This window comes from Neophocaena asiaeorientalis, unplaced genomic scaffold, assembly GCF_003031525.2.
Source record: "Neophocaena asiaeorientalis asiaeorientalis breed wild unplaced genomic scaffold, Neophocaena_asiaeorientalis_V1.1 scaffold182, whole genome shotgun sequence".
Classification (NCBI taxonomy): Eukaryota; Metazoa; Chordata; class Mammalia; order Artiodactyla; family Phocoenidae; genus Neophocaena; species Neophocaena asiaeorientalis.
The window spans coordinates 1,638,104-1,710,192 of NW_020174648.1; the positions used below are offsets into that span (position 1 = coordinate 1,638,104).

Sequence of the window (72,089 nt, forward strand, 5' to 3'; positions counted from 1 at the left end):
AAGCAACAAATAATGACCACAGAAAGAAAGGAGGCTCAAGAACCAGGGTCACTGCTTTTCTTGATGCAAATACAAAATCACAACTGGGCCCCATTATTTCTTTGTAATCTGTAACGTGGCTCCCTCCATTATCCTGAAAAAGAAAATTCTAACAACATTGTAAATCAACTATACTCCAATAAAAATTATTGGCTATATTCAGCATATAAAGCTGTGTGCTATTAAGGTGAAAACCATTTATGAACATGAAATACATAGTTAACATAGGGTTAATATCAAACTTGAGTTACTTTTAAAATGAGACATGGTGTTTTTCCAAATTTATTTACCACATTCTTCACATATGCAATTATTTTGCCCTTTTGTATGTATTCTTTTTAAAGTTTAAAAAATGTTAATGCTAATACAATGTGTGCTAAACAAAGTGATGATACCAGTGATTAGACAAAGATATAGGGGGTGGGGGGAGGAGGAATTGTAATTCAGGAAAAGAGCAAACAAGAACGAATTAGAAAAAACATCGTTAATTGTAGGATAACCCTTATAACAACTTCAGATTCCCGGGACTTTTCTGCAGCTCTTAAAACACTATGGGTTGCACATGCTGGAAAGGTACTAACACAGGAAGGAAGCTGCCTTACTGGCCCCAATGGCAGAGCCTTGGCTAGGGCTTCAGCTCTCTTCCCACCCAAGTGGCATGTTTGTACATGGGAATTCAAACTGTATCCCTAAGAGAAGAGAAATACACCTACCATCTCATCAAGACAAACTAAAAGAACACCACAAAGCATGGTGAAGTATCTGCTAGCATAAAGGCTAGAAGAAAGCATTTAGAAAAAGAGTACGGAGACAGTTTTAGATTTTTTTAAAAACTGCATAACTTCTGAAATTAAGCCTTTATTTTTCTAAAATCCAAATTAGCTATTTGAAAGTCTTTATACTTCACAAGAAAAGAAGGAAACTTTATTAAGGATTTTACAGATTGTACAGCTTTCCTACTAACCTAAAGCTTATGAATTTTATCAGTATCTACCGATTTTCACACTGGACATTAAATTCAGGGTGGGGAAAAGCACAGGTGTACCAAGTAAGGACTCCTCTCCACTGCAACCAGAGTAGCTGTATTCTACCTCCTTTATAAACTGGCTTCCAACACTCTGTGACCTGATAGAGACTTTAGTGATGTTAGAAACTAATCAAATACTTACATAAGCTTCACTAACAATATTCATTCTATTCCTCAAAACATTTACGTCCCAGTTCCCTCCACTTCTGAACCATAATCATAAAGCCTAGAGATAAGATATGTGAAAGAATGTCCAAGGCAGGTCTTTCTTTGATAGTAAATATATACACACACACATATATAACTATCATATAAACTACATAAGTTACATGAAATTTTGCATCAGCAAGCAAGTCACTGAACTATCTTCCATTAAGAAATTCATTCTGCCTTCCAAGACTAGAAGCATCCTTACACTGGCAGAAGTAAGGCCTCATTAGCTTCCGTCCTCTCCATAATTTCTAAAACTTAAGTATAAAGTATACACACTAGTTCTAAACATGATTTAATACTTAGGTAAAAGCATTTCTTTTCAGAAGCTTGCCACTCTACCCTAATGCTAAACAGATAAATCTGAAAGTATCAATAATTTTGGAGAGCTGGAAACAAGAATGCTTTTAGCAATCCTGTTGAATTCTTACCAATTCTATTATGTGAGAGCCTGTATCTATCAAGGTGCAAAGCCAATTCACCATCAGCCTGAGAGTCTATTTAAAAGTATATATTCTTGGGAGTGTGCAGCATTTGAAACACCCCCCCGCCATCCCAGGTCTTTTTTTAAGGATTCCAATGAAATAATAGTAAGGATTTAGGTTTGGAATTTATGGAGAGTAAGAAAATAACGAGGCCCTATTTCTGCCTGGGCTAGTGGTTTGCAGCAAGCGAATGAGGTAGTTATTAATCCCCATTTTACAGATGAGGAAAACTGTGGCTCTGATAAATTAAGCAACTTTGGGTGCCACTGCTAGTAAGTATGGGGCTATCTTAATCACAAGGCTGTGCATGGACTTTTTTCACCACACCAGTGGTTTTCAAACTGGGTATTTGGGGGTAAGAGGAAATGGATATAACCAAACAAGGGCTCCAGCCCTGCATCCCTATCTCAACCAGAAGCAGCATGATTTACATGCTGGGCTTAAGCCTAACAATTCTTTTTTAAAGGTTTCAAAAGTAACATGTATAAATTACTATACTACACCAGGCCACCTGCTTACTACAGCTATGTTAGTTCATCTCCGTTATTTTCCTCCAAAGAAAACAATGAACTTTACTCAAAATTACTTATGACTGCACAAAACAAAAATATTTTTGCATAAAAGACTTCAATAATTCATGCTATGTAGCCCACATGACCAACTTCTAAAACATAAATGTTGTTAGGTTTCCTATAAAGACTTCAGGATTCAATTTTTCAGGTAAGTATAATTTTTAAACTATGATAAAAATTGCCTATACTAAATGAATTACTTCTACAACATAATCTGTGTATGCAAAAATAGAATACTTACTTTACACACTGTACTTTCTTAACCTGCAAATATCATCCACTTTCACCCTGTAACTATTGAAAACGGAAAAAACATTTCCACTACTCCTTTTGCTTCCAAATGTTGTGGTTACCGAGAGGGGTAAAAGCAGCCTCAATTTTCTAATTAAGCTCTAACATGAGGAAGCAACTTTACCTAGGCAATTGCAGTAATTAATCCACCAAAAACAAACAAAAAACCCCTCCATTTTTCCTCACTACCCAGAATTGAGAATAAGAACGTCTAACAAATTTATGACAAAGTTAGAGATATTAGTTGTTCTCTTAGATAACACACCCAAACTAATGGTTACTATCATTAATACTTTATAGGAAAGAAATTTTAAACTCATTACTTTTCTTTTTTAAAAAAAAATTATTTATTTATTTATTATTTTATTTTGGGCTGCATTGGGTCTTTGTTGCCGTGTGCGGGCTTTCTCTAGTTGCGGCAAGCGGGGGCTACTCTTGGTTGTGGTGTGCGGGCTTCTCACTGTGGTGGCTTTTCTTGTTGTGGAGCACAGGCTCTAGGCGTGCGTAGTTGTGGCACGCGGTCTTCGGTAGTTGTGGCACGCGGACTCAGTAGTTGTGGCTCTGGGCTCTAGAGAGCAGGCTCAGTAGTTGTGGTGCACGGGCTTAGTTGCTCCGCAGCATGTGGGATCTTCCTGGACAAGGGCTCGAACCTGTGTCTCCTGCATTGACAGGTGGAGTCTTAACCACTGCGCCACGAGGGAAGTCCTGGAATACCCTTTTAAAAATAACCTTCTTTGAGGTACACTTTTGTCTGTTGAGGTTGGATTTGCCCAAACTCAACTGGACCAAAGGTATGGGAAACTTAGCTGAGAACTTGCGGTACAAATTAAGCTGTGACTATTAAGAAACTTTACTTACCTTCTTGTGAGATTCAAACTAACTTTTTGAAAACAATTTGAAAAAGATTTCTCAAACTTTCTAGATAGCAGTAGGGCTGCTAGAATACCAAGATAGTTTCTCAAGTTGGCTGCTTCTCAAATTTTGGGTAATTCATAAGCCTCCCTTCTTTGGGTTGAACCTACATGGTCTTCAAAAACCCTTCCAAAGCTCAGTCTTTACCAACATAATCATATGTCATTCAAACAACCAAAATAATTCCTACACACCACACTGTATTAGCTATAGGCATCTGATAACATGGAACATCATACAATAAAGTACATTTTCTTGAAAATGATCACATATTAATTTATTGCAACTAAAGTACACTACCATTAGAAGCATAATAATTGAAAAAAAAGTATAATAATTGAGCAAATGCAGAAGCCAGCTTCTGGATCTTTAATATTCCCTTTAATATTAATGGTGGTGATTAATACTTATGTAACAGACTTACTAGTCTGAAAAATAATTCATGTCAGTATTTATTAGATAAAATAACTGTACCAAAGGTTACTTCTAAATAACTTCAAAGAAGTTATTACCTGAAAGTTTAAACAACAAAAGTTATCTTCCACATAAGTTCCACAATAAAATAATTTAAACACATTATTGACTCTGCAAGTTCTTTTTAAAAATTACTTTAGAAATTAAAAGAGGAAACATTTTTCTTTGTCCTGTGCCACTTCTTTTTCCCTTCCTACTTCTGTTCCCCTCAATATATAATATTATGGATGCAAACTCAAGAATTCAAGGTGAAAGGGATAATTTTGCTTCACAGATATCACGACCTACACTGTATAGCAAAAACAAGATAAAAATAGAACTGAACTTTAAAAAAAAAATACAAATTAGGATATATAACAAGATTATCTTTGGAAAAATAGATATTTTCTCTTTACTAGAAATAGCAAAACATTCCACATTATTTTCTTTCCCAGTTGCATGGTTAATGAGCATACATTCCAACAATGCACATGAAAAAATTTCTAAGCCAGGGGTACTTAAATGATTTCTTCATCAATGTTTTGGCTAATTCAGTGGCCAAGAAAACATGATGTTTAGTCTCTAATTAGATGCAATCAAGAAACAAAACAGAATTTCTGAGGTTTAAGCTGATATGGCCCAGCAAAAATCTGTCATTATATCAGCTACAAGTCTCCCTTCTCCCAAAAAGGAAAAAATTAAGAACTGCTTAAAAGTGTACAAGCTTCCAGGAAACTTCTAACAGCTCAGCTTCAGGTGACCTAGTAATGGAGTGAGCCATCTGTAAAGCCTGGAGTGGTCCAAATAACACAGATAACTTCAGTAACGGCTGGAAACAGATGGTGGCCCCAAATCAGGTAGAATACCCAATCTTCAGTCAAGGAAGGAAACAAAGTCCAAGCTTCTAAAACACATAACGACAAGTCCAGGAACGTGGCCGGATGTAATCCAGAAATGTGGGCTTTGAGGGGAAAAAAAAGAATGGAAGAGTAGTTTATCTGTGTACACTGTACGTATGAGATATGGGGTAGATAGGGGGTGTTGATGTTACACATGGCACATCTCTAAAATGCCTCCCAGCATTTCAGTAACCTTCAAGCTACAAGCAGCTCACTAATTCAAAAGATGTTCATCATTTTTATCTATAGCACAGATTTACTTGATTTAGAAGCTTTACATGAAGCTAAGTCCAGTAAACTCTACACAACTGCATGGACTCCTGACCAAATTCTAAAGAGGCACTACCTTTTTTCTGTATCTTGCATTTTGTTTTAGCACAGTCCTATTTTTAGTAGCCCTAAATCTAAATGGTGGTAGGTTAAGGATGATAATATACACAAATTACTATAATACAAAGCTTAAATTACTGAATCATCTAAACGAGGAACAGATGAAATACTATGAAAGTTCAGAAATAGAAAAGAGACTAGAGCAGGAATTTTAAAAAGCTTCATGGGGACTTCCCTGGTGGTGCAGTGGTTAAGACTCCACGCAGGGGGCCTGGGTTCGATCCCTGGTCAGGGAACTAGATCCCACAGGCATGCCGCAACTAAGAGTTCGCATGACACAAGCAAGGAGCCCATGTGCCACAACTAAGGAGCCGGCAAGCCGCAACTAAGACCCAGCGCAACCAACCAACCAAATAAATAAATAAATAAGCTTCATGGACGACACTGCATCCAAATCAGATCTTGATAAAATCTGACAGGTGAAATCTGAGTGCAAAGAGCAGAGTGACCAGAGACAGAGTCCAGAGTCCAGAGCAGTTAGTTCAAATGCACAAAGGGGACTCACAGGAAATAAGGAGGGGATGCGAGGGCAGCATAGCAAAATCAGGGTGGACAGAAGCTTTGGGAGAGAAACTGATTAATTTGATTTTAAACATCTTCAGTTATAGGTATCCATGAGAAATACCCAAGCAGATGTATCAAGAAGCCCCCCACCCCAAATATTTGGGAGTTTTCTACAAGCAGCCGAAAACTAAAGCTCTAAGAATGAGACTCTTACAAAATTACAAACAAGAAAAATACAACAAAAACAGGGAAATGGGCTCCTAGGCATATGAGTCTAGCTGGACATTTTTATAGAGTTTATTACTTCGGGAAGGAAGAGGTAAAAGATGCATATTTGGGGGTGGGGGTGGATACACATGCCACTGGGAAAACCTTGGAGAAGACCTACATTTTCAGGGCACAGGAAGAATATTAGAAGGAGCTAAAGAAAAATCAGATAAAGAGAAAAAAAAAGAGAGAGAGAACCAAGAACTAGGAGAGTTCAATGGGAAGAAAACCAAAGAAAAGAAAAAGTTCAAGGACAGTGCAGTAAGATACGTTACTGCTTTTACTCCACATTTCCCTCCCCTTAACATTAATTTATCACCATCTCCACTACTCCCTTCCCCTTAACACTGCCCACCAACCCTCACAATCAGGGAACAAATAGGTTACTTCACCACTCCAGCCTGATTGATGACTCACATTTTTCAAGGGGCAGTGTTGTCGTGCATACCACTCTTGAGAATAAAAGCACAGGAGGACTCCATTGCCCGCGAAAAGGGAAGTCCACATCAGAACATTCCAAATTGGCCTTTTCCGACTATCATTGGCAATGAAGTTGAAAGCCACTGAAGTTAGGAAAACAACAAAAAATATATATAGTCATCAAAACAGAATCTACCAGGAGATGAGGGGCCTCAGATATCTGCTACAATCATTTAGTTATCATAAACAGCATCAACTGTGTATATACACGTTCTATGCTGGCCATTGGTCCCATAAAGTACAAATGAAGCTTCACTGTTTAAATTTATTAATCAGTGATTATTTGGAAAGCAATCAGTATTCAGAACAGGTGAAAACATATTTCATGGACGCATTCCTATTCTAACTTGTCCCTCTCCACCCCACCCAAAAAAGGGTTAGTTTTTTTCAGAGAGTGAACACTGAACAGAGTTTAAGAATGGCGAGGTTGTTTATAGTTTTCATGAGCTACCAAGTCAGTGTTATCAACAGTCTTCAAGAGCTTATTTAGTTCATTTCTCTACATCAAAGTGTAAGCATCCTGCAACAGAGTTGTACATAATTACTCAAAATTAATGTTCTTACCATCTGATAAACAAACATTGCCTTGAAATGGTATTACTATCTAGTTTTCTACTTTGATTTTATATTTTATTTTCTAAATTTCTTTTAGCATAATACTCAGTACTCAGGAGATGCCAAGATACTTACTTCCAAAGAACATGAAGAGCACGAAAAGCACTGGATAGAAAAAGTTCAAGCAAACAGCCAAGGCATATTCGTGCACTACAGCAGACACAGCAAAGACAGCTAACATGGCAGCTGACTTGAACTTCTTTGTGAAAAACTAGGGTAAAAGGAAAATATTAGAGGCAATTTTCAGAAAGTAAGTAATTAAACATGAAGTACATAAGACTTATAATTAACACACACTAAAGGCACCTATTATATTCATATTTGATTTTCTAAGTCTACTTGGAGTAATCCAATGTACTAAAATAATGACAAAAACATCTATGCTTAAAAATCCTTACTTTACTAAATGACATATTTTCAAAACCATTAATGTTGAAAGATCGAGCATATTTTCAAAAACACTAATAACTTATATTTGTAACTCACTATGGTTGACAAAACATAGTTTTCATTGCTAAACGGACACATCAAATCTAGAGTAGCACTGTACGGTAGATTGGGCAGGTACCATTTTTACAGGTAACAAAACTAAGATTTAGAAACAAGGGACTTGCCTCCATAAGTCAAATTACATTTATGAATGAAAGAACATTCGAATACTGTGCTATTTGCACCACAACACACTGTCATTTAGCCAAATAGTGCCCTTATTTAACAATTCAAACCTGCAATCCAGAGATACCAACGTTAATCAACCATGAGACTCAAGACTACGTTTCTTCAGTCTAAATAAGCGATGCTCTAAAGAATGTCTCAAAGACATATATTAATAATCTATATCGGAGAGCTGTAAATCCAAACATAGGTGGTTTCTCCACTTCTAACAAAGGAAGAAAAACAAAAAAACAAATGGAAAAAGCTAGGGGAGATTATTTGCTGGCAATGAGACTCCAACAAAATGATCCATTACTGGTGGATCATTTCAACTTCTCCAAATGCCTGCACGCATTCTTACTTTGTAGTCATGTAAAATCAAAATCCAGAGCAAAAACATGGTCTTAGTCCTGGTAACTGTAGATACTGGTCTCTAAGCAGTGCTATTCAAAGCAGAAGGTTTCTTAAGACATTAACGGCTCACAAGAGAATTGAAGACAACTAAGTATAACTTCCTCCAGCTGCACAATAGTAATACTTTCTGGAAAAGAATCTCCATTTCTTAAACAACATTAACTAAATCTCGCTGCTTACCCAGAGAAAGTCCTTGTAAGCATAGTAATATAGCCAATCATGGACCACCACATTCCAGGTCCTGTAATAGTTAGAGTATGATGTGGAGTTCCACCAATCCTAAGGAAAAAAGCAAAGGTATACATGTACACAGAACCAAAGCAAAACCTACTCCCAGGGAATATACACACATAATATAACACCTAGAGTGTGTTATGATAAATTGTTAGTCCATACACTGATGTCAGAAAAATCTTCAAAGGCATTTTGGTTATTAGTGTTCAATGTGACATTAATCCTAGTTTTATGGATGATTAAGTTCCCAGGTTCACTATCTCTTTATCACACAAGTTATGATGGAAGATACACAACATAATCATTAAATCTAATGTTCATCTAAATAACAATCAGTAAATCCCCCTTACCTTGCTAAAACACAATGAGAGAATTCTAAGGTCACACAGACTTAGATAGGGTGATAACCCTCAAGAGCAGTTTGCTGGTATCATAGACAGCAAAATTTAAGTTGTACCACGAGTGAGATGGTGGCTACCTCCAAGTCCCGGTGCTCCTTTATATATATCCTGTTTCTTACTCTAAGATCAGACCAATGGAATAAGACATAAAATTTGCAACACGCACTCGCTGCTTCTTTGAGAAAGGAGGGGTAGGCTTGGAGTGTTGCCAAAACATGAACAGACAAATTTCTAGAGGGCTTCAGGTGGGATTACAGAACACTGTGAACCACTCTGCCCCTACTCTACAACTTAATTCCAACTTTGGAAGTGTAAGAATACTATCTGAAGCAGAATTAATGCCTTTCAAAATAAAGGAGGGAAAAGTTACTTCCTTCATGAACTGTTCAACAATCTTAAATAGAATAATTTGCTGAGATCACTCCTACAGCACCAGACAGCCGATTTCAAATGAATAAAAAGTCAGCAAAGTCTCAGAATGCCCTCTGGACACCTGCTTTCCCACTGTAATCACCAATACAGGATCCAGCAGGAACCAAATGCGGTACTAAGGGAGCAGATTTAGAGGTAGAAGAAAAGACAAGACTACGCCACTTAAATCAGTAATAGAATTTCAGACTTAATATTGGTAAAACCTGTGGAAGAAAACGATTTCACAACATTTATGTTAAAAAGCTAGTAGCTAACAATGCTCAAATACTTAACAATGAGTACACAAATAAAATGTGAAAAGGAAGATGAGTCCAAGTACACATTACCTTATAAAACATCCTGTCACCAAAGCGTAACATCTCAGCAAAGGCATTGAGCCAGCAGTGCAAAAAGGCAAAAAAACTAAGGAACAGTATCAGCACAGCTAAAAATAAGAGGAACAATATTAAGACTCCTTCCAAACAGCTCACATACCAATCAGTTCATTATATGTCGTCATTTGCTTAGCTGGAATCATTTTGTAAAATAAAAGCTATTATTCCAGCTTACCCATTTCAGAAATGATACAGTGTATTTTGAAAGTTAATTATTTTAATCTAATAAAGAAATAACTTTCTTCCAAGTGGGTTTTATAGACAAAAATGACCCAGCCTGTTTTTAATGGAAATGCCTAGATGTATGGCTTAACTTGGTGGTAAAAGCCCTTTAAAATCTGGCCATGTATTCCTCTAAACCAGCTGTTTAAAACTGGGAGAGATTTTGCCCCCAGGAGATGGCTGGCAATTCTGGAGACATTTTTGGTTATCACAATTCAAGAAGCGGGCCTTGTGCTATGATATCCAGTTGTTAGAGGCCAGGATGTGGCTAATATCCTACAATGCACGTGACAGCCCCCCAAAGAAAGAATTATCCAGCCCAAAATGTCAATAGTGACAAGGTTAACTCATCTCTGCCTCTACTCCCAATGTAGCAAACATCATCCGCAACTGAACTTCTGCCATTCCAAAATACTCCATGCCTTTGAATCCACCCCACTACCTGGAAGCAACTTTCCACCACCCCTCTGCCCAGCAAATGCCTATTTATTTTTCAATACCCAATGTTAAATGTCATCTCCACTATGAGACAAAGTTCAACAGCACCTTAGTATATTATATATTACACTATATTTTAAAATACCCATTTACATGCCCATCCTTTTCATTCACTTGTTTTTTCAAAAAATATTAGCCTACTATGTATAAGACAATGTAGGAGAGACTATGACTGGCTACAAGATACAATGCTTAAGCTTATGGAATTTGCAGCTTAGTGAAGAAGACACACATATGTAACACATATCCCATCAGAGGGACAGATAAAATAATTTATTGGAGTAAATCTTGAGGGGCAATCAGGGAGGATTACTAGCAGATGTCTGGGAGAGAGGGAGAGGAAGAAAGAACGTCATGGCAGAAAACAATACCAACATATAATGGGTAGAGGAAAGAGAAAGAGTAAGTAAGGGAAACTGTAAATATAACTAAACTGCAAGCTTCCAGAGAATAAAGAGTATGTATGTCTGGTTCACTGCTATGTATGGTATGGCCAGAAAGACAGGAGAATAAGACAGCGGCAAGACAGACTTCAAAATGTGGTCAACAGCACCCAGTGCTTCATGGAGATCAAACAGAATAAGGGCTAAGCCAACTACTGGAGGAGATTAGAGATTTTAATAAAGGCCATTTCAATGGCCTGGTCAGATTAGGAGCAAGATTACAGTGAATAGTGAACGGGAAGATAAAGCATGAACACAGACTATCCACAGTCAGAGAAAGCAAAACTTGAGTGAAAGAAGACAAATGGAAAGATTGGCCAGGGACTGGAAGGATGCTTCCTCTGTCAGATAGATGGAAAGAGGTTAAAGATGGGTATAGATGCATAGATGAGTTGATAGCGAAAAGCAGGTAAATCAAAGGTGCTCACACGCAATGGCTTTCTATTTTCCTTGCAACTTTATGAACAGCCAAATTAACCAGTACCCACGTTACCTGGCAAGATGGAGTTAAATATACATAAGACCAGAACACGAGCGCTGAAGGGCTCCTGTTTGATATTCCGAAACAAGGGGGTGCAGAGCCTTTCAAAGACGTAGTACACATAAAAAAAGCAACCAAAAACCTGGAACACAACAAAGATAATTATAATAAAGACAGCTTGATCAGGAACGATAAAAAGTGATTTTTTTTCCTTCAAAAGAACATATATATGTGACCTGTAAACTAACCTTTACACATATATTCCATTTAACACTAGTATATAAGATTGTTGAACTGTAATCCTTCAGAGATAGTACTCAAGCCTAATTTCTACCATACCTATTCCCAACCCTTTACCAGATGGCATTTTTAAAAGATCAGACTCTGGAATCTCTTTTTCCTGCTACATGAAACTCATAACAAAAGAACCTATTTCATAAAGGGGTATTTGATTGACACAAGATTTTAAAATGGGATCTTCTGGGATTTATGATTCTGATAAGGGGTTGAGGGAGTGTCATACCACATCCACACAGATATACATCCAAAAATAAAATAAAAAACAGAACGGGAGGGGGAATTTAATGTAGATGCATACTGAAGTAACCAAATGGAATTATTTTACTTTAAAAAAAATTTTTTTTTAATTGTAGAAAATTAGTTTTGATGTATTGGCAAAGCAAACACCATTTACCGAACTGGGAATAGTTTAAAGACTTCAGTAAGAGTTCTAGGGCTTCCCTGGTGGTGCAGTGGTTGAGGATCTGCCTGCCAATGCAGGGGACACGGGTTCGAGCGCTGGTCTGGGAAGATCCCACATGCTGCGATCCCACTACATCCCTAGTAGCAACTAGGCCCATGAGCCACAACTACTGAGCCTGCGCGTCTGGAGCCTGTGCTCCGCAACAAGAGAGGCCACGATAGTGAGACGCCCGCACATTGTGATGAAAAAGCGGCCCCCGCTCGCCACAACTAGAGAAAGCCCTCGCACAGAAACGAAGACCCAACACAGCCAAAAATAAATAATAAATAAATTTTTTAAAAAAAGAGTTCTAGAGCTCCCAGGAGACATGAATTAAACAACACTTTAAATATATTAAATTATTATTATATTCAAATCCCCATCTCCCACCAGCCAACAAACCTTAGGCACAAAAAAAAATTTACCTGTGCAAACTGCATAGCCACATAACCCCATCTTACAGTGGGAGTCCTAAAACGGAAGAAACAAAATTACTTTCTAAATAAAGTAAATAAATGAACTTTTAAAAAGGTCCTCACAGTATCTTCCCACACAGAATATCTTTTTTTTTTTTTTCTGTTATTTTTTTTGCGGTACGCGGGCCTCTCACTGCTGTGGCCTCTCCCGTTGGGGAGCACAGGCTCCGGACGCGCAGGCTCAGCGGCCATGGTTCACGGGCCTAGCCGCTCCGCGGCATGTGGGATCTTTCCAGACCGGGGCACGAACCCGTGTCCCCTGCATCGGCAGGTGGACCCTCAACCACTGCGCCACCAGGGAAGCCCCCAGAACATCATTTTTGACATAGGAAATACTTGTACAATTCTGTCAAGAATGACTGAAATAAAATCAGATGGCTAGAATCACGATTTGGGGTTTCCCATGCCAGCAAGAAAATTAAAACCCATTCCAACGGCTCTGTAGCCCTACATGAACTGGTCTACCTACCCCACCTCCTTCCTGGCACACTCCTGGTGCTACCCCATTTCTGCTTCATAATGCCATTACCTGGGATAGTTGTCACGGTAGATGAGGGTAGGAGCAAATAAGAAGTACAAGTACTGGTTGACTGTGGGTACTGGAACAGTGCCTGGAAAAGGAAAACTATGCTTAGACTGGAGGCTCTTCAATTTCTTTCAGCAAAACTGAAAGAGGAAAATAAGCACAGAATAGGGAAGACAAAAAGCTACCTCTCCTTAGCTCATGTTGTTTCTTCCTGCTCTCCCAAAATGATGACTTCTTATTCCTAAATTAATTGAATATTACCAATCCCTCTAAACTAAGTTACTCCTGTGACTTAGACATAACTTCTAGAGTTTGAAGCAGCAATTCAAGAAAAGTAAGCACACGGGGTGTAATGACTCTATTAACATTCTATACAAATAACGCAGAAGTTGCAAGAGTCTAATGATCAATGTTTTAAATTTGGGGGACCAAAGGTAAAACAGGAACAATCAGGAAACAGTGAGAAGGTCTTTCAGATCATATATACATGTTTTTCCTCCCCTCCCAACAGGTTTCTTTTTTTTTTTTGGATCCTTGTATTTAAAATCAAACATAAATGTCTACAGAATGTAATATGCCATCCCAGTAAACACCAAAGGTTGAAATACCCTGTGAATAATCCTTTGACTTATGGAATTACATACTTGATTTCTCCTTGGCTGAACTGAGTACCCGAGGCACATTCTCTCTGACAAATGAGTGCGCCTTCATTATCAAACGAATCTACAAAGGAGTGGGGGAAAAAGATGAATTTTCTTTCACTGTCTTGTCTCTTATAAGCAACCACAGAACAGCACTAGATTATAAACACACAAAGAACTTAATTTTGTATATACCAACTCAAACTCACTTTTATGGACTAAAATAAATGAAAAACAAACTCTAAAGAGAGACATGTTATTACTCAAATTATTTTGCAACTAACAGCACCATCTGTTACAGGTATATTACAAATTAAGAAATTAAAAGCCTGTTCAAAGAAAGTCTCCTGAAACGGTCCTTTCCATCAGTCAAACAGAGCATTACAGACAGCCAAACCGAGCATTACAGATAGCCAATAAAAGTCAGAAAATTCTGAAGGGCGTACAAACAAAATAAATCTTTTAGATGGCTATATGACAAAACAATGAATCTGACACTTCAAAAGTAGAGTTTTTAATTACAAAAATATTTTATACTTTAGATGGCTTCTACAAAAAGTGTTCAAGAACAAAATTTGAATTCATCCAGAACAGTTCAGTGTAATTTATTTCAATTATCAAGAATCAGAGAACACTGAAGGTAGAATGAATTTTAAAAGACAAGATGATGGAGCTTCCCTAGTGGCGCAGTGGTTGAGAGTCCACCTGCCGATGCAGGGGACACGGGTTCGTGCCCCGGTCCAGGAGGATCCCACATGCCGCGGAGGAGCTAGGCCCATGAGCCATGGCCGCTGAGCCTGTGCTCCGCAACGGGAGAGGCCACAACAGTGAGAGGCCCGCGTACCGCAAAAAAAAAAGACAAGATGATGTAGTTTAACACTTTAATTTTATAGATAATAGCACAAAGAACCAGATATGAAAATTTATCCAACTAATACAACAAAAAATAACAATTATTATTATTATTATTAACTAAGCATAGCATTGTATTGAGCAACACTCAAAACCTTACCTGTTCGAGTATAACAATGAATCGGGAAGCTGGTGGTAGTGTATACACTAATACAACATAAAGTGGTCCCAAACCTAGAACTCCAATCTGGAAGACCACAAAAAGGAAGCAATGCAAGAGAGAATGGACTACTGGATGAGAACTCCTGTGATAGCCTCTGGCCCAGCGTTGAAACAGGAAATAGGGAACTGTAAGTGTACATAAGAACATGGTGCACCACGTCCACATAGCAACAGTAAGTTTGCCAAAAGCGTAAGACATGAGATTGAACTCAAGCACTAGCCTGGGGGGAAAAAGCACAGAGAAAGAACACAGAAGTAAATTTTTAATAAGCACTGATTTATAAAATTAAAAACTTTCAGACCCAAAACTTTCAACTTTAGGAGACACAACAACACTAACACGCAGAAGTCATGGATGTAACACATGTGCTCCTAAGCCTCAGCTTCACAACTTATTTATCTATTTTCTAAAAGCTCTAGGATAATATGGTCTTTGAACATAAGATACCTAAACTACTAACCTAAGGTAACAAGACTCTGAATTTCTCAAAGATTAGATTCTCACATTAATACATTTTAAACTCTAAAATATGCTATGGCAAGGTAAATACTTAAAATATTTAAATAGCAATAATTTATGTACAAAAGATGATTTTGCAGAATGAAATAGTACAATTCGAAAATCTAATATACTATTATGATTATCTCAAATTTTAATTTACTAATAAAGCACATAATTCAATGTATGATTATCACACTGTCATCTTTAGTTATAATTTGATTTTTATATTAAAAACATCATGTTTTTCAAACGTTAAATTCCAATAACTACCTATTTTTAGAAACAACCTAAAATGCATACCATAGCAGAAAAATTGGTAACTCATATATACGATATTCTCTCATTTAGGAAAACTACCTAGAAACTACTAAGATGGTCTTTTAAAATAGACCATTTTAAAAATAAAAGTCATAAGATTTCTAATATGCTTTATAGTTGTACTTTTCAGGAGGGAGAACTCTCACCCTCAAATCAGCTGCTTTGGGATTTTTCTGAAGCAATTTAACCAAACCATCTTTTTTCAAAATTTAAATATAGTGAAAACTCCCAACACCCCATGCATCAACTAAGCAAACAGGTATACTGTCTTACCTTCCTTCATCAATGTAATCTACTACAAGTGTGCTGAGAATGAAGAGAATGAGGAGGGCAATGAACATGTGATATATCGTTCTGATGTGGTCCACCTCAAACAGCTCACTGTAAACGTAGTTCCAATAAAATTAATCGATATTTAATTTTAAAACACCATATATCAAAGACTTTACTTCAAAGCAGTTCAGAAGATGCTTAATCCACACTCCAAAAACATCTCAAACAGTAATCACAGAACATTACTCATGAATATCAGTATTCTAATGAAGAAATCAATGATAAATAATCAACTCAGACAACATTTCAAAAGACACATTCATTACCTACTCAAAATGCACCTTTAATTTTCAGTTCACAAATGAAGTTGCCACAATTAATTTACACTTCCTATTTTTTCCCCCATAAAATCTACACAATCGGGGTTCTAAAGTAAGTAAATCTGAGAAAACTATCAAGTCTCAAAGTTGGCTAGCCAAAGAAGAGATGAAAAAAATTTATGTATCAAGAAGACAGCACCACCGAAACTCTCTTGAAGTGGTTTACCTAATTAGAAAATTTCTGTTCTAGCAGCACAACTTCAAGGAATTTATCAGAGGACCAATAACCATTCTTACCTCCAACTCCTCCCTTGAAACTAGATACAGAACCAAAAGTTCAGAAAGGAGGAGCAAGAGATGGCAAATGTACAAGAAGAAGTATCAAAACCAATGTATTACATGAATACAGAACAAACCTATTAAACATTCATAGAGTACTCAGTGATTCTAACCATCAGAATAGTTTGATTTTTTAAATGCAAATAATTAACAAAAGCAACTAAAAATACTCACTCTAAGAGAGATCGCCTTATAACAAAAATCTTTCCATGTTCTGGAGGTGCTCTCAGATCTCTGGGAAGAGCAAAAAATTAAAATATGAGTACTTCAAGTATTACAAGAAATGTAAACCTATGGATAAGAAAAGCAATATTACCAGCTACAGCTTATAATATTAACTGCCTTCTCACTATGACCCAGGTACTGTGTTAGGGTTTTATGCATGTTTTGTCATTTGCTTCTTCTGAACAATGCTGTGAGGTAGGTGCAGACATATCTGATTAGGAAGGAAGAGATGTCAGACAAACCTAACTAGAGCAGTACTCAAAAAGACCCCACAGCCCAGCCCCTATGGAGATGCATCCCTGGCATCACAGGCTGACAACCACTCTTCCTTCTCCCAAACACCTCTAAGGACAAGCCTCCAGCCATACTTTACTCAGTTCACATACTATTTTGGTCTGTCCTCCAAAACTGCACTGATGTTTATGATACCCTCCCCTAAGGTCTTCCAACAATCCCCAACAGCCTCCTGATCTAATAGGTTACCTCCAGTTACTAAAACCTCACATTTTAACATCTAACATTATCACCTTCTTTAGGGCTTCTTGCAGTACCATTAGCACTTCTGCTATGGTTAGCTATTCTGGTCAAAACAGTTCTCCAGAACAGGAGACTGACAGAGACCAAAGAGGCATAAAACCAAGGAAAGCACAAAATGGCAAATTAGCACACACTGGCCTTTGATAGCCTTCCCTCTACTGCTCTGGATGACTGACCAATTAAAATAACGTATACTAATTGCACTGTACTTTATTACAAGTACTGTATAGGGTACAATAGAGAGGCAGTATGAGACATAGTGAAGAGCACGGACACTGGGTTCAAATCCCCACTGTGTAATCTTGGACAACATTTAACTGCTTCATGCTTCAGTTTCCTAACCTGTAATATGCAGTTATATTATGTGCCTCACAGGGTCATTGTTTGGTTTAAATGTAAAGCATTCAACAAGTGTTAGCTATGTTATTTTATAAGTCAGCATGGTCTTAAATGAGGTATGCATGTTTGTTATAATCCACGTATTAAGATGAAGAAACCCACCCTTCAACTGTTTAAAATAGCAATACATGGCTAATAAAAGGTAGTGCGGTGTGAATCCAGGCTTTTTTAGTGCAATCCACATTGAGACCACTGAGCTGTGCTAGAGTTGACTTGTGCATTAAAAGAAACTTACTCGTACTTACTTAGCTCTGTGGCTGTTCTCTCCTTCAAGAACAGAAAAGGATGTGAGGGTACAACCACCATTGTCTAATGATGCGGATTTTTCAATGAGATTGGTCACAAAATCATCAAAGTGACTACCAACTTCCTTCATAAAAAAGGGCTTCAATTCCTAGAATTTTAAGACAAATAAAGGAAAGCATTAGGAGCTAACTAGCTTATGAGTTGTTGACATTTTTTAAAGGGTTCTCCTAAATAGAGCTGGATCAAAAGAAATCCATGATAAGTGAATTCACAGGAATAAAAACAGAAAAGTGATTTCTATAGCTGACCTGTAGTTTCAGAAACCGCTACTGAAAAAGCAACATGATGATTTGTCTTTTTAAGAATGTATACCCTTTGGACTTCCCTGGTGGCACAGTGGTTAAGAATCCACCTGCCAATACAGGGGACACGGGTTCGAACCCTGGTCCGGGAAGATCCCACATGCCACGGAGCAACTAAGCCCGTGTGCCACAGCTGCTGAGCCTGCACTCTAGAGCCCACGAGCCACAACTACTGAAGCCCATGCACCTGGAGCCCATGCTCTGCAACAAGAGAAGCCACTATGATGAGAAGCCCACGCACCGCAACGAAGAGTAGCCCCCACTTGCCACAACTAGAGAAAGCCCACGCGCAGCAACGAAGACCCAACGCAGCCACAAAAATTAAAATAAATAAAATAAAAAATTTAAAAAAGCATGTATACCCTTTTAGGCATAAATCAAAGTAATCACCTACTAAATGAACTCCTACGAATGGTATACAAAAACAAAATAACAGAAATGCTAAAAATGACAGTATTTTTTTCTCTTCAAATTTTTATATGGAAAACAAAAATCAATATTATGTCACCATTATATAATCTTAAGTCCCCTTTCTTCTCAAGCAACCCCTCCAGTGCCAAGTGTCCAGTGTTTATATTGAATACTCTAAGTCATGCCATTTCTCTGTGATACCAACATTTATACAATAATGTATACTCCTACCTCCACAGCTACATATTTATCTAACTACAACACACACTTTCATAACACAGAATTATTATACATTTTAACTTTAAAACTTAGTTTTTGAAAAGTATGAGGCAAAAAAAATTTTTTTCTTCAAATTATAATGGGCCACCTACTGTGGATGCTCAAATTGTAAATTGGGGTATTTTAAAATTGGCAGGGGCTTTCCTGGTGGCGCAGTTCGTGACACGGGTTCGTGCCCCGGTCCGGGGGGATCCCACACGCCGCGGAGTGGCTGGGCCTGTGAGCCATGGCCACTGAGCCTACGCGTCCGGAGCCTGTGCTCTGCAACGGGAGAGGCCACAACAGTAAGAGGCCCGCGTACCGCAAAAAAAAAAGTAAAGCCTGAAAATATTAATGTATCTAATGGAACTATATAAGGGTTTTTCAAACTACTCCTTCCAGAGTTCCCAAATGTTTTTGGGGTCCCGGGCAGTGAGAACTGGGCACAAAAGCCTTTCTCTGTTCCCCATTTCTTGTTTGTAGGAAATAGGCCTTCATTCAGCCTCCTTGACCTTCCCTGAGTTTCACAGGGAAGGTTCAAACAGCTGCTTATCAGGGAAGGGAGAGGATGCAGAAACAAGGGCAGAGCAGTCAAGAAACAATAGTGCAAGCCTTGGGACAGGGTCCTGGCTCCTCCTCAAGGAAGATACTTTATCTTTGAGCTCTTCTGTAGAACAAAGGCCCCCACCCAGATGGAGGATGGCAACCTTAGGCTGAGTGCAAGATTCCTGGAGCACTGCCCTGTTACCTCACCACCAACCAACCAGAAGGAAGCCATACACCCTACAGCCCTCACCCCAAATTTTGCTTATAAAAACTTCTACCCCCAAACTTTAACAAGGAACAGCCAATTCTGACTCCAAGTTGGATCTGTTTCTTTTACTTTAACCTTTGTGTTTCGTTGCTTTTGTTATTATAATCACTGTCTATAGCTGTAAGCATACATAATAGCCTGCCACAGGGAACCCTGTCCCTCTGTCTGTTAAACTAAAAGGCCTTCGTTCAGCTCACAGAGAGACATTCTGACCCTACCCACCTTCATTCTGAAATTTTTCAATAGGCATGATGCTGTTACCGAGTCCAAGCTCGCTCTGCTCGCCGCACAACAGGCCAATAAATCGGGAGATGAGGTGTTGAGGCAAAGAATACGACTTTATTCGGAAAGCTGGCAGACCAGGAAGATGGAGGACTGGGGTCTCCAAAAAATCATCTTATCGGGGTCTGGATGCCAGTTTCTTTTATAGAAGAGATGGGGAGGAGGTGAGGAAGTAAAGTAAAAAGGACATTCGTCTTGCAAAATATGAGGGGTTGTGTTAATTTCTTCTTTTCTGTAGCCATTCACAGGTGGGCAGGGTCAGATTGTCTCCCTATGAGCTGAACAGGGGAACTTTAGTTTAACATTTAGGCAGAGGGGCAGGGTTCCCTGAGTCAGGCCATTATGTATAATAACAAAAGCAACGAAAAGCAAAGGTTAAAGTAAAAGAAACAGATCCAATGTGGAGTCAAAATTGGCTCTTCCCTGTTACAATGCTTCCCTAACCAAAAACAAAACAAACACCCAAAAAAGTGGCACTCGAAAAAAAAGGAGCGGGAGGTGGTGGTGGTTATTTTCTCATTAAGCTCTAGCACTGGACTGCTTAATAAATGAAGGTTTTTTTCAGGTACAAAAATGCCGTCTCACGTAGAAATATACTAAAAGAGAAGAAGGGAAAGAATTTGTTCATTCCACTAAGTGCTAGGTGTAGTTCAGGGCACTGCTGCAGGCACTGGAGATACAACAATGAACAAAACCTAGTGCCTGTCCTCATGGAACTTAAAATTCCAGTCGGGGTAAACAGGACATACAGTATGCCACATGGTGTTAGGGAAAGAAATAAAGAGAAGGGTCTGGGGGAAAGAGGGTGCTATTTTTCATAGAGAGGTCAGAGAAAGCCTCAAAAATAAGATGACATTTGATAAGATCTGAAGAAAGTAAGAGGGCAAGTTAGTCCATACCTGTGGGAAAAGTAACAGAAGAAGCGTAAGGGTGAAAAGCCCTGAGGCAGGAACACCCTTGACCTGTTTGAGTAATAGCAAGGAAATAGGACATTATAGTTGAAGCAAAAGAGTGATAAGAGTTGAGGACAGAAAAGAAGGGGGAGGGTGGCAGGAGAGGGGCTAAACCATGTAAGGTCTTAACACTATACCCCCTTTTCACATTAGTCCGCTGAAATTTTATTCAACACTGAAAAAGAAGCCTGGAATCTTTTAACTAGGATTCCTCATACTCTGGAACTAGCACCCTTCCCAATTAAGTATCGGGTCAAGTAGACCAGAAGCACGGGAAAAAAAACAAGCCATAATGATTGTTATAAAAAAATCAGTAAAAGTTGATATTTATCTACCCAACTCAAATTAAAAATACTCAACTTCTCACGGCACAAGTTCTTGTGCCTTACTCACTACTCGCCCACAGATGAGCCACTGCCATACATGCCCCAACACTTGCAATTTCCAAAGCCTACAGCAACCTCCTTATCCTCACCCTCCTCGTCAATCGAACCATTCTCTTTTCCCCTTCTTTTTCTCCCCATATTCCAAAACTCCTACTGTAAGCAAAGAATGTTGCCCACCATTCCAGTTCTACAAGGATCAAGCCACTGCTACTGCAGTCACCCACCCTTGAGGGGAATTCAGGATGGAGAAAACAAGGAAGCATTCTGTGCTTTGGATATACTGACCCCTAGACAGTAAACTGCACACTAAGGAAAATTTTCAAATGGCCCCAGATTCTTGCATCCTCCTATACATAGAAGAGCACTCAAATCATTAATTTGAGATGTCTATTCTTTGTGATTAGCAGTAATCCTTCTATGCTTGACTACATGTTTTTCCCAGGCAAAAATCTCATATATATCCTGGCTCCTCTCCTGCCTCTTTTGAACAGTCTCCTCAGAGCCACTAAGAGGCTATTTCTTGGGCTATGAGGTCCCTGAATAAGGTTCCTGAATAAAACTTAACTCACAACTTTTCCCTTTTGAGTTGTTCTTTCAGTGGACAGTGAAACTGAGCGGGAACCTGCGGGGTCCTTCCAGGTATAAAAGCCTTCGTGTTTCCTGTTTCTTGTTTGTAGGAAAAAAGCTTGAGCCTCCTAGACCTTCCCAGAGTTCTAAAGGGCAGATTCCTAGAGTTACTAATTAGGGAATGCAGAAACAAAGGAAAAGCAGTCAAGAAAGACAGTTCAACAATAAAACAGAATCCTAGATCCTCCTCAAGGGATATACATAACAATCTGATACATATCTTCGAATTGTTCTAAAGGAACAATTCCAGGTGGAAGATGGTAACTGCAGGCTCAGACCCCAGACTGGTCTCAACCAGAAGGGTGATTTGAGATTCCTGGAACAGCACCCTGTTACCTCACCACCAACCAATCAGAAGAAAGTCATACACCCTACAGCCGCCACCCCAAATGCTGCCTTTAAGAACTCTTCCCTGAAAACCACCCGGAGTTCATGTCTTCTGAGCATGAGCCACCCATTCTCCTTGTGTAAGCAGATAGGGTAGGGGGTCCCCGGAGAAAGAAAACTGGGCATGGCTTTCTTGACATATGAGAAGCCATTTTTGGCCTGAGTAATATTGTGATCTAAGCCTGGTCACAATGCTTGCCCTTGAACAGATCTCATAATTCATGATCTTAAGGGAAGTAAGGGAATGCAGAACAAAGGAAAAGGAGTCAAGAAACAATAGTCTTAGTTCCTCCTCAAGGGATATACATAATATCTTTGAGTTCAGCAGAAACTAAGGCCCTCACTCGGGTGGAGGATGGAATAATGACGTTGACCCTCATGACTTCAACTAAAGCTTAGACTCTGTGGACCTTTGGCCCAATTCTATGCTTCTCAGCTCAAGCCCCTTCATGAACATGCATGTACCCTTAGCTTAAAACTTCCCCAATTTTGCTGTTGGGGAGACACGGCTTTGGGAAAGATCCCCAGTGTTCTCAAAGGAATAAATCCTCCCGCTTTCTGCCTTGGTTGTGTCTTTTGGCTTGACACCCACCAAGCAGTGAACCCAGTTTTTCGCGTAACACTTGCTTGGTCCTTGCAATAAACTTTTCTCTGCTCCAAACTCTGATGTTTTGGTTGTTTGGTTTCACACTGCGCCAGGCACACAAACTTGGGTTTGATGACAACAGCATGAAGGCATTTCTTAATGCTGATGATATAAAATTCACATTTTATGGCAAGCCGAGAAAGATTTAAACATAATATTTTTCTTTGCCTGTTTGGACCTCCTCCCTCCCCTTTAGTGTGTGTGGTGCATGTGCATTAACCAGACCTCCTTAGGAGATAACCTTCCTTCTAATCTCATCAAGGGTCACAACTCCTTAGGAGATAACCTTCCTTCTTAATCTTGTCTGGGGCCCCAAAAACCATGACCTACTACCTGCTTTATACCTCTAGATCTGGATTGCGTAAACTGTCAATAATCTGTCATTTAAAGTATAGCCCTCTATCTCAAAAGCTTAATATAACTGTCTATGACCTCTCACAGGCAGACAGTTCTTGGAGCTTTCTGAGAGGCTGTTCTCAGGTTATAATCCTCAATTTGGTGCGAATAAAATTTTCCACTTCTTTCTTAGAAGGACTTACTAATTTTTTTCATCAACGATGCCTTTGTCTTCTTTCTCTATTAGGAATTAAAGTTGATTGAAGCTGCTGCCACTGGGACGCAAGGAAGAACTCTATTGTGGACACTATTAAGTTTCCTTAGCCTCCTCGTTTCATGTATCCAAGTACTGATAGAAATAAAGAGTGACTGCTTATTACTGTCATTCCCTTTGTCAGAGGGAAACACAGTACAAGAAGTGCTCCACTTCTGCCTTCTAATGAGTTCTTCTATTGCATGAAACTCGTGTTAATTAGAATTTCAAAACGGGACAACAAATCTGTCTAAAAATTTCTATCAGTAACCTGAAAAGGAGACAAGCTTATAGGCTTTCTAATTTACTTATCTTCTCAATCTCATCTCTATTAACATTAACTTCATCCAGCCCATGGACTATGTGATTGTCCCAGCACAACAGATAGACAGAAGGACAACAGAAGGAAGGAAGCAGGCAGTTAACTAGAAACTAGAAAAGCAAGGTGCTTAGATAATCTATCAAAGAACCTCATTTTTAAAACAAGCAGCTAAAGGAGACAACCTCTAAGATTCTAAGAATGGGGAACAACCACCAAGAAGCAAAGGTTCTACGGGTGGAATGCAGTGAAGGCACTACAAGTGATCAGAGACGAGGCTGGAGAAGCAAACAGGGTCTACAGTTCATGCAGGTCTTTTAAGGTTTTTCTGTTGGATTTTTTGCCATGTCACTCAGCTTGTGGGATCTTAGTTCCCCAATCGGGGATTGATTGATTAATTGATTGATTGATTTAGGCCACACCGTGCCTTAGTTGCGGCACACGGGATCTTCAGTTGCAGCATGCAGACTCCTTAGCTATGGCATGCATGTGGGATCTAGTTCCCCGACCAGGGATTGAACCCGAGACCCCTGCATTGGGAGCATGGAGTCTTACCCATCTGACCACCAGGGAAGTTCCCCCAACCGGGGATTGAACCTGGGCCCTCGGCAGTGAAAGCAAGGAGGAGTCCTAACCACTGGACCGCCAGGGAATTCCCCCATTTTAAGAATTTTTCATTTTATCCTAAGGGCAACTGAAAACCAATAATGTTTTAAGCACAAGGTTTATAAACATATTCAGATTTGCACTTCAGAAAGAGAACACTTCTAAAAAGCCTTCCAAACAGAGGTTGCTTTGGACTGAGTCTTAAAATGTGAAAAGAGCAGGGTCGTTTATGGATAAAGTAACCCTTACAGAGGCATGAAAAAATTATAAAGTAGGCTGAGAGAAAGAAACACAAAATAAACATGTATACTCTGAGTAGAGAGTATAAAATATTATACTCTGGAACTTCCGGGTTGGTGAACCCATGGTGACGTAGGGAGAATGGCTCACTCAGAGAGCATGGAAGCTCCGCACCCTTTCCCCATACTTGCCCTGTGCATCTCTTCCACCTGGCTGTTCCTGAGCTATTATATCCTTTTATAATAAACTGGTGATCTAGTAAGTAAAAAAAAATTAAAAAACAAAATATTATACTCTGAGCTTCCCTTGTGGCACAGTGCTTAAGAATCCGCCTGCCGGGGCTTCCCTGGTGGCGCAGTGGTTGAGAGTCCGGCTGCCGATGCAGGGGACACGGGTTTGTGCCCCAGTCCGGGAAGATCCCACATGCCGCGGAGCAACTAAGCCCGCAAGCCACAACTACTGAGCCCTCGAGCCACAACTACTGAAGCCCGCGTGCCTAGAGCCTGTGCTCCACAACAAGAGAAGCCACCGCAATGAGAAGCCCGAGCACTGCAACGAAGGGTAGCCCCCGCTTGCCGCAACTTGAGAAAGCCCACGTGCAGCAACGAAGACCCAACGCAGCCAAAAATAAATAAATTAAATAAATTAAATATATACATATATTATACTCTGACTCCACAAGGTCATATCACTAGTTCATGAATTACTTGTTTCTCTGATTTACCGCCTGGCTTTGCACAGAGAATCTTTTAACCTCACAGTGGCATGGAACCAGAAACCTGACCTTTTCAGGCAAAGCAAGTAACACAACAGAGCAGGTAATACAGTGTTTAAATTGAATCCCCAAGAGAGGGCTCCCCTAACAATTCACTCTAACGTATACTGCATCTTATTCTTTTCCATCATTGTACTTAACACAATCTAAAATGCTTTATATTTCTATTTTTTGGTGTCTTAATGTCTATCTCCCCCACCTGACTTTAAAACCATGTCTATTTGTTAACCACTCTACAGTCACCTCTCAGCAAAACAACTGCCAAGACTATAGGTGTTAAATATATTTCCAAACAGCTTTTGATATCAACTCCTGCCGCCGAAACCCCTACTCATACCACTGCTTGCTTTATTCAGTATCTATTATAGAGCAGAAAGTAGATATCTCAAACAAAACAAAACTACATAGCCCTGATTTCTCTGTGGAAAATATAAAGGGAAAGGGACTAAAAATCACTACTGTTCTTATTGTTGATAATGGCTGTTAATAATTGAATGACTGCTTTATGCTAGATACTCTCTTAGGGCCTTTTAAATATTATTTCTAGTCTTAAAACAGTCTTTGAAGTAGGCAATAGAATTCCTATTTTACATATGAGAGATCGAAGCGTGAACAAGTCAAGTGATGTGACTTACCCAAGGTCACCACTTGTAGGCTATAGAACTAGGATCAGAACTCCAGTCTATCTGACCTCAGAGTTCGCATTATATTATATTGCTTTCCACTGTACTTTATATAAAATAGTTTCTATATGATTAGCACCATAAGCCAAAAAAGTAAAACCTAAAAAGTCAATGATGTACATACATGTAGCCTGAAAATGGTAGGTAATCTAGTAAAAAGGTGCTGTTTGGCTTAGTTCTATTACAAACGTTTCATTTGCAGGCATCAATGTAGAAGAGGTTTAAAGTCCTAAACAGTGCACTGTAATGAATTCCTCCTACACAGTCAGAAAAAGTCTTGAGTATAACTTACATAATCCTTAATACAGGAAGCCAAAGGTTCAAGACAAACCAGGAACTAATCAAATTAGAGCTCTGAATTTTAATCCCTTTTTATTTAAAATAAAATTCGTCCTGGGCTATTTCCCAACTTAAGTTAGACTACAATATTCTTGATATCATATTGTTATCAGTCTAAACTGAGCTGAAACACATTTATTTACCTTAATCTACTTAGGTAGCTCCTGCATCTTAACTATCCAAATGGTATATATTACAGTTTCTCATCATCACGGCCTACCTCCTTCACTTCATTAGCCATTATTAAATGCTAGAAAACCAGAAAGGAGTAAAAATATTACATTCCCAGTAGTTACCATATGATACATCTGTACAAACGACTATCATGAAATAATTTTTTAAAAATCACATTTTCAAAGAATATTTTAACCCCAAAAAAAGCCACAAAATGATGTTAAGAAAAATATATAACTGAATATATAAATGGATGCTGATTTCGCTAATGTATCTGACACACATGCCTGCATGTGTCTACTTGGATCTGTGCATACGATATAAGAAGGAAAACAAATTACGGGAGAAAATAAACCAAAATATTATCTCCAAGTGGTGGACATATGGGTGGTGAGTGTTTCCTTTTTATACTTTGTCTCATAAATTTTCTGCAATGAGCCTATACTACTTCTATAATTAGAAAAAAAAAACTACATTAATTAAGAAAATATATTCCTCCTGTTCTTGAAACAATCCTCCTGCTGTGATATGGTATCATAACATTAAAATAAAATCTTTTAAACCTTGCACTTTTTTCCTAAAAGAAAGTACCTTATCTAAGATGCCACTGATCTTTGTTTGGCACTACGGAAAAAAAAAGCTGCCAAGTGAATTCCACTACACAGCACAGTGTTTTCTTGTTTCCAGAGACATTACAAAACAGAGGGTAACCATCACCTGTAAGATCTTCAACAGAGCTCTAAAATCATGTATTTTCTTACCAAGAATACCAACTTACAGTGACATCACCTTATAGCTTTCAATGAACCTTTTAAAGGTATCTAACTCAATTGCTGTTCCTCTTGCTTATCCATTTTATACATAGTATTCTCGGCTAGCACGAGAAAAGAAACGACGTCTTCAAAATCTCAGCACCTAACGTAGTGCCTGACAGACAAAGGAACCAAGTAAGTGGTGTTCATGCAACTAAATTACTGAACGTTCCTAAGGGGCAATGCGGCAGGTACATTTCTTCATTTTGTAAATAAGTGATGAAATCATAAAGAACAATGAACTGACTTTCCCAAGGTTCATCAAAGCAGACTAGAGACTAATACATTTATTTATGTATTTAAGTAAAATGAGAAAAGGCAGAAAGGGAAATAGAAGAATGCAGTCACACTTACACAGCCAAAAGAAGGTAAAATTTGACCAGAAGATCAGGGGTAGTAAACTACAATGGATAGTTATTATAGTGACTGTTAGTTGTCAACCTATCGTTTCTCACCCCCTTCCTTAGTACTAGAACCCCTAATTTTTACCTGGGCACCTAAATGCCCAGAATCAATAAATGTCCCAGTCTCCCTTTGCACCTAGGTGTGGCCAGGTGACTAAGTTCTTGCCAATGAGGTACAAGCAGAATCGGTTTGACAAAACCTCCAGAAAAACTTCCTTAAAAGACAGCTGGGGGGCTTCCCTGGTGGCGCAGTGGTTGAGAGTCCGCCTGCCGATGCAGGGGACATGGGTTCGTGCCCCAGTCCGGGAAGATCCCACATGCCGCGGAGTGGCTGGGCCCGTGAGCCATGGCCGCTGAGCCTGCACGTCCGGAGCCTGTGCTCCACAACGGGAGAGGCCATAACAGTGAGAGGCCCGCATACCGCAAAAAAAAAAAAAAGACAGCTGGTACCTGTTCCTTGCCCCCTTTCTTCCCCTACATCAATTCTGCTCTTTGAAACTCAGATGAAATGGCTGAAGCCACTTGGACAATGAGAAGACAAATCACAGCCTACAAATGGTGAGGCAGGGAGGTAGAAGGAGGAGTCGCTGAGGACCAGAGTCACCTGGTCCTGGTATGGACCAGGTCCATACCAGCTGTGGACCTCTCACCTCTGGATCATTTATACAAGAGGAAAATGCACTTCCATCTTGTTTAAGCCACAATTACTTGTGTTCATCTTGTGTTGCTATTACAGCACAAGCTAATCTCAACTTATACAAATGATCAAAGAATTTCTGGGCAGAAAACCCTTCGACTTGTCTTTCCAGCAGTCTGTCAACAAATCAAATAAGTTGGCACTATCCAGAAACTTCTTACTTTACTTGAACAAGTGATAAGCCATGAAGAGGAGGCCTCGTTTGCAGACATGCCATTTGAGTCGTACTCATTACAGATTGCTCATTTAATGGTCAGGCAGCTGCACTAGATACTAATATGAAAAACAACACTAGAAATGCTATATAAGAAGCAAGCGAAATATAAATATTTATTTTTAAGAAGAATAGAAAGTAAATTTTCATCCCTTCAATTTTCACACTAGACCTAACATTTCCTCCATAAAATTGTGTACCTTAATAAAAGTTCTACAAACATCAATAGTAAAGATATCCTCTTTTCTCTTCTCAACATACTCACTTTCCTCTGGAAACTGTCCTCAAAGGTGAGAACAGGCACCCCATGTCCAGTTTGGGGCTGTACTATATGGCCCTGCCCTTCTGAACAAAATTCAATTCTCTCTCTCATAGACCTGAAACTCTGAGCTTAGAAAGCATGACTGGAAACCTTACTAACTGAAAAATTCAGAAATAGCTGAACTCTTGCCATTAAAATAAATATCCTTTCCAAAGCCTGAGTGTGTTTGACTTCTCCTAGGATTCTATGAGATACATTAATCTTTCAAATACACTTCCTTTTATGCTTAAATAAGGCAAAGTAGGTTTCTGTTATCTGCAACCAACAGAAAAAACATAAAACAATGTTAAACAAAGCTAATTTCTCTACTAATGTAGATAATGTAGCTCTGATGTAGCTGGTTGGAACCTAATCATTTGAATCTCCCTTGGACTGTTCCAAGATCTTTAAAGGCTTGTTACAACACAATTCTAAGGATTTCAAAAGGTCACGATTCAGAGTTACACAGTGCTCTATGACCCCACTAGCACCATATTTTTTTAATTAAGTACTTCAAAGTTTTTTTTATGACAGCATTTAGACCTAGAAGTGACCTTAAAAAATTCAATCAGTTCAACCCACTAATGTCATCACCTCTCTCATTTCTCTTCCCTTAGGACTAAAGAGCTTGCTCAGTACTTGACAACCTTCTTCACGCCTTTCCTTAATAGGAGCTCCTCTATCTGTACATATAAATTTTCACTGAATTCTTTGCAAGTTGCCATATTTAGCAAATAAAAATATAGGAGACACCCCCCAATATATATATTTAGGACAGTTGGTTAAATTTGAATTTGATAAACAACTAACTTTTTTAGTCTAGGTATGTCCCGAATATTGCATGATGACCAACAAACTATCTGTGGTTTGCCTGAAATTCAAATTTAACTAGGCATACTGGATTTTATCTAACAACTCTAGTGCCATGGAGCCGAAAGAGTTGCCCAGTAAGAGCTATAGGCTATTTATTCCCTTTACAACAGGAAGTAGAGAATTAGGAGCAAAAGTTTAAGTTAGCTACACAATGATGACACAGATTGTTAGAGCTGAAGGGGACCCCGGAGATAACTAGTCCAGTGTTCTTACTTTAAACATTAGGGTAAGAGTGGCCAGCTGGGTTGGAACATGACACCAAATTACAAATGACTAGAAAGATTGTTCATTTTCACTTGTCTCTAAAATTATTTCTAAAAACCCACAAGGGAAAAGAACAAGTAAATTTCATGGCTCTGAACAATATTCACATACCTGCCACCTCAATGGTCATTGCATATTAGTAAATGTTACTAATAAAGCAAAACAACAAAAAAACATAACCAGTTAGACATCACTGTTATGAATGGGATAATTTAAGTAAATAAGATTACATACATAAAGCACCTACCTAATATAAGGCCTAGCCCATAACAGGACTTCTAAATGCAGTTCCCTTCTCCTCCCTGTCCCTATTTACTCAGTCTAGAATACTAAAATATTACAGTAGCTTCCAATCTGGTCTCAGTGTTTCCAAACTCTATAGAGTATCTTCAACTTTGATATCAGTATAGCATTCCTAATGTATCTCCCGCAAAAACGCTGCAATTAATAATGGCAAGATGTTCAATCTCTTCAGATACCAAACTGCCAATTAAAACACTCCTAAGTCAAATTGTCCATAAGTTCCCCAAAGGAATTTTGGTGATTCACTCAGAACAAGCAGTGTATAACAAATAGAGTATATGCTAAGACCTTAGAAGTATAAAAGGGAGGACATCATTTCAAGCTGGGGTATTTAGAAAACTTTAAATTTTAAAAAATTTAATTAATTTATTTATTTATAGCTGTGTTGGGTCTTTGCTTCTGTGCGAGGGCTTTCTCTAGTTGCGGCAAGCAGGGGCCACTCTTCATCGCGGTGTGCGGGCCTCTCACTATCATGGCCTCTCTTGTTGCGGAGCACAGGCTCCAGACGCGCAGGCTCAGTAGTTGTGGCCCACGGGCCCAGCCGCTCCACAGCATGTGGGATCTTCCCAGACCAGGGCTCGAACCCGTGTCCCCTGCATTGGCAGGCAGATTCTCAACCACTGCGCCACCAGGGAAGCCCTAGAAAACTTTAGAAGCAGCAGCATTTGAGTGAGAATTTGAAGGATATACAGTATTTTGATTGGTGAAGGTAGGAAGTTAAAGGAAATTTCAAGTAGGAAGAGCTTCATGAACAAGGGCATGAAGATAGGAAAAAAAAGGCTTACAATCTAGCCCAAATTTTATTTTTCTTTCTGTCATGCTCCACCAGGGGCACAGATGCTAATCAAGTGTAATTTCCAAGACACAGTTTAAGTTTCTTTCCTCCATACCTCTGTTCAAGCCATGCCCTCCTTCAATGACCGGGAACAAGTCTTGCACAACACAGAGTAATAAATAATACTAGCTAAACTAACCTCTACCTTTCCCTCCGCTTCTATTCCCTTACTTCATCCATTTCTTTCTCTCTCCTTCAAATCTTTCCAACTGACCAAACTGAAGAATAATATTATTCACTGATTCATATATAAAGTAGAGAAGTAGAATATTCTCTTTAAAAACAAAGTTTCAACTTAAATCCTTGAAACATTCCCTCCATTCCCCCTCTCCCCTCTCCTTTTTCTTCTCACTCTACATTCCCTTTCCTCTTTGGGTTACTGATGCTATATTTTTTTTTAAATTCCCTCCCACCTCAGATTTTTAAAATAAAAAGCAATGACAGCAGGTATGGACTGCGCTTTCACGAATGTGAAAACGTTCCCTCACAAGCAGAGCACAATAAGGGCTTTGTGTTCTTTCTGGGAAGGGGACAAGAAGCAGAAGAGGAACAGAAGGGGAATCTGAAAAGGAATGGAAGGTGTCCAGCCCGTCTAGAGGAATAAAGGTCAGGAATACTCTGGTAAGCCATAAAAACAAAATTTCTTCATTGTAATGACTAAATTTGCAAGAATGGGCCCTTAAAAATAGCACATATGCCTACAAACTAAAGAGTTTTCTTTTGTTAGCCAAAATTATAAATTAGCCCTCAGAGAAGTGCAAGTTACCAAATCATCAAGTCTTCAATCTCTTATAATGGGACAACAAATTTTTAACTGGAAAAGACATTCACCAGAAATGGCCTTGATCACTGTAGTTTTAAAGGCTTACACAGGTAACCTAATGGAATCAGGAAAAATAAAATGTAACACACTATTAACTAGAAGTCTAGACTCTCAGTTTCAAGTATAGTCAATATACCTTTTGAATACCACTTTATAAAGCAATGTAAAGTGCTTATATTGTAGAAAACACATATATACCTCCGGAATTGGCAGGGGCGGGGGGCGGGGCAGGGAGATATCACAATGTTAAGCAAATAGGTACTTGTAGTAAAATGTCTAGTGAGAGCACCATCCCTGGACTCAAAAAGTGCTGGATCTCCAACAAACGAGATGACAGTGAAAATACCCCAGGACTGGAAATAACTGAAAAACTAGCTCTCACAATTACAAAGACACTAATATCAAAGTGAATGCAAACAATCTTGCATATACTGTTTTATGAAACAGGATAAAAATATCGATATTTACAGTATTCTATATAAATGCATATATGCATGCATGCATACGTAACTAAATTAATAAAAACAGGGCTATTTCATCCACATCATTGGATGTTTATATATTCAAGTTGGCCAATAATTTTTTTTCTTTTGCTGAGCACTTATGTATTTTTGTACCATATAGGTCATTTGCTTTTCAGGTTTATTATTTATTGACTAATCTCCTGTGTTAGAATGTGAGCTTCCTGAAGAAAGGGCCCTTTATTTTGATTAGTTATGTATCCCAGGGCTAATAACAGAGCCTGACATGTAGAAGGTGTTCAAAACAGTGTCAGGGAATGAATAAACTGATAAGCAAATTGCCTAAGTTCACAAGGTAGGTTATAGAGGTGGGTCTGTCTGACTCCAAAACCCAAGCATTTCCACTAAGCCTATGTTAGTACAAGTTATTCACATGCTTGGAGGAAACCATTCACTGAAATAAATTTTTAAAAAGAATAACAGACATGTATTTCAAAGGACTCTTAAAAACCTTAGAAATTTTGGAAGTGATCTTATTGGGAAAACGAGAGGCTGCCTTGGATTTGAAGTCAACTTACATTTGGCACACAGAGTATTAGATTGTTTTTATATAAAATTATTTTTTAAATTTATTTTTGGCTGCATTGGGTCCTCGTCACTGCGTGCGGGCTCTCTCTAGTTGCGGCAAGTGGGGGTCACTCCTCACTGCAGTGTGTGGGCCTCTCACTGTGGTGGCCTCTCCCACTGCAGACCACAGGCCCTAGGCGTGCAGGCTCAGTAGTTGTGGCTCGCGGGCTGTAGAGCGCAGGCTCAGTAGCTGAGGCGCATGGGCTTAGTTGCTCCATGGCACGTGGGATCTTCCAGATGAGGTCGCAAACCCGTGTCCCCTGCATTGGCAGGAGGACTCCTAACCACTGTGCCACCAGGGAAGTCCCAGTTTTTTTTGCTGTTTTTTTTTAAGTGTTCTTTGTCCTCCAGAATTTCCTGAGGTCACTGCTGAATTCTAACTTGTAGAACTGTTTGCCCTGCTTGAAACGTCTGTTATTTAGTTATTTTTTGGCTGTGCTGCACAGCTTCCAGGATCTTAGTTTCCCAACCAGGGACTGGACTCGGGCCACCACAGTGAAAGCGTCAAGTCCTAACTGCTGGACCGCCAGGAATTCCCTGAAATGTCTTGATGTTGTTTGTGAGTTGATATTTCTATTTCTTCTACATCTATAACAGGGAATCTACTTCTAAATTCAGATTCAATGTTTATTGAAGGCCTATTATTTACTATGAAACATGATAGATACTTTCATAAAGCACCTACACAAGCACTTACACAAGCATTCAACTGTATCATGTTTGCTAAAATTGAGTTTTACTGTTAAAAGCCAGAAAATGAGAGTGATGGATGATAGTACAGAAAAAAAAACAAAAAACAATCTGGTTCTTACATAGGATGATGAGATGGCAGACCTTATTTTCCTGTTTCATGTCGACTGCTAAGAAACGTAAATAACTCTTTACACAGTTTAGCATTAAAAATTGTACTGAATAAAACTCTTTACCCTAAAACTCTACATTTTTGTTTCTGGAAGAGGGAGTTACTTACCTCTGCCTCTGCTGTCAACTGTATCTTCTTTGCTATCAGCTGTTTTAAATCAATCCGACCTAAGGAAAGAAAAAAATATAACTTTTAAGTTGATGGAGATAGTTACCTATCAACATTATTTAAATCGTGAAGTTGAAAAACAAGCGAAAAATGACGACTATGTAAACTATGGTACAACCACAAAACATGACACAACTCTTAAAAATGAAGCATGGGCAATATAAATAGAAGGAAATTTATACATAAAAATGCTAAGTTGAAAAAAACCAAAACTACTATATGTACACACAGTACTTACAACTATATTAATCATAGGATGCTGACAGTATAGGAAATTCTGACAGTAGAGGAAATTAGTTTCTGTGAATGGATCCTGCAACTATGAGTAGTAAAATGTACAAGCAACAATAGAAAAACTAAATAAATCGGACTTGGTCAAAAATTAAAAAAAAAAAAAGTTTCTGCTCCAAAGAAGTAAAAAGACGCAAAACGGAGAAAAACACTTGCAAATCTGATCCGGAACCTGCATCCAGAATATGTAAAGAACTCCTACAACTCAATGGTAAAGATGAATAGTCCAACTTAAGCATCTGAAAAGACATGTCTCCAAAAAAGATATACAAATGGTCAATACCATCTGAAAAGATGCTCAATATCACTGGCCATCAGGGAAATGCAAATCAAAACCACAAAGAAATATCATTTCATACACACTAGGATGGTTATAATCAAAACACATAAGTGTTGGCCATTGTACACCTTAAGCTAATACAATGGTATGTGTCAATTATCTCAATAAAGCTAGAAAAAGAGTTGTACAAGCAGGAAATTTTGAGAAGAGCATTATTTCAGGGATTGGATGTGATAGCTTTTCTGTAATACAATTAGAGAGTGTTAATAAACACTTGTAACAATGATGTTTATAAGCTTGGTACAAATAAAATAGAGTTTATTATTTACTATTTAAAAAATTTTTTTGTTTGTGTTGGGTCTTCGTTGCTGTGTGTGGGCTTTCTCCAGTTGTGGTGAGTAGGAGGTACCCTTCGTTGTGGTGCACGGGCTTCTCATTGCGGTGGCTCCTCTTGCTGCGGAGCACAGGCTGTAGGCGCACAGGCTTCAGTAGTTGCGGCACGCAGGCTCTAGAGTGCGCAGGCTTCAGTAGTTGCAGCACCATGGGCTCAGTAGTTGTGGCTCATAGGGTCTAGAGCACAGTCTCAGTAGTTGTGGCCCACGGGCTCAGTTGCTCCAGAGACCTGGAAGCAACTGAGAAGTTGTGGGATCTTCCTGGACCAGGGATCGAACCCACGTCCCCTGCATTGGCAGGAGGATTCTTAACCACTGCGCCACCAGGGAAGTCCCAAAACAGTTTTTTAAGTGAGGAGAAAAAAGCTTTGACCAGAACATGGAGAAATTAAAACCCTCCTACATTGCTGGTGAGAATGTAAAATGACACAACGCTTTTGAAAAAGTCTGGAAGTTCCTCAAAAGGTAAACACAGAGGTACCATTTAACCCAGAAATTGCACCCCTAGGTAAATACACAAGAGAAATGAAAACCCCCCTCCCATTTATAGAAAATTAAAAATCCAAGCCTCCAAAAAACGAGCTAATAAGATCACTCATTATCCTATGATATTCAAGCAACTAATTTTAACATTTTGGTAAATATTATTTGTCCTTTTACTTTGGCAAAAATTAAATAATAATATTAAATATAATATTATAAATATACATACTATAAAAACAGAGTCATTATGAATACTGTTTGGTAACCTGTTTTCATTTAACATATTGTTAGTATCTTTGCATATCATTATATATTCTTCCACATCATTTTTATTGGTCTACTATTCTATTTTTATGCCTGAAATAGAATTTATTTAATCCTCTATTGGACATTTTGATTCTTTATATCGTTTCACAATATTCCACTTGGAAAAAAGGCATGGAGAATGTGAAGGTCCAAAATGCACCTAATGAAAGCTCTATAAGGAGAGGAAAAATTTGAAGTAATAATGGCCGAGAACTTTCTGGAAGTGTTAAAAAAAAGCCAATCCTCAAAGGAAGATCAAAGAATCCCAAGCAGGGTAAAGATACATCATAGTGAAACTGTGTAACATAGAGGTTTATTTAAAAACAAAACACAAAACAAAAGGACTCTTAAAAGCACCCAGGAAGAAAATATCACCTTCAAGAGAATTGCCATTATGCTGAGTGTCTGACTCATCAACACCAACAACAGAAGCTGGCAAACAGTGAAATAATATCTTCAACTGTTGATAATAGTGAAGTTTATGACTGGGAAGGAGGCTAGAGGTCATATCACGGAGAGCCTGTGCGTATCACAACAAGGGCTTTGAGGAAACTAAGAATTTTAAGCAGAAGAGTAACTGATCTGATATTGGAAAACCCCACTCTCTGGCAGGAGAGGAAGAAAGGACCACATAAGAGAAATGCAATAAATCCTGACAAGAAATGATGTCGCCATAAGCCAAAACATTAGCGCTGAGAATGGACAGGAGAGGATAACTTTTGAAAATATTCCCAAATTGGTAACTTATTAGGTAAGAAATATGAAGGTAAAACAAATATCCATTTGATTTTTCCATCAGCTGTAAAAATACTTTTATTTAGTTCTCTACCATCTATGATCAGACCATGGATTCATAAATAAGCTATTTACTTCATAAATAAATGAATACAGAAACTTCTTCCCTTCAACTAATTACCATAGGGGGATGGGGAAGAAGATGCCAAAGATTAATTCTCACTACCTGTGCATCATTCCCAAAAGGAATGTCTATCCATAAATAACCTAACCACCATTCAAACTGGCTTTGAGGAGTCAGGGTCTGGAAAGCAGGGAAAGAGTTTTTTCTCACTTAGACGAGAATCTCTAAAGGCCCTGCTCCAAGTGACAGTAAAGTTATATAAAGTCAAAGAAAAATATATTAAAAATCCAATTCAATTCATTTTCTTTCACCTTAAAACTAACCTCACACAATATTCAAAATTACTTTCTTGCTACCCACCCAAACTTAAATGTCATAAAAATCAAAAGAATAATACTCTAAAAGCTAACATCCAGTGATTTAAAGAACTAGATACAGGGAATTCCCTGGTGGCACAATGGTTAAGAATCCACCTGCCAATGCAGGGGACATGGGTTCCATCCCTGGTCTGGGAAGATCCCACAAGCTGCAGAGCAACTAAGCCCCTGCACCACAACTACTGAGCCCGCGTGCCACAAATACTGAAGCCCATGCACCTAGAGCCCATGCTCCACAACAAGAGAAGCCACTGCAATGAGAAGCCCGTGCACCGCAACGAAGAGTAGCCCGCACTGGCCGCAACTAGAGAAAGCCCGTGCACAGCAACAAAGACCCAACACAGCCATAAATAAATAAATGTTTAAAATATATAAAAATAAAATAAAAATTAAAAAATAAAGAACTATGTACAGACACCCAACCACATAAATCAACTCAAGGTTTCTAAATTTCTAAAACATTGACCATGAAATAGGGATAAGCCAGGACTGAGGGTCATGCAATTTCTGAAATACCTGCCTAGATCTATTAATATCACTAACTGATAACTGATCATTAACTGATAATACCTATTAGTAGACCCAAAGATAAATCCTTAAAGAAAGCTCCTCTAGATTTTGTTTTTTCCTAACCCTCTTATCTCTAAGAAGTCAGGCTTGCAGACATTTATCTTCATGAACACTACCTCACACTTGTAAAGTCTACAACATTGAATTGAGTATTTAAAAATTTACTCCTTGAAGTATCAAAAATCTAATTTGAACCAGTTTTGATAAAGACCTTCCTAAAATTATTACATGCTTTACCACCTTAAAAAAAAGAGAGAGACTGTACATAATCTTTATGTCGAATAAAAGATCATTTATTGCACTGTGCTATTATAGTGACACCTTTAGTAGGACTGAAATGAGAGCAACGGAGCCCACACTAAACAGCTCCAGAAAGTTGTGCCTTTCTACTAGGGTTGCTTCTTCACGGCTCTTCACCAAATCTGATTCCTGTAACAATCCTATACTTATGCTACTACGCCAAATTTACTGCCAATGTTACCCAGAAGGAAAAGATAAATAACCAAGCTTATTAAATTAGTAACGCACTTATTCATTCAATTATATACTCACTCACTTAATAAAAACCCTCTGAGAACCCAATACATACGGGGTACTAGGCATGTATTCCAAACCCCTCCTTTAGGATCTCAATAGAAGTATGCAAACATAGATAATTACAATACACGGAAGGGCTGTGGGATCATCAGGGTGGAGAGAGCTTTTGCAGAGCAAGTCAATATTTGAGCTGACTCAACTGATAAAGAAAAATCACAGTGCACAAGGTATTAGAAAGATTATTTCAGGCAATAGAAACAGCATGAAGACTTGTAAGGACTTGGGTTTTCTGGGACTTGACCCTGAGTCAAATGCCTCTAAGTGCCAAGCTCTCTTTGCTTTATAATACTGTACTTAATATAGGCTTTTGCCTAAGGGCAGCTTTTAACTCCTTACCTTCTAGGTTACCAGTTACTTTCTAGATCAGTGCTGCCCAACAGAAACATAATGTGAACCACATTATGTAATTTAAAATTTCCTGGGAACCACATGAAAAACTAAAAACAGGTGCAAAGCGAGTCTTTGAAATGTGTTATGTATTTTACAACTTTGGTGTTATCTCAATTCAGACTAGTCACAGTTCAAGGGCTCAACCGGACCAGACTGAACAGTGTAGTTCTAAATCAGGGGTCAGCAATTTTTTTCTGTAATGGGCCAGAGAGTAAGTATTTCAGGCTTTGGGGGCCATATGGTCCAAAAGCACTATACAGCCAGAAATGAATGAAAGTGGCTGTGTATGACAACTCCTGTTCTATATGGCTGAATTTACTGTGAGTCTGGCTGACAAAACTGACAGGTATGCACAGTTATTTTTTATAATCTCACCTGACTGTGGTGAACAACGCTGGTTGCTTCCGCCACAAGGGCGTGTGTTTCATTCCCCTTGCCAGAGACTGATTTAAGAATGGGCACGAGCACCAGTCAGGTATGGCCCACTCAGGTTTAACTGAGAAGAGTGTAAAGGAACTATCTTATAAATGTGTGGGCAAATTTAAGAAAAGCAACAAAGGATGGCATAGCATTCTAGGGCTAGTAACAAGCAACAGGAAAGATGTTACTATCCTGAAAGGGCAAAGGAGAGAAATGGTTTAGGAAACCCAAAGAGAACTCCCTGGAGAGAACTATTAGATAGAAGAGATGGTTACTCAGCCCAGAGGGAACCTATGTTATAAACACACACCTTACTCTCTGCCCTTGGACCTCCTATCAATGCCACCCACCCCAACCATGACCGAACCCTACCAGAAACCAGAGGAGAGGGCATGGAAGCCATTTGATTGTGCCCGGGGAGGCTGATGCTCTGGACTCTAAGTAGGGTAGAAAAGAGTAAAGAGGTAAAAGGAAGACAGCATAACTTGTAATCTAGTTCTGGCCAGTGAGACATGAGAAGTCTGTTGGGCAATTTCTAGGAAAGATTTCATTGCTCTAAAGAGAGGTACAGGGAAACGGTGTTCCTTCTGATGGAAATTATTCTTTTGCTTTCCCAGTTTTCTTACCCAGCCTAGAGTCACTAACCCTCTGTCATTATTTCTATCCTTCCCTCATCAACGCCACTAATTTCTTGGACCCACCTAGCCACATCCCAATCCCAGATATTGCTTGCTATCTGCTTTCTCTGATTTCAAACTGCCATGCACTGCAGAAATATAATACAGAAAATGGGCCCACTATAAACTGTTGCTGTCTAGCGTTAACCAGGCCTGCAATAAAAATGAAATCTTTGTCTCTGCCTCTTGATGAATTTCTATAACATTCCTCCCAAGCGTAGTTCCAAACATTTTCCACCTTCAAGTCCCAGCCTTACAAAGCAAACTTCAGTTGATCATTTTGGGGACCAACTCCTGAAAAGTCTTCTATCTTAATTTTCACTATCTTTAATCCTCTTCTCCACTGTTCCTTTGTCAGAGGAAGGGGTAGCCCATCTCTTTTTCAAGACTACCCCTTTAAACTATATTGCCTTGATCCTTTATATGTCCTTTGAGAAACTGTTCAAATAATTCAACACACTGAGCTATTTATTTTGTCCACATTACATTCAGCACCAAAGTAGTCTTTAAAAATTTTCTGAAATTATGATATGGATGTCATAAGTGGTACTCAAAATTTATCTGTGAAGTATTACATATTTACTTAACGTTTTAGAAACAAATATGTAACGGAAACAAACTATCACTTCATAGAATTTACTGCTTAGGATGAAGATTCTTCTTTTTAGTGAAAATTTCTTTAAATTACATAATAATAAATATGGTACAGAGATAGTGGCAAAATTATAAATAACTGAAATTTTGGAAACAATGTCCTTTGGAAACAAACAACAGCCCTTTCCAATGAACCTCTTATCTTTCAAGACCCAACTCATGCTGTCTTTTCCTTTTAATATAAAATGCCCTGGAAAAGTGGTTCGTACTTCCTATCTTCACTGTCTCACTAGCAATTCATCCCCAACATGTTTCTGCAACTCTTCCTTTTCTGGAGTCACTATGGCCTCCAAATTTCTAAATTCTCATCCTCATTAAACTTGCTGCAAGGAGTTCCCTTGGTGGCCTAGTGGTTAGGATTCCAGGCTTTCAATGACAGGCCCCCAGTTCAATCCCTGGTCAGGGAACTGAGATCCCGCAAGCCATGCGGGATGATATCATATATCGCTTGTATGTAGAATCTAAAATGTGATACAAATGAACTTATTTACAAAACAGAAACAGACTCACAGACATAGAGAACAAACTTCTGGTTACCAAAGGGAAAAGGGGGTTAGGGAGGGATAAATCAGGAGTTTGGGATTAGCAGATACAAACAATTATATATAAAATAGATAGGGAATTCCCTGGAGGTCCAGTGGTTAGGACTCGGGGGCTTTCACTGGTGTAGGCCCAGGTTCAATCAGTGGTTGGGGAACTAAGATTCTGCAAGCTGTGCAGTGCAGCCAAGAATTTTTTTAAAATGAGAAAAAAAAAAAGATAAACAAGGTCCTACTGTATACCAAAGGGAACTATATTCAATATCCTGTAATAAATCATAATAGAAAAGAATATGAAAAAGAATATACATATATATAACTGAACCACTTTGCTGTACACCAGAAACACAACATTGTAAATCAATTGTACTTCAATAAAAGATTTTTAAATTAATTAATTTATTAAATTTTAAAAATCAAGGCCTACTTATAGTGACTAAATTCCTAACGATGACTAAGGCCTACTAGGCAGTGATGAATCACCATTTTTCAAGTTCCACTTCTTTTAGTTTCACTTCTTTTAACTAGCATTTTCTTTGTCTCCTTGTGGTAAGTACAGAATTAGCTAATGTGTAGGCACTGACTAGCAGGTTTTTACTGCCTAGAGAAGTTCAAACTCATTTTGAAATCCTGATAATTTTCTAAAAAACTCTCATTGACCATGCCTTAGAAGATCTTCATCCCAGCTTCACCTTGCTCTCCATAGAGATATAAGTAATCCAAAAGAGTCATGTGAAAGCCATCTTTATGTCTAAGGATGGTTGGGTTTAGGAGTAGTCCTTGAAAGAACCAATCATTTATCAATCTTAGAAGCAAAAGGGGAGATACAAAAAAAAAAAAGTATAATCCATCTACAGGGACTTCCCTAGGGGTGCAGTGGTTAAGAATCCGCCTGCCAATGCAGGGGACGCAGGTTCGATCCTGGTCCAGGAAGATCCCACGTGCCACTGAGCAACTAAGCCCGTGCGCCACAACTACTGAAGCCCGCGCGCCTAGAGCTCATGCTCCGCAACAAGAGAAGCCACTGCAATGTGAAGCCTGTGCACAGCAACGAAGACCTGACACAGCCAAAAATAAATTTTTTTAAAAAAGGTATAATACATCTAAATCCTCTATTGCTCCATCGACCTCAAAAACCTTTCAAAATTGTCTATTAATCACATGTCTACACTGCTACAGAGAAAGGAACCTGAACTAGAAATGAGGGTCAGTATATAAATATCATACAGAAAATGAGATTTAATAGATAATGTTGAAACAACTGGCTGGCCATTTTGAAAACCTGTCAAATTAGATCCCTAGCTCACTTATTATTCAAAATAAATTTCAGATGGATCAAATATTTGAATCTTAAAAAACCCAGGGCTTCCCTGGTGGCACAGTGGTTAAGAATCCACCTGAAAATGCAGGCGACATGGGTTCGATCCCTGGTCCAGGAAGATCTCACATGCCGCAGAGCAACTAAGCCCGTGCGCCACAACTACTGAGCCTGAGCTCTAGAGCCCATGTGCCACAACTACTCAAGCCCACGAGCCACAACTACTGAAGCCCACGCACCTAGATCCCATGCACCGCAACAAGAGAAGCCCCTGCAATGAGAAGCATGTGCACTGCAAGGAAGAGTAGCTCCCGCTCGCCACAACTAGAGAAAGCCCGCGTGCAGCAACAAGGACCCAACACAGCCAAAAATAAAATAAATAAAATAAAATAAATTAATTAAAAAACATTTTTTTAAGTTATCAAATTATCAGCTAGTAACTCCCATTTCTTTTAACTAATCTTCCTAAAATGGACCAAGATATCCAAACTCATTCTTTTGACCTTAAAAAGTACAAAAGGTACTAATTAATATTCAATAACTTTACTGCTGCTTTTAACTATGTCTCATTGTACAAAACCTTTTTCAAGCAAAGTGGACATCTGTCGTCTCTCAAAATGCCATAGAGTTTATTCAAAAGGTCACATCATCCATGACTGAAGAAGGTTGAAGAAACAGGCACTCTCATATGGCTACTGGGAGTGCAATATTTCCAGAGGGCAATTTGGCAATACCCACCCAATAAATCTTATGACCCAAAAACAATTTCTTGGAATGTAGCCAAGGAAAAATCATAAACACTTGAACGTTTGCTTATCTGCACTTTCTAAAACAAATATGTTTTGCTTTTATTCTAAGGGGGAAAAAAATGTGTTCTCAACCTACTCAGTTGATCAAAGCTCTATGTGGACTGGCCAGTTTTATGATTAGATGCATAAATTGGATGAAGGGGCTAAATTACAGAATAACAATGATATTAACTTTTTTTCATATATTTTTGCCAAGGGACTCTCAATCTTTACAAAAGGCAGGTTGTTCTCTCTGTTCAAATACTTATGTACATATCTCAAAGAACACTGAAATTGAATAGAATTAGAAGTATATTAACCAAGTTAATATTTGTTAAACACTTAAAACAGTGCCTGGCACATGATAAACTGTTAGCGGTCATTATCATATTTACTCATTAATTAGCTATCAAATGAACAATGCAGCAAAATAAATGGTAGTCAAGCATAGGCATTACCTGTAAATTAAGAGAAAGGTAGAGAATGTCCCCAACCTGATAAAGGGCACCTACAAAAATCCACAGCTAACATAATTAACAGAAAAACTGAAAATTTTCTCCCTAAGATCAGAAACAACACAAGAATGCCTAATGTCCACTCTTGCCAATTCTGTTCAACATTTTACTGGAAATTCTAGCAAGGGCAATTAGGCAAGACAATGAAATAAAAGGCATGTTGATTGAAAATGAAGAAATAAGACGAATTCTTATGTGCAGATGGCATGATTTTGTATATAGAAAATACTACAAAACACACACACAAAAAACTCTTAGAGCTAATAAATGAGCTCAGCAAGGTTGCAGGATACAATAACAATATACAAAAACCAGCTGCATTTCTACACATTAGCAACAAATGATTGGAAAATGAAATTAAGAAAATTCCACTTACGACAGCAGCAAAAGGAACAAAATATTTAGAAATAAATTTAACAAAAAAAGTGTAAAACTCACCAACTTAGAACTATAAAACATTGTTGAAAGAAATCAAAGACCTAAATACAGGCATACCTCGTTTTATTGCACTTTGAAGATATTGCAGGATTTTTTGTTTTTTGTTTTTACAAATTGAAGGTTTGTAGCAACCGTGCACTGAGCAAGGCTATCGACACCATTTTTCAAACAGCATCTGCTCACTTCATGTCTCTGTCATATTTTGGTAATTCTCACAGTATTTCAAACTTTTCATTATTATATTTGTTATGGTGATCTGTGATCAGTGATCTCTGTTCTATTACTATTGTTACTATTGCAAAAAGGTTACAACTTGAGGAAGACTCAGATGATGGTGAGCATTCTTTTAACAATAAAGTATTTTTTAATTAAGGTATGTACACTGTCTTTTTTTAGACATAATGCACACTTAATAGTTTACAGTATAGCATAAACATAACTTTTATGTGCACTGGGAAACCAAAAAATTCATGTGGACTCACTTTATCGTGATACCCATTTTATTGTGGTGGTCTCGAACCGAACCCACAATATCTCCGAGGTATGTCTGTAAATAGAAAGACATCCCATGTTCATGGGTTGAAAGACTTAATATTGTTAAGATAGTGTATTAGTTTCTTGCACCTGCTGTAACAAATTACCATGAACTAGGTGGATTAAAACAACCGAAATTCTCTCAGTTCTGGAGGCCAAGCTGAAATCAAGGTGTCACAGCAGGGCCCCACTCCCCTTGGAGGCTCTAGAATCCAGTCCTGGCTCTGCAGCTTCTGGTAGCTAGCAGCATTCCTTGGCTTTTGGTCATTGCACTCCAATCTTCAAAGCCAGCATCTACAAATCTCTCTCTGCTCCATCTTCAAATCACCTTCTCCTCTGTGTGTCATCAAATCTCCCTCTGCCTCCCACTTATAATATACAGGACTGCATTCAGGGCCCAGGTGGCTATTCAAGATAATCTCAAGATTCCCAACTAAATTATATCAAAGACCCCTCTGCCCCCTTTTCCTGCCATATAAAGCAGCATTCACAGGTTCCAGGTTTTAGGACCTTTTGGGAGAGGGGGCATTTTCCGGCCTACCACATATGGCAATACTCCCGAAACTGATGTGGATATCCACATGCCCAAGAAAGAAGTTGAACCCTTAACTTATACAGTATAAAAAATAACTCGAAACGGATTATTGACCTAAATGTAAGACCCAAAACTCTAAAACTAGAAGAAAACATACGACAAAACCTTCGTGACACTGGGCTTAGCAAAGATTCCTGGATATGATACCAGAAGCACAGGCAATAAACACAAAAATAGACAAATGGAATCATATCAAACTTAAAAACTTCTGTGCAAAGAACAGTCAACAAAGTGAAAAAGCAACCTATGGAACGGCAGAAAATATCTGCAAATCATATCTGATGAAGGGTTAATATTCAGAATATTATATTATGAAACTCCTACAACTCAACAACAAAAAAGCATATAACCCAACAAAACAAAATGGCCAAAGGTTATGAATAGATGTTTCTCCAAGGAAGATATACAAATGGCCAACAGGTATGTGAAAAAGTGCTCAACACCACTAATCACTAGGGAAACGCAAATCAAAACCACAATGAGGTATCACCCTACACCCGTTAGGATGGCTACTATTAAAAAGACAAACCAACCACCAACAACAAAAACAGAAAATAACAAGCACTGGTGAGGATGTGGTTAAATTGGAACCCTTGTGTGCCACTGGTGAAACTGTAAAATGGTGCAGCCGCAATCAAAAACATGATGTCAGTTCCTCAAAAAATTAAAAATAGAACAACCACAGAATCCAGCAATCCTACTTCTGGGTATAGATCCCGAAGAATGGAAAGCAGAGTCTTGAAGAGATAGTTGAATACCTGTGTTCATAGCAGCAGCAGTATTCACAGTAGCCAAGAGGTGAAAGCCAAGGTACTCAGAAGTACGTGGGCATCCAGCACAGAAACAGTAAAACTGTGGGACTTCTCGGCCTCCATCTGAGCCAACCCTTCATAATAAATCTTTTTATATATCTATATATATCCTATTGGTTCTGCTTCTCTGGAGAACTCTGACTAATACACACACCAAATGAGAACTGCCACTCTAAGAGCTGTGTCTCAAACTTTAACCTGCATATGAATCCCCTGAGAACTTATTAAAATGAAATTTTTGTTCAATTAAGTGTGAGGTGGGGCATTTCTAACAGGCCCCAGGTGGTGCAGATGCCCCTGGGCCTGGCTGGTAGGCCATGATGACTGGCATGGCGTGGTGTCCTTTAAGCCCTTCACTACTCAAAGGTCACATTTTACCCATCTGCTTACTCCCCCAAAGTGAACCAATGTTAAAGTAAGTGGAGAAACACATGCAATTTTCAGATCAGCGTTAGTTACATTAAACCAAGGAGGAGGTCAGACTTCTTGTTTTAGGCTAAACAATTCAATTTTTATTATCTGCATTAAAACCTGGAATGATTAAAACTTAATGAACTGAGGCTATAAGGAGTACTGAAAACATGTAGAACTTAGAATAGTCTAAAAGCTTTTCTTTAAAAAATGGGACATAGTGAGAAAATCATACTGGTAACAGAAAGTTTCAATAAAAAAATGTGAATTAGCACCCAGTCCCTAAATCAAGGAAGGGGAAATTTTCTACCCAATGTTGGCTTATCCTTTTGCACAAATTTCACATTTTATATCACACTAAAACTAGTCCATATGACAATATAAATATTTCATAAATAGCTAATTAAGAGTCCAACAATCAATAAACTACATTATGCAAACTTAAGCAGCAACATTTATATTCCTGGATCCAGCTGCTGTATTTAATTTACAATTAAATTTAAGTAGGAAAAGCAAAAGCTTTTCTTTATGAAAGAAGTCTCAGGATGCCAAAGACAACCTGTCTCAGAAAGTTCCACACCTATTTGTTAACCAAACAAGCCTCAAATTTCAAATCTTCATTGAAATCAAACCTATACAAATGTCACCACAAAAATAAATAGCCTGATTCAACAGATGACATCAGTTGAAGTTGTGTTTACAGGTCTATCAATCTTAAGCACAAATCTTGACCTTAACAAGTATTGTGTCATAGTCTTCTTTGTATTCATGTTAAGCAAACTTGGACATGAGAACTAACAAAATTCCCCCAAGATTTATAACCTAGTATTGAACTAACTAAGTTAGGTACCCTGCTAATTACTCTCATTATGCTCATTACACCTATTAAAAGAGTAATTAGTAGCACTTATTTATAACAATCTAATTATGCTAACGGCAGGAGAGGGGTTCTCATTCACTTAACTTGGAGCTCCATGAGGGCAAACACATCTGTATCAATCACTGCTGTAGCCCCAACACCTAGCAGGACACCAATAATTATCGAGAGGTTAGGTAGTTGAAGGAATGAATAAATGAATGAATGATGTCTAAAACACAGTAGATACCCCAAAAATGTTCAATGAGTTAATTTAAAAGGGCTTACTTTCTAGTTTCTTCGTTACCAGATATATAAAACTAAATTAAAGCATACATTGCAAACTCCACTTACATCAATAAAGCTCACCTCTATGAGAGGTGCAGCAACTTACACACCAGTGTCACCAGCAGTATCTAAAGCAGCTGTGACTGGCAACTAAACCAATTTGTTCCTTTCTATTCTTTTCATCAATTTATTTTTCTCCCCTGCACTTTACAGTGCCTACCAACATATCCATTTATAAGAGAGCTAAAGAGATGGCAATCCTTGCTCTAGAACACTGAATTTGTTGCCTATTTCATTAATTCACCTCAGAAACAGTAAAAGCCTCACCGTTACTAGGTGTCTCTTGGCACTCCTCTGTACAGTCTCTCTGGCCTTCTTCCTTTTCCTCAGCATGTTTACTGGACTTCGACAGCCGTTTTCTTACAGACATCTTCTCTTCGCCCAACATCGTGTTGTCTAGGAAAGAAGATATAAAAAGCTTTAAGTATCCGGCTTAGGCAAATTTCACAATATCACCATATTTTTAGGGGAGGCAACAAATGATATATTCTCTTCCTTTTGTTTTACTTTAATCACATTTAAGCATTTTCCGAGTACCAGATACTATAACAAATACGAAGAAATTGGTCTTTATAAAGTAATTGGCTGGTTTCAAAACACAGCCCCCATTCTTAAAGAAAATGTAGTTGAACAAACAAGGCGTAAGTACATGAAAAATTAAGAATTAAATAAAAGTTAAGTACAAAGATGCCACAAGGTAGAGCACAATCAATAGTCAAGTTAATAGTAAAAACAATACATACCTGAAGTGCAGAGACAGAAGAGATCATTAAGAGGTGCAAAGGTTTCACAGAACAGAAGGTATGTGACCTGAGTCTTGAAGGACGAGAATGGAGCACTTCATGGGTGAGAAAGGATGAAAACAAGGTCCTTGTAAGCCCTGTTCAGGGGACCATGACTGATCAGACTACTTCACCAGAGGACAAGAAACAAGCTTTCGTCGAGTAATTACTAACTACCAGGACTCTGCTAGGTGCTTTAAGTTTTCTCATCTAATCTTCAAAACTCTGCAGAAAACTTGTTATTACTCCTGGTTCCTATATGAGGAAAAATAAGGTTCCAGGTAGTTACTGCCAATGCCTTCCACCCACACACCAGGAGCATACCAATGGATGAACAAGCTGAGTTTGAACAAGCACATCATGGGAAACTGTGGGGCATCTTGGTAAGAGAATATTGGAAAGGATTTATTTAGGATTTGGATTTGACTACGTGATTTTGGGGGAGAGCCCAAAGAGGCAGGGGTTCACTCTGGCTTGAGTGCTGGCCGAAAGCGAGGACAATGTGATGATTGGGTATACCAACAAATCTCTGTAGGGAGGCAGACCAGAGGGAGGCTAGAGCTGTAATTGGTAAAGCATCAACAATCATTCCCAGTAGCCTGGAGAGGGGAATGTTGGATATTTTGTGACTTGGGCAACATGCATGTCTTTACCTGTGTTAAGACATGATTATAACATGGTCTTTTGCTGGTCTTGACCCATCATATTCAAAGAATGGCTTTGTGTGATGTTGATGTTCAGTGAAACCGTCTGTGTTCAACAGAACACCCAGAAGGACTAGCTCTCAAGTTCCAGGCTAGGTCACAGCAACACCACGGCCTAGCTGACTGTACCAGGGCAGCTCCAGGACACCAAGGGCTGTTTGCTTCTTCTCATTACAGTAACTTGCCCAAGTCCACAAAGCTAATGGCAGGGTCAGATTTGAACCTGGGTCAGATCCAAACTACAAACACCACCCACTATTTGGATTTTTTTTTTTTTTTTTTTTAAGTTGGTAACAGAAAAGTGGTGAGGGAAAAAGACTTGAAAAAAAGAACTGGGGTCAAACTGTAAAGGCCTAAAAATTAGGAGTTTTTTCAGTTAGGTAGTAGTGAGACATTTTAAAGTCCTGAAAAATATGATCAAAATCAAATTTTAGGCAGATCAATATCGGGACAATACAAGGTTTACTCCAAAGCAGTGTTTTACTCTGTAGAAGTTTTCAGCAGTCTGAAAGCAAAACATAATGAAGTACTCACTACATTACTTTTAAAATTCTAAGATTATGGTCTTTTTAAATGGTTATGTTTAAATGTCCTTTTCTGTATACAATGGAGTACACGGTGAGCTTGATTGTCTTCTTAAATATCACTGCTTGGCAAAGTAAAAATCTGACAAATCTAGATCAGTTTCCTTCTATTGTTTTCCGAAATCAAATGAAACAGAATTATGGAACAGTAAATGAATATATCAAGTAGAAATTTTAGGAGACCAATAAGATCCAATTAAAAAGAGGAACCTAGGAAAGAGGTCAGGGCAACCGGTAAATTTTAAAATCATTTGTGTAACAGTGACAGAGGAAGCCAGAAGAACATCTAATTCTCCAACAGAAAAGATTAGAGAAGTGAGAACTGACAACTAAACTCTGAGGGATGCCCTCAAGTAAGACAACAAGAAGTAGACATCAGGGACAAAAACAGAAAAATAAAAGATGCAAAAAGAACAAAGATGTTTCGAAAAGGAATTATACAGGAGTTAAGAGTGTGGAATTAAAAATAGGGACTCTACTTCTGAGCGCTTATGTGCTTTACGTGTATGATTATTTTAATCTCTACAGAATCTTTAAAGTAGGCACTACTACGTTATTCCCCCAATATTGTCTTTGGTCACCATGTCTTCCCATACACTCTTTCCTGTCTCTAGAAAGCTGTTTCTCCTCTGCCCTTTCTAGCGAATCTTACTCACCATTCAAAGTAACAGTCCCAGCAGCAGCAGTAATAACAACAGTTTTGACTTAATGAGCAGCTGTTTTGTCCCTACCAGGCACTGTGCTGCTAAATCCTTTAAATTTTCTTATTCAACCTTTACAATTTCAGAGGTAGGCATTAGCTCATTTTACAAGTGAGAAAAATACAGGTTAGGGAGGTGATTTAATTTGCTCCAAATCCTATAATTCTCCAACTGCAGAACAGGGATTCAAAACCAGAACTACTGGATTCCACAGCCTACACTGTAATCACCAGATGGCCTTGACTCACCTCCTCTGCTAAGGTTTCTTTGACCACCATCTCTCACCTCACCATCCTCTGTGGTCCAACTGCACCCAGTACATCCTGTCACACTAAGATACTCAGTGAGCAATACTATCTGCCTCTTACACTCAGCATAAGCTTCTTAACAACAGGGACTAAATGGTATCTTCTCTTTGAATTTCTAAAATCTAGTGGGGCGTATCTGGAATATGATAGGTATATATTAGTACAGAAAGTGATGTACCAGTTAATACCACAACCAATTATTCTGAGTAATAAGTTCTCTAAACTCAGAGGAAAATGTGTGCTGGCAGAATGCCGATGAGCATCATCTTCACTGTTAACAGCTTTATACCTTCTACTCAACAACAAGACCTACAACAATCGCTCTTAATTGGGGGTGCGGGGGCCCCCTAGACTAAGGGTATGCAAAACCTACTTTGAATATTTCAGTAACTGAAATAAACAATTATACATTTATCACATAAAGCAAGCAATACAGGCTAACTAAAATAATGTTACTTTGCTTTTGGCTGAGACTGTATCAACTCAGTGAGAAATCAGTTCTCTCTTGCTGATTAGAAGGTGAAAAAAGGGCTTCCCTGGTGGCGCAGTGGTTGAGAGTCCGCCTGCCGATGCAGGCGACACGGGTTCGTGCCCCGGTCCGGGAAGATCCCACGTGCCGCGGAGCGGCTGGGCCCGTGAGCCATGGCCGCTGAGCCTGCGCGTCCGGAGCCTGTGCTCCGCAACGGGAGAGGCCACAACAGTGAGAGGCCCGCGTACCGCAAAAAAAAAAAAAAAAAAAAAAAGCTAAAGCACAGGTCCTGAGCTTGCACAATTACACTGCCATAGATCCATCAACATTTTAGAAGTGAGCCAAAGAAGAAAACACTAACTCTTCATAAAAAGCTTTATGTCATAGTCTATGGTATTTGGCCTCAATTTCCTCCGTTAGCAGGAAGAGAGAACCATAACACAATGGGGAAAGCACAAGATTTGGTATCACAACACCAAGAGGTAAGTTAACATCTCTGCTCCATCATATTGCATCCTCAGGTAAATCCTCCAACCTCTCAATGTTTCTTCATCTAGAAAGTTTAAAATACTACTGCACACACACACACACAAAGATAATACACACTAGAGTGCCAATATTCTATTAACAACCTAGCTTAAAAAATTAAGTGAACCTGATCCCTACATTTCTATGCCCTGTACGCTAAATGACACAAAGTCATATCATCCCTCAAATTCTACTTGTGTTTGCTCTTAATATGTGCTAGATGAGGGTAAATAAAGTTCCATAATTATACACTTTCTCAAATGCAGCTCAAACACCACGTGGCTTCTAAGAAAGCTTAACAAATTTTGTTATTGTCACACATACAGATGTTAGGAAGGATAACTATTACTTATGCCTCACCTCAATTTTAACCAAATCCTCATATCATGTAAATCATAAGATTATGAGATGATGTCTGAATTGAGCTCCTCCTGCCATGCATGTCAGTAACAGTACATGGCTGTTGTGGCAGAAAATGGAGGGAAATTACAGAAATGCTCAGTTCAACTGTTCCTTCTCTACACAAATGGATCACTTTGGCCTCTGTGTGGAGAGCAGACCACAAGGAGGGCAAGAGCGTAAGAAAGGGACACCCTGGCAATCATCCTCCTAGCAGACTCCTGCAATCATCCAGGTGAGATGAAGGAGAGCTGAACGTTCTGACCACTCATTCAGGACTATGAATCCACCCCCTTACCAATCTAGACACTAGCTAGCCAGACTACTTTAGCTGTTGCAAAGTCAAAAATTCAAACTGTAATTAATTCTAAGTGGTTTCTAGGTGCTGACGTGGATCACTGCCCTTATATGTGAGGTGTACCATAGTTTTTTCTTGCCCTCCTATTAACACAGGAGGGGAAGTTATCCTCCTCGTTTCCTCTTACTTCCAGGTCGCCGTTCCTCGTTCCCTTCCTTAAATACCTCAGCCAGATTATTACACCTGATACTTCTCTTTGTTGTATGTTCTGTCTTCCTGATCACTCCCCTCCTTTACTGAGGATGTGAACACCTCACTCACTCCCCCTTTCTCCCTTCCACCAATTCTTCCACACTTCTTTCACTTCAACATTTATGTACTAGATCCAAGCTCCTGGCCTCCAAGCTCCTTGACTTCTTCCTTTCTCCAAAAAGCTGTTCTTATGTCCCAGTCACATCTTCCCCTAGAACTTACTGTTACCAACAACTGCACCATGTCCATAATTTTCATTTCTAGTGTCTAACGCTCTGATCACCACCAGTGCACTTACTGTGATACCCTCCTTTCCTCAGCAGGTCCAGACTTCCCTGAGCTCCAGACTCCTATCCAAAGGCCCACCGGACACCTTTATGTAAGTAGATGTCTTACAGGCATCTCAAACTTTAACATGACCAAAACTGAACTACTGATGTTCCCTCCAATTCCATTCTTCTGTCTTTCCTAATTCCGTTAATGGAACTAGCAGTCAGTCTTTGCCCAGATTAAAAACAAAAAACCCAAAGTTATCCTTGATTCTCTACTTTCCCTTAATCAATCCAACAGCAAGTCCATTTTACTCTGTCTTCAAAATATATATCACATTCTAAACTTTTCACCACATCCATCACCTTCACCACAGTCTAAGCCACCGCCACCTCTCACTGTAGTAGCCTAACTGGTCTCGCCTCATCTTCTCCCTTCTGGTCACACAGGGCCCAGAGTACCCTTTTATTTTTTTTTTTTTTTTTTTTTTAATCCCCCGGACCGGGTCACGAACCCGCGTCCCCTGCATCGGCAGGCGGACTCTCAACCACTGCGCCACCAGAGAAGCCCCAGAGTACCCTTTTAAAAGGTAAATCTGAGCAGGTCATTCCCCTGGCTCAAAATCCTTCAGGCACTGAATTCTGTTCCAAGCCCTCACCATTGTCTAGTAACTCCTCCATGATCTGCCATCCACCTCCCGACCCTCCACTTCCGACTACAATTCTCATTGCTCATTCTCATTACTTTGGCCTTCTGCTGTTTCTTGGTCAAGCCAAGTTCACTCCCACTTAAAGGTGTCCGCTATTTCCTCTATCTGGATTATCTCCCCCAGACACCCTCCCTCAAGGATTTCCCCCTCACTTCATTCAAGATCTCAAATGTCCCCTCCCCAGGGATTCCCCTATCTACTCCAACTAAAATAAACACTCTCACACCCTGTTAGTCTTATCCCTTACCCTGCTTTATTTTTCTTCAGTGCACTTATTTCCCAATACATTATAGTTGTAATTGTCTACCCCACAAGACTAATCCCCATGAAAAGCAGAATTTTGACTTGTTCACCATTTTATCCAACTATCTAGAACTTTGCCTGGAACAGTCTGTACTTAATACATGAATGAATGGTTATCAAGCATTTTCATACACAGTAAGGAAATAAAACAACTTCCCTTCACATGTTCATGCAACAATCATCAAGAGGATAGTATGAGAATTGGAACTCATGTTCATTTCTAACTTTACCTGTTAACACTAAAAGATAAACATAGACCCCAGTTTGGGGTTTAAGTTATATGGACGTACATAAAAATGATCCGTTCTAGAGCTTAAGACTTTTCATCAGCATCTGCCATTCTGGACCCAATTATAAACTCAGGCTGTCTAACAGACTTTGAGAAACAGTTTGCTAACAAATGCCATGACTTTTACTTCCCTGTTAAATCTCTCAAACTTGAGAGATTTTTCTCCTGAAACAATTCAAATAATTAGAACAAACATTATTAGAATTGCTGGTAAGTTCCTTTTAATGTGTACTTACCACTGGCTACAATTTCTGATAAGATCTTTGTATACATTACCTCCTTTAAACTTAACAATAACCCTGTGAGGTAGGTAATCCTGTCCCCAATTCACACAGAAAAAAGTAGTGACAACCAGAAGCATAATTATAGACAACTGTAAAGAAAGAAAACTTTAAAAGTAGGAATCAACTTCAAAAAAGAGAAAGCAACCATAGGTCTTTTCACGTAGGGTTAAAGGGCTTATGTTTCTTATGAGTCCCCCAACACATTATTGTATCAAAGCAGACCTGCAGGGACTTCCTTGGTGGTCCAGTGGTTAAGAATCTGCCCCCCAATGCAAGGGACATGGGTTCGATCCATGGTTGGGGAACTAAGATCCCACATGCTACGCAGCAACTAAACCCACGCCACCACAACTACAGAGCCCATGCGCTCTGGAGCCCGTGGGCCACAACTAGAGATAAGCCGGAGCACGGCAATGAAAGAGCCCCCATGCTGCAACTAAGACCCGACGCAGCCAAAAAGAAAAAAAAAAAAAAAGCAAACCTGCTGAATTCATGCTGCTTTTTGTTTTTCGGTTTTTGGTTTTTTGGGCCGTGCCACGCGGCTTGCAGGATATTAGTTCCCCTACCAGGGATTGAACCTGGGCCAAGCAGTGAAAGCCTGGAATCCTAACCACTAGACTACCATGGAACTCCCCTGAAGTTCATGCTTTAATGACCCTGGCACATCTTGTAAAAGGCTATGGTACTTTAAACATAGAAGGCAAAGACAAAAATTTTAATTTGCCTTGAAAAACAATTTTTTTAAGTTTTGACACTTAAAAGGTACGTGTCAATTATCTGAAAATCCATGTATTTTAAGCACCTCTTTCTACAATGTTAGATGTATTGTAAATAATACAGAGGTCTACCCCATTAACTGTTCTCACACACTTACGCACACACGGTGTCAAGAAAAGGCATAACCAACCACTTAGAGAAGTTGCATAAGTCCTCATGGAGGTGAATTAGAGCCAGAGTTCAGATAAGACATAGAAGTTTGCCAGGCATCAAAACAGAACCAGATGAAGAGCACTCTGAAAACATGAACATGTACAGACCTTGGTGACATCCATTATTTCAAACATTTTATTGACGTCTACTACATGCCAGGCCCTGGGATACAAAGATGATTAAACAGTCTGAGCCCTCAAGGAATGAAAAACTACTGAGAGAAAGATATAAAAACATAATTATAGGAGTATTACAGAACAGTAATTTAGATATATGTACATGAAGGGAATACAGGCCTGATGCCCAATAGAGCTTAGGGGCAATTAGGAAAGGTTTCGAGAAGTAGGTAAAATCTAGGTTAAATCTTAAAGGAAGAGAAGGAAAAGGCTGGAGCACAGGGTAAATGGAAGGGCAAGGACAAAAGGTCAAGGGTCCTTAGGGGCAATTCTAAGGAGTTTGGATCTTAACACACAAAACAAGGAGTTGATAGAGGCTTTTAAACAGAGGGTGACTTATATCTGTCTGACTTGATATTTGTCTTTTAGTAAGAACTCAGGCAGCAATGTGGAGGATGTGCTATTGGCAGTGCTGGGGCCCAGGGCGGGCTGCCCCAAAATATGCCTCAGTGGCATACTATTTTGAAGAAACAGCGGTTGCAAGGGGGAGACTATGACCCTCCTCTCTGTCTCCCTGAAAACAGGAAATAAATCTCCCACGTAAAAGGTGCCCTCCCTGTAATGGAAGGTAGAAAGACATCCTTATCACCAGAGATGGGGAGTTCAGGGCCCAGAGACCTGTATAAGGAAACACCTGCCACTTCTTTGCTAATTTACTAACCAAGCCCAAACTTTGCTTAAGTTCCTTACTAATTAAGCACCCAAACCTAAGCTTCTTTGTCTTGTCAATTCCCCTCTAACTTATTGTTGGTCTAAAACATATAAAAGCTGCCTACTTTGGCCACTTCTTAGGTCTTGTTTCTGAGACCTCCATGCACACGAATCAAAGATTCTTTTTTCTCCTGTTAATCTACCTTGTGTCAAGAATTCAAGAGGGGTTAAATCAACTATACTCCAGTACAAAATAAAATTGTTTTTAAAAAGGTGAATTTTATGATATGTATATTTTATCAGAATAAAAAAGCAAATACTGGGGGGGAAAAAAAGAGAACTCAAGAGGGGTAAAGGGGGAAATTTTGCCCTTCTGGATAACAGGGAGAACAATGAGCTCTCACAAATGATAAGGGCCTAAAGTAAGGCTCAAATGACATGTATTTCTTAAATGGACAAATGATTTCATGAAGAAGAGATAAGAGAGATCGGATAAATTTACAAACATTAAGCTGAGGCATCTATGAGATATCCAGGTGCCTACACCCAGAAGGCAGTTGGAAATACAGATCCCAAGCGAGTTTCCCAACTAAGCCTACGGGTGTGCCATTAAGCTAAGTAACTACAGGAGAAGAGAAATGAGTAGATAAGTTCAATATGATATACCGGTGAGTCAGCCAAGTGATTATCGCCAACAGGCAAATGAATATACAAATCTGGACTAAAGAGAGAGATGTGGGATTCATTGGTGTATAGGCAGCAGCTAAGGCCAAGCACAGGAAGGAAGTCTCAGGGAGAGGCCATAAGTCAAGAAAAGAGATTACTTAGGAAATAACAAAGCTAACATTTGCCTAGTACTTACTTTGGCTCATTTAATCCTCACAACAATCTATGTGGCAGATACTATTAACCCTTTTTTCTTTTGGCCACGCCACATGGCTTGAGGGATCTTAGTTCCCTGACCAGGGATTGAACCCAGGCCACAGCAGTGAAAGAGTCCTAACCACTGAACCGCCAGGGAATTCCCACTATTATCTCATTTTAGAAGTGGTTAACATTTTCCAATATTACAAGGCAATTAAAGAACTGTAAAGAAAAAAAACAAGGCCTAGGAAAGATTAGAGGAGAACCAGGAGCAAGCAATGTTCCAAATCAAGTTAGAAGATACAAGAGGTAACCTACGGTCAATACCATGGAAAATTCAGGTAGGACCAAAAAAATACAGGAAGAAAAAAAAAAAAGAGCATGGGGCACTGAATATTTCACAATCTGGGGACATTAGTAGCTACAATTTACATGCATAATTAGTTTCAGGAAGAAGGAAGTTTCAGGAAGAGAGAGAAAGAAACATTGAACTGGGTTGTAAAATGAGTTGAGGAAGTGAAAATCATGATCATAAGACTAGTCTCACAAGAGGTGCAGCAATAAAGGAAATAGGCACTCATGTTTATCATGTCAGTAACATTTAAAGTGCTGGGTGCCAGGGTCAGTGCATCACATACCTCACTTAAAATTTCCATTTTAAAAGGTGCAAAAGATTCGGAAACACTACTAAACTCAGTCATATGACAGTAAGTGGCAGCAGAAACATTTACACCCAAAGTGGCATAAAGTTGACTAGCTATTTTAAAAATACAACACACTGAACAATTATTTCTTAAGAATCCAACCAGTTCACTGGTTTTGGAACGTTCAGTGTGGTAGTATCTAACTTGCCTTAAGAAAGCGAAACAAAAAGAATTGGATTGAACCACTAAAATGAATCACGTTGGAAAGAAGTGTTCACTTTAGCCTGCCTGCAGTGTTCCTTTATTAATAAAGCTTTCAAAAGCACATTTAAATCTATTTTTTAAAAAAGAAGAAACATTGAACAGGAACACCTACTCTAGGAGAAGACTTTGTTACATCACTCCCAGGTTCAGTAGGGGTAAAGAGAAACACTTTACAGATACAATTCAAAACATAAAGGTTCCCTTTCTTCTTTCCAAATAAAGGTTTGCCCTAGTACAACCCTATATTTACATATCAAAGAACTGGCTTATCAATTAGCAAAACTAAAGAACACAAATTCTCATTTACACCTGTATGGTCACTATAATCATTTATCCTATGTGATAAATTCCAAAAATAAATTTTGTTAACTGGCCTTTGTTAAAAACTTTTTCCTTTTCCTTCCCAAAGGAAACAGGTAATCTCTAGTTAATATTTTTCATTCAAAAGTTCCCTCCTTGGGACTTCCCTGGTGGTGCAGTGGTTAAGAATCCGCCTGCCAATGCGGGAGACACAGGTTCGATCCCTGGTTCGGGAAGATCCCACATGCCGAGGAGCAACTAAGCCCGTGCGCCACAACTACTGAGCCTGCGTGCCACAACTACTGAAGCCCGCGTGCGTAAACCCCATGCTCCGCAACAAGAGAAGCCACCGCAATGAGAAGCCCGCACACCGCAACGAAGAGTAGCCCCCGCTCGACCCAACTAAGGAAAGCCCACGCACAGCAACGAAGACCCAGTGCAGCCAAAAATAAATAAAAGCAATCATTAAAAAAAAAAAAGAAGTTCCCTCCTCTGTCCTCCAACTCATTCATTCTCTCATTGTGCCAGGTGCTGGGCCAGACTGCGAACTAAGACCTAAATAAGATGGACTAGCCCAGCCTTCATGAAATTTACATGCTAGTAGAAGAAACAAAGCATCTAAGTAACTAACGCAGCTCATTACAATTGATGATTAACTGCAGCTAAGAAAAATAGAGCGCTAGGAGGGTTTAACTCCCCACAGGATGGGTTTCCTGAAAAAGTGATATTAGGGCTGATATTAGAGGAAATGAGCCAATTAGAGGTGAAGGAAACCCCTAAAGACCAGGAGATAGTAAAGAGAAAGAGGCTTTCTTAGAAGAACAAAAATAAAACCGGTGTGGCTGGAGCCCAGAGAGCTCAAACTGAACTGGAGATAAGAGTGGCAACAGTGTTTTGATCTTTATCCTAAGAATGTGAAATCTTGAGAGTTCGCAGCACATGATGCAATGAGACACGTGCATTTTTAAAGGAATAGTCTTGAATGCATCAGAGCTCCTTCCAAAATCCATCCTCATGCCTAAACAACACACAACTTCCCTAACATCAATACCGCCCAACTTAAAGCAAGGGGAAAAAAAAAAAGAATGCTTCGAGTTGAATTCTACTCGAATTCAAGGGACTCTGGAAAAAAATGTTTAAACAGCACCCACCTGAGAGCTTATAGGTGTTTCTCGCTTACAAACAACTTCTAAACATACATATCATTTAAACTGCATGGCTATTAACATTTAAGAATGACAGAAACTTAATCACATCCTAATATTTCAAAATAAAATGAGTTGATTGAAGGTTTTGGTATCCAGATTTCGATGTCTTGAAGTACCACCTATCCCTTCACACTTTTTTCCCCTAAAATCAGTCAGAAGCTGACACTCTGAGTGCGTTTTTGGTTTCGCTTTTTAAGGAATAAAATGTATTCTAATTCATAACTTTCTTTACTACTGGCTTGAGAGATGTCACAGGATTTGGGGGGGACACCAAACAAACCTCCAAGGTTTAAAAGGCTGCCAGCCATACCGGCGCCCGAAGGTAACTTTCCCGCCCGCCCCATCCCCCAAACTGCCCAGGACTCGCGGAGCCTCCCCCTCCCCTCAGCCCAGGACAAGGCCAGGCCCCCGGGCCAGAGTTGCAGCCGCCACTTCTCTCCCCTTCTTCTCCGGCAGAGGCGGGTGGACCCTGGCAGGAAGTGAGGAGGGGACTGGGGAGCATGGGCATTACCTGGGGCCGGAGCCTGGCAGCGGGGACCTCAGCAAGGAGGGCAAAGCCGAGAAGCCGTCACAGCGCGGCTGGCAAGAAGGTCGGCTCCTAGCCGCTCGCTTCCCGGCTGCCCCAGGCCGCCAACGCCACCAGCCCAACAGCAAACGAATGTAACGCGCCCGACTCCCCAGCCCCTCCGCCCCCAGCCTCGCAGCCCGCTACGCAGCGTCATGCGCACGGCCAGCGCCGGCTGAGGCTTTCATTGGTGCTCCCGCCCGCCGTCAGGCTCCGCCCACCGCCCACGGCCGCCCCGCCCCTCCCCGAGTGCGCGGGGTTCCCAGGCTAGAGACCCACGCTGGCCTTGGCCCACTAAGCGGGAAGCTTTGCGCGAGTAGACCTTGATTCCCGCGACAGTAGCTTGCTTTCCATTTCTACCCCAGCGATTCAATGTTCTGCAGAAATGGGACCGAGGCAACTTGCTGCCTGTCCGAAAAGGAGCCCTGCATGGTAGCGCAGAACTGACGAGTCTAGTGCCTCTTCCAGAGACTCGCAGAATGCGCCTATAGAACTGTGGATTATTGCAGTTTGAACTGACCCCCTAGGACAACTAGAAGCGCTAGCCAGAAGCGTTTGTCATGGGATGCTTTAATGCTTTGAAAATTGTTCTCAACTGTGTCCTTCAGCGAACTAGATAAAGAGACAGTAAGGTAAGTGAAATACCGGGGCAATGAAGTAATTTAAAAGGGGACTTCACAATTAAAGAGAAAATAATGATGCAGAGAGATTAGGACATTAGATACAATTAGATTGTATCTGTTTAGATCGCTTAGATTTTATGAAGGCCAATACGTAGGCAAAGGTAGGTGAAAAGGGAACGATGTGGGCAACAGGGACTGAAGGGCCACACTCTCAGCCTGCAAACCAGTACGAGCTAACCTAGCCTGTCCAGTCAATCCAACCCTACAGTATCAGGTTGAGATGGCCACCCATGACCCGGTCAGGCTGCCCTGAACAAATGGATCGAGGTTACCTAAACTGACTACTCTCGGTGGACCTTTTAACAAAGAGATTTGTATAAGTTCCCCTGGCCGCCCAGAGCACCCAGCATTGTTCACCTCGAAGCAGAACCTGGCTTCAGCCTTCAGTCAATTCAGGACTGGCAGTCATTGGCAGGCACACCCAGTTTACCTCTTCTACAGTTGTGATTGCTAATTCTGCCACCTGGATGACAATAGGATCTGATACATCACCTCTCGCCTCCTACCAGTTTAAGAGTAGTAGGAACACAGGGACTCCTTTCTTTAAGACTGCTCACCACTATATACACATACTAAAAAGGCTCATTTTTTCCCCTTGTTTCGTTTATTCATTCAAAAAATATTGTGTTTTGTTCTTGGTGCTAGGGGTACAGGAGTGAATATAACAGAAGCCCAGCACTTAGATGCTTATATTTCTAGTGGAAAAGATAACTTTTTTAAAAAAGTAAATAAAATAATAGCAGGTAGTGATGTGTTAAGAAAACAAAAGAGTGGTCAAGAAAGGACTTTTTGAGGAGATGATCTGAACTAAGCCTTAAATGAGGAGGAGCCAGCTATGCCAATTATGGGGAAGAAGAGCATTCTCGACCGAGGACATGGGTGCGGAAGTGCTAATGCTGAACAACGTTGGCTTGTTTGAGGAACAGAAGGCCAGGAGGCCTGAAACACCTTGTGTGGAGGGTATGAGACTGAGGTTGGCCAGTTAAGCAGAAGGCTAATCCTGTTGTTTGGATTTTTTGTTTGTTAAGTTATGTCTTGTCTTGTTGTATAAGTCAACCTATTTTGTAGAGAATGACTTGCAGGGGGTTAGAAATGGAACAGGGAGAAGCCAGAGGATGATAGAGAGCTATTGGACAAGTCCATGCAATATATGATGGTGACCTGGATTAAGGCGGTTGCTATAGAAACAGAAGTTGAAGGATCTCAGGATATTTTCCTGAGGTGCAGGTGTGAAGAAAGGTGGTAAACAAGGTGACTCCCAGGTGGTTTTCTTAAGCAAGTAGGAGGATGCCATTTAGTTCAAGGGGAAAGATCATTTAATATTACTGGAGGGACCCTGAATGCCTCTGCCCAAACTCCAAGCCTCTCCCACCACTGACCTGAAAATCTCACATCATTCACTCCTTGGGATCAAGGCTTGGTTAAATATGAATGTTGGCTTTATCACATTCCAAAAACCACACGTACGGAACTTGTATTAGTTGCTAGGAATCTAAAGATGAATAAAAACAACTGTCTATTGGGGAGATTGACAATAAGTTAGCCATTTCAAGACAAGTAGGACAAGTATTATAATAAGAAGGGATAATAAAAGTGCCTACCTTGGTGGCAGGGGTTGGGGAGGTGGGGAAAGGAAGCTGGGACAAAGTGAGGGAATGGCATGGGCATATATACACTACCAAATGTAAAATAGATAGCTAGACATAAAAAAATTAAAATTAAAATTAAAAAAAATTTTTTTTAAGTACCTACCTTACAGGGTCACTGTAAGGATGAAATGAGTCAATGCCTACAGAGCTCCAAGTACAGATGCTGGCATATAGAAGTAGTCAATAAATATCAACAGTTATTTTACACTTTTCTACACTGAGGTTTATCATTATTTTTGATGTTGTTATCTTCTGGATTCAGTAGGAGCAGATAGAATGATTATCACAGCCTGCTACTCTAGGAGAGGGAAGGTTGAATGGAGGAAGTCTACCTGACTCTAGCTTTCTGAACCAGTAGGAAGAAAGAGAAATTTAATTGGCAGGCAAGGGAGGAGGGACATTCTAAGCAAAAGAAAAACAAAGTCAAAGGCTAACAAGAAAAGAGGGAGCCAGAACTAGAGACAGAACTATGCAACAGACTGGAAAGTAGTTGAGTATTGTTGAAGTGTAGGTTACTTACCAAGAAGTGGCAAGAGATAAAGTTGGTGTCAGGGCTTAAGAAATGGGAAAATAATTTGAAAAAGAATAGATACATGTATAGGGATAACTGAATCACCTTGTTGTACACCTGAAACCAACACAACATTGTTAATCAACTATACTCCAATATAAAATAAAACTTTAAAAAAAAAAGAAATATGTAGACCATGCTGAGACATTCTGACTCAGACTCCCATAGACAGTGGGGAGCCAGTAAAGGATGTTAAGTAGGGAAGAGTCATGATTTAGGAGACTGTACTAGAGGAAATGAAACTGAAGGTGGAGAGACCAGTTAGAAGGGCATTACAGTACTATGGATGAGAGATGATAAGTGCCTAAACTAGGGCAGTAGCAAGTAGGGTGGACATATTTGACAGAGATTTAAACAGACAATTAACAGAATTAGAGAGTGTTTGGATGTGGTTGTTCAGGATGTATCCAGGATCTTCAGCATAGCAGGCTGGGTGGCTGGAGTTAATGCTGACTGAAGTAAGAAAATGCTTCCTGGAGAAGGACGAAGAATAAGCTTTACTCGGGTTAATATTTAAGCTGCACTAGTCCATCTCCAACTGAGACCTAAAGAAACTGAACAAGAAGCAATCAAGATTTGTTTAATTTTACAATAAAAATAGCTCTAACTTTTTTTGCTGGTTGTGTCAATAATGCATACTTACTGCAGAAAATAAAATCAGGTACAGAAAAGCACAAAGATAAAAGCCATCTAAAGTCCTACCACCCAGGGATGCAGCTAAACTTTGATGTGGGGAAGGAAGAGAACAGTGGCCTCAACCTGGGGACTGAGCCATATCACAAGAAGACACTGGGGTCTACAGGGAGCCAGAACAGGAAACTGAACAGGAACCAAATCGGGTTTTAAAATACAAACATCTCAATTCTTTTTTTTTTTTTTAAGAAAGGTTTTTTTTTAATTAAATTAATTAATTAATTTTATTTTTGGCTGCACTGGGTCTTTGTTGCTGCCTGCTGGCTTTCTCTAGTTGTGGCGAGTGGGGACTACTCTTCATTGTGGTGCGCAAGCTTCTCATTGCAGTGGCTTCTCTTGTTGCGGAGCACGGGCTCTAGGCACGCGGGCTTCAGTAGTTGTGGCTTACAGGCTCTAGAGCGCAGGCTCAGTAGTTGTAGCACATGGGCTTAGTTGCTCCGTGGCACGTGGGATCTTCCCGGACCAGAGATCGAACCAGTGCCCCCAGCGTTGGCAGGTGAATTCTTAACCACTGTTCAGCCAGTGAAGTCCAACATCTCAGTTCTTCAAAGAGTCACATCTCTCTTAATGATACCAAACAAGCAACAAATCTTTATCCCGTTTCAAATATGTGTAATTTCTCCATTGGCACTCAGGCGTAGTGAAAACATAGACTCATCGGAGTTAAGGTTTTGTGACTAAGTTAGTACAAGGCAAGAGTGTAAATCAGGACAACCTTGATTGGTATGTCCCTGAAAACTCTTGGAGAGTCGGACTCCTCTCTTTTTTATGTATTCTGGAAGCATCCAGCAAAATATGTAAGAGCCACCTGAAAAATATATTGAATGAGTTAATGAAGCCAACTGAAATATAAGATTGTGGGCAGATCCCAAACTAATGAGAGGTCAGACACAACTTCATTCCTTGTCTTAGTGATTCAGTCATCTTGCATGCTGTCATCACTTGTTTTTCTACAAACAGGTTTCTTTATATACAGGGAGGAGTGCCACCTATCCCTGTTAAGTAGACTGCAGCTTGACTCGATAGACTGCCTCTAGCTCTAAATAGCAAAGTATTACATTTTAGGCACTGCCATAGATGTAATAATAGTTCAGGTAATATACACACGTAAGAAAACACCCTCAAGATTTCCTGAATCACCAGATGATTTTTTTTATCTTACTGGAACTAAGTTGGTATAAATCTAAAGAAGATTCTGGTCAGTTAATACGATATGGTAAGACCTAGAGAAACCACTAAGAAAATAACTCCAAAAAATATAGGGAAAAAATCATTAAAGAAATTTAAATGTTACGCTAAGGAATATTCAATTAAAGAAAAAAAGGGGAAAAAAATAAATAAAAAAAAAGAGAAGAAAAAAAGAAGAAAAAAAAAAGAAAAAAAGAGTAAAGTAGGAAGAGATGAACAAAAAAGACATGAGACACAGAAAATAAAAATTATAATGGCAGACATAAATTCAACTATATCGATAATAATAACATTGTGTGAATGAATTGAACAGAATACATTAATAAACAAAATCCATCTATATGCTACCTACAGGAGCAGTTTAGATTCAAAGATACACAGAGGTTGAAATTAAAAGAATGGAAAAACATGAATCATTCAAAAAGCAATCATAAGAAAGCTGGAGTGGCTACATTAATATCAGATAAAATAGACTTTACAGTAAAAATATTTAAGTGGTGCAACCACTTTGCAAAACAGCCTAGCAGTTCAGCATATAATTGCCATATGACCCAGTAATTCCACTCCTAGGTGTATATCCAAGAGAAACATTTGTCCACACAAAAACTTGTGCAAAGTATTCATAGCAGCATTATTCATAATAACCAAAAAGTGGAATCAAACTAAATGCTTATCAACTAATGAATGAATAAATAAAACATAGTATATCCATATAATTGAATATGATTCATCCATAAACAGAAATGAAGTACTGACATATGTTTCAACGTGGATAAAACTTGAAAATATTATGCTAAGGGGAAATAAGACTGTCATAGAAGACCACATATTATATGATTCCATCCATATGGAACGTCCAGGATAGGTAAATCTGTAGAAACAGAAAGAACATTGGTAATTACCCAGAGCCAGGAGAATTGAGTGGAAATTGGGAGTGACTGCTAAGAGATACAGTTTCCTTTGGGGGTGATGGAAGTGTTCTAAGATTGATTGTAGTGATGGTTGTGCAACTCTGTGACTACACTAAAAACTATTGAATTGTACACTTTAAATGGGTGAATTTTATGGTATGTGAATTATATCTAAATAAAGTAATTTTTAAATACAGAAAAAACTAATATAGAGGTCAGATTGGTGGTTACCTTTTGCCAAGTTATCAGTTAAGAGAAGGCATGAGGGAGCCTGCTGCTCTGTTAGAAATATTCAGTGTCTTGATCTGGGTGGTGATTACATGGGTGTTCACAAATGTAAAAGTTCTTCTAACTATATACTTAAGTCTGTGTACTTCACTACATGTAATACATCAGACAAAAAGAAAAACATTTTTAAATGCCAGTTTTATTTAAATAATATGACTTAAAATATTGATATTCATTAATTATATTTTATTTTTCCATTTTATATTATATATAAATTATATATATAATTTATATTTTATACATGAAATAACTTTTAAAACATATATTAAAATAATTTTTATTTTACATTTTACATATACTTTCCTAATGAAAATATATTCAACACATTCAATTTTTGTACACTTTAAATTCTACTACATTTTGTATACTAATACTTTGAATCATTACTGTAGATAGTGTACAAAAAATGAACATCTTAATGATAATAACATAATTAATGATTTTGTTGATGATGGCAAGATAAAAGTTATGAAATAAATACATGATAATATATGAATTACATATGTTTTAATTTTATTCCCCATCCAGATATCATTGGATCATCAGCCCAAAATCTAGATACATGCAATAATATTTAAATTGTAATATTTGACATTTTACTTCTCTTTCAGTCATACAAAAGTTATAGCTTTAGATATATTTTCCCATTTGATTTTTTTTTTTTTTTTTTTTTTTTTTTTTTTTTTTTTTTTTGGGTTAATTATAAAGGTTTGTTTGTTGATATAAGAAGATATATTTTCTTTGATAGTCCTGCGTGAACTTGATTTATAACTTTTAAAGACTTAAACATAAGGCACGTGGGCCTCAATTTATTCTTTGGTTCTCAATCCCACAAATGTTATTGGTGGGCCTACAAATAGCATGTGTGACCTGCCTTATTTACAGTTATCTATATACTTTTTAACCACCTACTTCAACTTCCTGTATACACACACAAAATTCTCTGTTGTTCCTGAAGAACAGAGATGGTCTTACCCATTCTTGATTCCCCTGTGTAGTGTGTAACACAGTAAGTATAGGAAACAATTAATAGGTTTTGAATTTAACTGAATCACATACGTAGGAAGTGGGAGGTACACCTCAAGAGATTTTTTGAGAAATCATAGATTTAAGAAATCCAAAAATAGACAGGAGTGACAGGTGTGAAGAGTCAAGACTTTTGCCTTCAAGACATCAAAAGCATACGCAATAGAGAACAAGTTTACCCAGTTTCCTTCACTAATGTACATCCTTTGGCACGATGAACAATCTATGGAGGTGAGAGATTCACTGACTCGGAGTTGGGCTGGGCAATGTGTGGTAATGAGACATGTCTTTCGGTATATTGTTTTAGAAGAAGATGTAGGAGCACATTAAACTTCATACTCAGGGATGAAAAGCCACTCTGGAACTATATAAGATCCTCTATGCAATGTTCTAACAGTCCACCTTTAATTTCCACTGGAATCTAACTCTGCAGAAATTACCAGTAAAAGTTCAAGAAATAATTGTGGTGGTTTTAGCAATATAGTAAATAGCCATCTGTTAGAAATTTGACTAAGATTCCCTAATAGGTTGTCAGGGATGAATGAATTTTAAATAACAAAAATAATGTCAAGCAACAATTAATGTCACCAAACTGCTATCAGCTGGAAACAATCGCCCTTATTGGCTGAGTTTGTACAGTTGCAGCGTCAGTATGAAACAATGGATCCAGGTCTTCAAATTTTAGGTCATAAGGCAGACTTGCACAAATGTTAGAGGATTGTTTCCCTTCTGTAGGAACACAGAATGTAGATCAAATCATCCTGGTTCTGGACAAGAACAAGTTGGCTTTTTACCTCCTCTATTTTACCAAGTAAATTTTGTGACTTGAAAGGTTTGGCAGGAGCCAAAGCACGAAGTCAGAAGATACAGGATGTGTTCAGGAAATAATGAGTAATCAAGTTGGCCAGGAGACTCAGAGCTTCTCAAAACTTTTCTGCCAGAATATCTCCTTACAGAGAAAGAATAAACTCAAATGTCCCATTCATCGAGAAATTTAAGCGTTTGTCCCCATATCCCCACTCAATGTCTTTGAAATCTCATGTTTTAGCTTTAAAATCAATGCAAACTTTGCATACCAGTCTATCATATCAATGGTGCTATGTAAATATAATGTTTCAGATGTCTATTATCAGAGGAGAAAACAAGTTTCCTATTTCTAAACTTGGCTAATATACTTTCTTGGGAAAGGAGGTTCGTTATACATGTGGCAAAGCCCTTTATATAAATACATATTTTTTGAATTTTGTGAGAATTGTCACGAATATATACATTTATTTTAAATATTATTATTAAACTGTTCTGTTTTCAAACCTAATTCAAATTCAAAACCTAATAAACAGTTTATTATTAAACTGAACAGTAAGTAACTACCCCTCAGCTCAAGAAATAAAACAGCCCAGAACCTTAAAGCTCCCAGTATACCCCTCCCAGACTATTCTCCTTCTGCTTGTTTTCCCCCCAGGAAACCACTATCCTGAATTTTATGTTACTCATTCCTTTGCTTTTCTCTATAATTTATGAGTTTACCACAAATATAGATATTCCTAAACAATATAACATAAAGTAGCATAAATAGCTTTACTTATTTGTGACCTTGATATAAATGATATATATATTCTACAATTTGCCTTTTCAGTTCCACATTGTTTTTGTGATTCTTTCATATCAATATGTGTGGTTAGAGTTCATTCACTTTCACTTATGAAGAATATTGCTGTATATTTATCCATTCCAGTGTTGCTGGACATGTTGTTTTCAGTTTTTTGTAATTACAAAGTGTTGTGTCTCCAGATGCATATGGGAAGGAATTTCTGTAAGGTAAATATCCAGGAGTGAAGTAAATTTTAGTAAATAGTGCCTATGGCACATAATATTTTCTAAAGATAGCAACAAAAATATCTCCCATCCAAATGCTCTTTTTACAATGTGACTTTGACATATCTCCCATCAAGACATGGAGTCTATGTCCCCTTTCTTGGATAGTGGGTGAGCTTTTGTAACTTTAAATCAATAGAGAATGGTGGAAGTTACTCTGTGTGACTTTCAAAGCTAGTTTATAAAGGGCCATACACCTTCTATTTTGTTAGCTCAAATACTTGCTCCTAAAAGATTTTAGCTTCCTTTTAAGGACTCTGACCAACCAGAGGCCGGAGGCCACCATGCTATGAGCTCAATCTAGCTGCCCAAGTGGAGAGGTCCCAAGGAAGGATGCTGAGACAATATGAAGAATGATTCCAGCCAGTTCCTAGTGGCCCCAACTCCCAGATGACCCACTGGAACTGAATGAATGATTCCAGAGCTGCCCAGCCAAGCCCCTTCCAATTTGTGACCCACAGAAACTGTGGAATGTTATTTTAAGTCACTAAATTTGGGGTGGCTTGTATGCAGCAATAGAACACCATAAAAATACCAAATTGTCTTCCAAAATGGTTGTACCAACTTTCGCTGGTAGTGAATGCGAGTACCTGTTGTTCTACATCTTCATCACCCTTTATGTTTTGCCTGTACGGTACACATGATATGAAATATTATAGTTTTAGATTGAATTTCTCTGATTACTAGGGACTTTGAGCATTTTCATATATTTAGTGGCCATTTGTGTTTTTTCTTTCATAACATCAAGGCTTTTGCTTGTATTTCCATTAGATTTTCTCTGTAGAATTTAAAAACATTATGAGTACTAACACTTTGTCAGTTATATACATTACAAGTCTCTTCTAGGTTGTTTGTTGCATTTTCCACTCTTTTTATAGTGTATTTTGATGGACAGAAAGTAGCAATATTTTCTTTTATGGTTTCACCCTTTTCTGTCTTAAATTCTTTCACCATGGGATCACAAAGAAGGTTTTCTGTAATTTATTTTAGAAGTTTTACAAGTTTTGTTTTTCATATTTGAGCCTTTAATCATCCACTTGGAATTTATTTTTGTTTGATACGAGGAAAAAACTTTAAATGGGTCCAATTGAGCATCTTTTCTCAACTGAAAACTCTATTGTATGTCAAGTTCCCAAAGCATGGTCTGTTTCTGTGCCTTCTTGTCAGTTCCATAGACTTATTAATCTTTTTGTCAATACCACATTGTTTCAATAATTACAACTGAATGTTAAGATTTTTTTCAATCTAGTAGGGCATGACTCTCTTGCCTGATTTTTCTTATTCAAGAATAGGCTATATCTCGCTATTTATTTAGTCTTCCTTAATGTCTTTCAATAAGCTTTTATAAATTTCTCCACTAAGATCTTGTACATTTTTTCCAGATTATTTAACAGTTTTTGTTGCTACAGTAAGGCTATCATTTTTAAATAAATGTTCTTTTTTGCTGCTGGTATAATCTTATATCTAGAAGTTTTACTAACTGCTCTCATTAACTGTTCATAGATTCTTTCTCAGTTTTTCATGTAGGAATCATATCATCACCAAAGAATTACAGAGTCATGTCTTCCTTTCAAGTTCTTTCCTTGTCTTGCCTTATTACACTGGCTAAGGCCTGTAATACAATGGTGAGTAGAGTGGGGAAAGTGGGCATTTCTGTATTTTTCCTGGTTTGAAAGAGAATGCTTTTAATGTTTTGCCATTAAACATGATGATTAGGGTAAGTATTTTGAAACTAGCCTTTATTAGATTTAGAAGTCTGATTGTATTACTAAATTACAAAAAGCATATATTTTTATACATCCAGATAATAATTACATGGTTACTGTTATGTTGTACCTTGCCTCCAAGATGGCCCCAAAGGATTCTCACCTCCTGGTACTCAGAGTCTTACATAATTCCTCTTGTATTGTACCAGAGTAGATCTGTGTAATCCACAGAACATGGCAGAGTGATAAAATATCATTAGATTAGGTTTTAAAAGATATTATGGCATAAGGTTACAAAGGATCATAAGAAACTATGAACAATTATATGCCAATAAAATGGACAGTCTAGAAGAAATGGACAAATCCGTAGAAATGTACAATCTCCCAAGACTTAACCAGGAAGAAATAGAAAATATGAACAGATCAATCACAAGTACTGACATTGAAACTGTGATTTTAAAACTCCCAACAAACAGAAGTCCAGGACCAGATGGCTTCACAGGTGAATTCTATTAAACATTTAGAGAAGAGTTAACATTTATCCTTCTCAAACTATTCCAGAAAAATTGCAGAGGAAGGAACACTTCCAAACTCATTCTACAAGGCCACCCTGATAGCAAAACCAGACAAAGATATCACACTTACACACAAAAATTACAGGCCCGGGCTTCCCTGGTGGCACAGTGGTTGAGAGTCTGCCTGCCGATGCAGGGGACACGGGTTTGTGCCCCAGTCTGGGAAGATCCCACATGCCGCGGAGCGGCTAGGCCCGTGAGCCATGGCCGCTGAGCCTGTGCGTCCGGAGCCTGTGCTCCACAACGGGAGAGGCCACAACAGTGAGAGGCCCGCATACCGCAAAAAAAAAAAAAAAAAATTACAGGCCAATATTACTGATGAACATAGATGCAAAAATCCTCAACAAAATATTAGCAAACTGAATCCAGCAATACATTAAAGGGATCATACACCAGGATCAAGGGGGATTTATCCTAGGGGTGCAAGGATGGTTCAGTATCCACAAATCAATCAGTGTGATACACCATATTAAAAACTTGAAGAATAAAAACCATATGATCATCTCAATAGATGCAGAAAAAGCTTTTGACAAAATTCAACATCAGTTTATGATAAAAACTCTCATCAAAGTGGTTATAGAG

The 72,089-nt window shown here is 38.8% G+C and overlaps 1 protein-coding gene across 3 annotated transcripts; it reads right to left on the reverse strand.

Annotated features, from left to right (window-relative positions):
• Positions 1-3,975: 3,975 nt before the first annotated feature.
• On the reverse strand, positions 3,976-60,501 carry SOAT1 (sterol O-acyltransferase 1). 3 transcript variants are annotated; one of them, XM_024758792.1, is made up of 17 exons: positions 60,289-60,473; positions 48,604-48,698; positions 48,128-48,256; positions 34,351-34,409; positions 17,915-18,063; positions 16,683-16,742; positions 15,850-15,957; positions 14,695-14,977; positions 13,686-13,764; positions 13,045-13,126; positions 12,465-12,510; positions 11,310-11,439; positions 9,606-9,703; positions 8,393-8,491; positions 7,220-7,355; positions 6,467-6,612; positions 3,976-4,950 (listed from the first exon to the last, which is right to left on the reverse strand). In XM_024758792.1, exons 3-17 carry the CDS (start codon positions 48,246-48,248, stop codon positions 4,894-4,896), a joined length of 1,653 nt encoding a protein of 550 aa, XP_024614560.1. In that variant the 5' UTR covers positions 48,249-48,256; positions 48,604-48,698; positions 60,289-60,473; the 3' UTR covers positions 3,976-4,893. The 3 variants fall into 3 exon arrangements, with proteins under 3 accessions (XP_024614560.1, XP_024614559.1, XP_024614558.1); XM_024758791.1 differs by having other exon boundaries at positions 48,604-48,740; XM_024758790.1 differs by lacking the exon at positions 48,604-48,698 and having other exon boundaries at positions 60,289-60,501.
• Positions 60,502-72,089: the final 11,588 nt, after the last annotated feature.

Bases quoted from the DNA above. Each gene is read 5' to 3' on its own strand.
- SOAT1 (XM_024758790.1), bottom strand. From the start codon at position 48,248: ATGTTGGGCGAAGAGAAGATGTCTGTAAGAAAACGGCTGTCGAAGTCC. The intron at 18,064-34,350 runs GTAAGTAACTCC...TTAAAATTCTAG, and splicing joins AGTTGACAGCAGAGGCAGAG to GAATTGAAGCCCTTTTTTAT. The intron at 6,613-7,219 runs GTAAGTATCTTG...TCCTAACTTCAG, and splicing joins GCTCTTCATGTTCTTTGGAA to TGGCTTTCAACTTCATTGCC.